We start from the raw sequence: 69,720 nt of genomic DNA on the forward strand, positions 1-69,720 counted from the left end.
AGGGCTGCCTCTGCTGTGCTCTGTCTCGCCTCTGCTATGGGGCAGGTGGGGGGACGTGGGCCTGCCTGCACCCCGATGGCTGTGGGGTGCCTGGTGGGACGTGCTGGCACCCTCCAGCTGGAGCCGGGCAGGTGTGATTTACCGCTCGGCAAACACTTGGCACCGTGAAGGCAGTCAGGAAAAGGGATGGTGCGGTCCAAGCAAATATCCTGGCGCTGCCGCAAATATCCCGGCTTGGTGTGGGACAGCCACAGGGTTCTGGTTTGGGGAGGGATGGTGGGATGGATTTTACCCTGGGTGAGGGGGGCGCAAATGTGAAACAGCCCCCTTGGCTCCAGGGAGGGGGGTGACTTCGGCTTCCCATTGGTGTTGCAAGAGCAGGATGTGCCCCGTGATGAGCTTCCCAGCTGTAGCAATGCAGGGTATTATTTTTGGGTCCCATCCTGAACTCCATGCTCAGTTTTTCCTCTGCTTGTCTTCAGATAATTTCTATTTAAGTCTTTAGGACTTCGCACTGGGGAAAACTTGAGCAAGAGCCCAGAGTTTGGTCCATTCCCTCCAAATGTCGCTCGGCAGCTTGCTGGGCTTAAAACTGGCCTGGCAAGGAGCAGCGACGCGAGGGAGATGGCTTATGAAAACTGTGATGCACCTCAGAAAAGGCACTTTATTCTGTTTACTTCTGCCATACTGGAGTATACAGTGGAAAACGGTGCTGGCTCCCGGTTCTCCGCTCTCCAATCTCATGCTGCCCAGGTGAGCGTCTGCCACCCTCCCTGCTGCCGAGGGCACCCTACCTGTTGTGCAACTCCCCCCGCCCTCCCCCCACCCCCGGGCCCGGTGCAATGTGCTTTATGAAACACGCAGCAAGCGCGCAGAGAAAGAGCAAGGCGGGTTTTCTTTTTCCAAGTGGGTGGGGACTCCTTAAATTCCCCTGGCATTGGCCACAGATTTTTTTCCGAGCCTCTGCTCCAGTGTCTGAGCCCGCCTAGCCCTGGGGAATTTGGGCAACTTCATCCCCCAGCCTGACTCAGCCCGAGCCACTCCTCATCCTCCCTCGTGCACCGAGAGCTGTGGAGAACACCCCTGTGGCGACTGGTGCTGCCCTCTGAGAAGCCATCAATGACTTTGTGGGGACTGGTGCCATCAGGTCCCCTCCTGCACCATGGCCCCTGTTGGGTGGCCCAAATGAGCACCCAAAGTCAGTGTGTCCCCAGGGATACTCAAGCATTTTGCCTGCACCCACTTGCCTATGCAGTGCCCCCTTCCCTGCCCAAAGCCACCTGGAGATCTGGGGCTCCCGGGTGGGCTGGACCGGCAGCCCCCGTATCCCCAGGGTCCTCCTGCATCTGTGAGGCGTCAGCTCCCAGGGAGGAGGAGGAGAGCTGGGAGGAGGTGGCTGGCAGTGCTCTGGGAGGGTCTGGACCCCCAAGTGGTCTTGTGCCCCCGCGCCTGAGACCTTCACACCCAGTACTGGTTGTTTTTCAAGGGCGGGTTGGAAGTCCGGCAGTACTGGAGGAGCTCAGGGTCCGGTGGTGTCCCAGGACCTGTGGCCTGGGGTGGGGGACCTGTGCCCTTGCCCTCCAGGGCATTGACAGTCGTTAGGGGGATGCCTTGGTTGGGGTCCATCCTCCGGAAGGTCTCCTGGTCTGGCACGGCCCCATTCTTGGCCTTGGAGGAGGGGGTGCCCTGGACATGGTGCTTCCCTGTCTTGTTGCGCTTGTGCAGGTAGAAGAGCAGGGGCAGGATGAGGGCCAGCAGGAGGAAGATGAGGCAGATGGGGATGATGATGCTGAACATGTTGGCCTCAATGAAGCTGAGGAAGGTGCCTCCCTCCATGGGGCTGGGGCTGGTGGTGGCACCGGGGCCTGGCCAAGTGGTGGGGGGCATCCCTAGCTCACTGGTGTTGGGGGTCCTCCATGCTGTGCCCTGGGGAACTGAGGGTGAGGGTGCCAGGGGGGCTCTGAGCAGGGTGACACCGTAGGCTTTTGAGGCTTTGTAGGGCTCAATGCTGTACTCCAGGGATGACAGCGCTGGTGGCACACTGCTGGCTGCCAGCTCAAAGACAAAGCTGTCACTCTGCAGGGTCTGGTCGGTCTCCCCAGCATCCAGCACCTCCAGCCCAACCAGCCCTTGCTCCAGCTCGCTCTGGCTGAAGGTCTCGATTGGGGTCGGGGTGGTGGGTTGTCCCGGGTCCCTGGAGATCCTTACGAGACAGCTGCCACGGGGAGCCCTGTGGATCTTGAAGACTGGGATGCTCTTGGTGCGGTTGGCCAGCTCACTGGCATCAAGAATGCTGGTGTCCAGGAGGGCCGTGGTGCCCCTGGGCCACACGCTGCCTGGCTGAGCCTTCACTGAGGCACGGACGGTCACATTCACCACCCCAGTCCTGTTCACTGCCCTTGATATGGCGAGGAACTGGAAGTTGTCCTTGGGAGAGGTGAGGTTGGTGAAGGTGAAGGTCACTTCCCCACGGTCCAGCTGCCTCTGTGAGAAGCCCCGCACTGGCTTTTGGTTGACCTGCACTTGGCCAAACCTTGGGTCCCTGGTGATCCTGTAAAGGGCATTGCCTGTCCCCAGCTGCACGGCTCCCAGGAGGTGGTGGTGGGACACCAACGCTCTGTTCAGGTGTTGGGGCACTTCCAGAAGCACTGGGCTGGCAGCAGTGCTCACTACAGGCAGCACCTCAATCTCCAGCGAGGTCAAGGTGGGTGGGTGGTGGCCATCGGAGAGGCTCAGGGCTAAGGACCCTGGGGCATGGCTCCTGGTGGCAACAAACACCACATGGCCTGCATTGACATCCGCTTGGGTGAAGCGGTTGATGGGCTCCTGTGGGATGTGTGCATTGGCCAGGTGGCCAGAGAGGGGTCTTTGGAGGACGCTGTACACCATCTCCTCTGGGGAACCTGATGGGTCTGCCACATCCAGGTAGTCCTGGGACAAGGTCACCACAGAGTCTGGTGGGACCCACAGCACTTCCTGCCGCTTCACCACCTGCGGTGGCTTGCTGCTGCTGCTCATCAGTGTTATATTGAAAGCTTCAGAGATGACCACCCCTTCCTGCGGAGGACGGATGGACTGCTGTGATTGGGGCCGCAGCCAAGCCTTAAATCTGAAACAGTCTTCAGAGATGCCATCTCCACCGTGAGCATACGCCAGGCGTCCTGTGGCCAGGTCTGACTGCAGGAAGAATGGCTGTGACCGCTCCAGGGGCACACCAGCCACCAAGAGCTGCCCATGAGCTGGCAGCCTCATCACCAGGAAGACAACATCATGTGCAGCCCTCTCAGGCACTGGGATTTGGCTCAGCAGGTTGGAGGCATCCAGCACTGAGGTGTCGATCTCAGCCTTTTGAGCCCTTGCAAGGTAGATACCTGAGGGAAAAGGGAAAACCCCAAAGTGTCATCTCTGGGAAGAGCCAGGATCTGCTGAAGAGGAGAGCAGACCAAGGCAAGGACAAGTTAGAGCAGAAAAAGGAGGATTGTGAAGAAATGGAGAGGGATGAGAATCAACTGGGACTTCTTAGATTGGTAAGATGATGGAGGAAGGAATTATGCAGAGAGCCAGCAAAAGGATGGATGCAATTTTAGATGTTGCTTGACATAATATCAAAGCTTGTGCTTGAGCGGTCATAGGAAATCGGCATGGTGGTGTCTTCTTCAGACAAACAAGCCCTCATGAAATTTGCATAATCTCCCCCAAACGGAGGGACTGTGCAAACTTCAGGAGAGCTTGTTTGTCCCTTGCTTTTCCCTTCCTTCTTTACCTGCATTTCTCCATAGCTGCGTCGAGCGCTGAGGACACCTGGCCTCAAAGGAGATGAGCACAAGAAGGATGAAGGAATCGGAGATGGTCATGGGAGCAACCACGCGGAAGCGGATGGCATCTTGGGTGAGCCAGAAGGGCTTCTCTGGCATCTCATGCTGGTAGAAAATCAAACCGCTGTCCACCTAAAAATAAAAAAAACCTCAATGAGTAAACTAAATAGCAAAATAAGTACCCACATTGGGTGATGCCACGTGGGAGATGGGTACACCTGTCTTATCTTTGGTGTGACAGACACTGTAGCACTGAGGGGAACCCTGGTGATGCTGTGCTAGAGCCAATGTGTGCACTGTGGTCTCTTGTCTTGGCTGTAGGAGGGAGCAGCCAAGTCCTAATTAGGTAAGAAATTGGGATCCTCACCAGCCGTGGCACAGTAGCCACCACTGAGAGCTCACGGTGCCTCTCGGACAGGATGTTTCTGTCCAGCAAGTGGGGAAACTGAGGCTCAGAGGAAGGGCTGAGCTTGCTCAGCATCCTCCAAGAGTTGGGCCGGGCTGCCTCTGAGGGTGAGCACAGCACACGGTGTCTTGCAGGGTGGGCAAACCTCCGTGCTTCTGAGGGACAGTTAGAAACAAGCCCTTTACCACGCTCTGCAAGAGCCTGACTGTGTAGGACAAACGTGGTAGCACAGATCTGCTTGGAGCTGGGGTGAAAGCATTGCACTTGGCTCTTGCCTTAGGCAGCAGCCAGGATGGCTGGGTCTGCGGCAGGGAGGCAGCCGAAGAAGAAAAAGGCGATTATCACTCCTTGAGCCTCCGCCAGCAATAAATCCAAGGCTGGTGGCCGTGGCAAAGCCAGTGTTGGGGTGGCGGTTTGTAATCCCTCTTGACAGCTGTGGGCATGGCTGGGAAAGTCACAGCGTGGCTGCAGCCCTGCTCTGCCTCCTGCCAGCGATCGGGTCCCTCTGCCTGGGGTTGGGCTGGGACCCCTGGGCTGCGGTGGGGGGTGATGGAGGGCTGTGCCTTGCGATCCTGGGGGGCTGGAGAAGGCAAAAGCTCACTTGGGCTTGGCTGAAGTTCCGTATTTCCTCCCCCCAGGGGGTGCTCAGCCTGCCCAGGCGTGGTGCTTGCTCGATGCTATAGTACAGCGTGGTGGAGCTGGCGGGGCTGTTGCTCACTGCCTGCAGGTTCCGGCTGGTGATGGGCTGGAGGGCACCTGGAAAACATGTCAAGGATGGACTTCAAGCTGTGTCCTCACTACCCGCCTGCAGCCTCTGCCATGGGCATCTCTTGACAGCACCCAGACGCGGGCAGAGGGTGGTGGACGGGTCCAAGGGCCCTGTTTGCCATTGAACTGGGAGAATGGGGAATATGCCTGTACCCACCTGGGCAGACAGTGAGACTCTGCTTCTTGGCCAGGCTGATGAGGGGCTCTTTCTGGGCCCTGATGAGGAAGAAGTGCCCAGGAGACAGGTTCTCACCATCCCACAGGTCAAAGGCGAAGCCTCCATCCAGGGGCCCTGCAGAAAGCACAGAGCTGGCCATTTACCAGGGGCAGAGGGGCTGCAGCCCCCTGTTAACCTGGCATGGTTTGGACCAGGGTGCTGTGTGATGGCGCTAGCGTCCACCTTGGTGGTGGTCCCCTCTGGTGGCGTCCCCTCCCTCAAGTTGGGGGTGATGCTGGGGGTTCAGGGCACCCTCAGTCCTGCCTTACCTTGGTGCATGAAGAGGATGAGGCCGTTGTTTATCTGGGCCTGGGTGAACCGTCTGACCTCAGCGCTGGGCGCTGACCTCAGCACAACCTTCCCGTTAGCTGGGGCCTGGATGGAGTAAGTCACCTCCTCCACCGGGGAGTCCTCATCCTCGGCGCTCAGGACTTGGGGGGTGATGGCAGCTGTGGTGCCTTCCCGCAGCTGGGGAATAGGGAGAGACTGTAATCCCCCTGGGATGCCCCCAGCTCCTCCCCCCTCTTTCCCCAACCTGCTCCGGACCCTGTCCCTGCTCAGATGGCTTTGCTGGGTGCCTGAGCACGTCCCAGCCCAACAAGGGTGCCTTGTCCACGTGCTGGGTGATGCCTCCATCATCTGACTCCTTCCCGGCCCGGCATCACCCTGCACCACTGCTGTGTTTGCCAGCACATGCCATGCTGTTGGGTCCATGTATATGCACCACGCATGCAGGACAGAGGTGAGGGCTCGCCGCTCTGTGCCTCAGTTTCCCCAAGCACTGGAAATGGAAGAAGGCACGGGGCTGGGACAGAGGCTGTGCCTTTGGTGCCTCTCTGCCTGTTGTTCTGCAGGAGAAGGGCTTTTTGTAGGGTCCCCTGGCCCTGAACTTGCTCCCTGAGCTGCTGCTGTGTACGCGATGGCCTCATATCTCCCTGGTGCTTCTCCGTGCTCCTGGCAAAGCTCCTGTCCCACCACCTACTAGCAAGGCTGCAGCAAGGCCACCAGCCGCCCCAGCAAACCCTCCAGGAATGAGAAGCATGCAGCTGAGCTCAGGGCTTGCAGCATCCCAGGGCTGCTTCCCCTCAGCCAGCGGTGCCCACCGGCCCCCTGGGATGCTGCCACCCCAAAGCCCTGACATCTCCCCTCTCTGGCTCGAGGTGACAGTTTTCCCCTGCTCCTAATCCTGTGGTGTATTTTGGTCTTGTCAGATCACGGGGGTGACTCCTGTGCTGCCAGACAGGTTCTGCGCACGCACCCCAGAGCTGCCTTTCGCCCTCAGGATGCCCTGAAATTGCAGGATGCATGGACCGAGCCTTCCTGCAGGGCAGAGGGGCAGGATGTGCTGCTGCATCCCACAGCATTGCAAGCCTGGCCCCATGTCCTGCAAACCCACCAGACAACACCCAGGTGCTGGAGGAGCTGCTCAGCTGTCTGGGCTGGGTTAGATGAGCTCTTTTCTGCTGTTTTCAGCTGGCCTAACCCAAAACATTTCTTGAGTGGGTGTGGGTGCTGACAGTGAAATTGAATCCCTCGGCAGTCCCCATGGGATGGCGGGAGGCAGGCCTGAAAACACAGCTTTGGAGACAGGATGGGGGAAGTGCTGGTGCAGGAGCTGAAGACCTCGCAGCAGGATCTGCCGCTCCGCCACATTTGTGCACAGCGTTCTTTGGGCTGCTCCCCTTCCCCAGCGCCTGCAGCTGTGTCACTTTGGCACCCAGTGAAATTGCAATCACACCCAGGGCTCAGTGCCAAGGAAAAATCCCCGTGGTCAAAGCCTGGAGAGGTGTTTGCAGGCAGGGGGGACCATAGCAGCCCCGGGGCATCGATGCCCACTGTGGCCGGGCACAGGCTTTGCTCATGGAGAGCCCGTGCCGCTGGAGCTGACCTGCTTCACCACGCTCCCAGCCCTCTCTCAATTATTAAAGCCTTCCGCTTGGTTCCTGGTCTCGCTTACTCGGCTTATTATGTTTGCTCAGCCTCTGTGTTGCCTCTGCTCTCTGGGAGAGCGTGCAGGGAGGCATCAAAACAGCGCTGGGATTGTGGCCCTGTGTTTTGGTTGCAGCAGTGGAAGCCTCTCTTTTGGTGGCATCCAGCCATCCTTTCTCCCGATGCAACCCAAAAAGCGGCTGCTTGGGGCGTATCTGCCTGGTCCTTTCTTGGGGGGGCTCTTGTTTCAGGGTCTGAGCCCTGCCCGTTGTCTCCCCAACCCTGCATGGACTCTGCACCCCCGGCACTGGCAGGCAGCAGAGGACAGCTTTGTGCAATCTCTCTCCTGGACCCGGCCTGACCTTTAAATGCTGAAGTCATCTCTCCTCAGAGCACAAACACAGCAGAGCCGGGCCCCTCCTGAGCCCTGGGTTGCTTTGTTGCTCTTGCTCAGAGCAGGGAGGTTTTCCCAGCTCTAGAGTCCCTCCTGTGGGCAGCCGGGGAGGCTGTGGTTACTCCTCCTAGGGCCAGACGGGGATCCCAGTGGAAAGGCGGATGGACTCCTGCCTTGGAATTTATGTTGTGAGCTTTTTTTCTTTCTTTTCACCCTTTTTTTTAGCATGATGGCTGGGAGGGAAGGACTTCCCTAAGCGCTTTGCGATCCCTGAGCTAAAGGACTGGCTAAAAATAAGGCAGGGAGGGAGTGGCCTCCTCCCCCCCCATCCTGGAGATGCCCTTTCCGGCTGTGGTGGTCCTCAGCGAGCAGAGGAGAGGAGGTTTTGTGCCTCCGGACTGGGGGCTGCGGTGGGGCCAGCAGCCAAGGGGTTAAACCTGTCTCTGGAGGGGATACAGGATTTCGGCACAGCTGGGGCAGATCGTGGAGGCACCACTTAATGCGCTATTAAAAGGGATTTGCTGGGAGGGAGCTGAGCTTCCTGGTCTGGAGGTGGGACAGAGTGGTGTGGGTGGGGACAGAGCCCTGGGAAATAGGGGCACCCCCAAAACTTTGCTGGGACTCCTGGTCCTTCTCCCTGTCTCTGGGGCTGCCTGGGTGATGACCAGCCCATCTACTTTCCTTGGGGTGTCTCCTCCAGAGTCCAGGCTCTCCTGGATACTGTCCCAAAGACACTGTGATGACCCTGGTGTGATAATCCTGCTGGAAGATACTGCTTTCCCTGCGGACAGCCTGGGAAATCCTGGGATGGGTGAGGATAGCCTAGGTGGTGGTGGTGGTATGATCCTGCACTCCTGCATGTTTTCTAACAATTTCTTTGCTGCAATTTTGTGTTAGTGATCCTGAAGGGGGCAGGGGGGTGTCTGAAACAGGAGGTGGAGCTTCCAGCAGCTGGTGAGACTTTGGCTTCGGGCTTTACTGTGATGGGCATAAGGAGAGGTGCGAAGGCTGCCTAAATAATTAGGTCTTTCCAATCTGTGCCGATGGAATTTGGGCAAAGCTGCTCTTTTACGCTGCCAGGGGTTATCCTGGGGAAGGGGCGAGCAGGCTGCCCATCCTCTGAAGAGGGGAGGTGAGGAGCCTCTGCCTCCCCAGCAGTCGGCTGCCCGCCGCCGTGGCAGCCCGGCTCCGCCGAGCCCAGGGTGCGAGAGGGGAACCGGGCGCTGCCGCGGGGCGATGCTGACATCTCGCGGACGGTTTCCGCATCGGCGGCGGGGAGGGACGCGGTGGGGTGGGGGGGGGGACAGCCCGGTCTCCGCCTTCCTGCAAAGCCTCGCCGCGCCGGGAAACCGCCTGCCTTTCTCCGGAGGCCATCGCCCGCCTCTGGTCTGCACCCCGGCTCTGCTGTGCCCGGATTCCCGGAGGTGCGTGACCAGGCTCGGAGTGGGTCCCCTGGGGTCCCCAAGCTGGGCTGGCCACCGCTCAGGTGTCCTAGTGCTGAGCACCCAGGTTCCCCTGGGGTGGCATCCCACCCTTACCCGCAGGCCGGTGTTGATCCTCAGCCGAGGCCGCTTGGAGCTGCGGGGCAGGATGGTGATGAAGAGGGTCCTCGGCTGGCTCTGCCGGTCCATCTCGGAGGCGTTGGCCAGGAGGGTGAATCTGTCGGCTTGGGCCCAGGGGCCGTCCTGCCTGTACTGGATCCGCTGGTTCTCCACCTGTGGGGCAGGGTCTGGGTGACCTTCCTGGGAGATGACAGGCCACCAGCCCTGCTCGGGAGGGGACCTGTGCACCAGCCTTGGAGGAGGGAGGAGGCTGGGTGCCTGCCAATTGCTGTGGGGGATCCCTGTGGGATGGATCCAGCCCAAAGAACAGGGAGTGCAATGCCCATGGGAATCTCTGCCTGCATCCCCACCCCATATCCTCAAGGCCATTTAAGCACACCTTGGGGGTTGATGCATGCCTTGTCTGCAGGGCAAGCCCACCATCCCAAGGGCAGAAGATCTCTGATGGGGAGCGGAGACCCCGCAGCCCTCCCCGGCCTCCCAGTGCCACTGGGGGCTGGAGGCCATGCCTGGGCTCTTCCTAAACCTGCTGGGAAAGCAGCGTGGTGGGCAAGCAGGAAACGTTGGCTGCTCTACCTCGCTCCAGGTGAAGGTGTACAGCCTGCCATCCTCAGGCCGCTCGCTGTTCAGGAGGGTGCCAAACCGGGGAGGCTCAAGCACCTTGAACTCCATGCTGAGCGCCCTGTAGTAGGTGTTGGGGATGTTGAGGATGCCTGTGGAGATGGTGATGGAGCCACCTCCTGGCACCGTGATGTTGCGGACATCCAGGGGGACGGTGATGGGGAGCACAACCAGGCTCACCACCACCCCCTCCAGTGGGTCCACACCACTGGCCGTGACGTCTACGACAAACCGGTCATGCTCCTCCTCCAGCTTGGAGTGGAGGTAGAGGACTCTGCCATTGTTGATATCCTCCTGGGTGAAGGACTGGATGGGGTCCAGGCTGGGCTGCTCATTTGAGTCTTGGCTGTGCTGAAGCATTGCCAGGAAGCCAGAGGCCGGGGGGCTTCTCACGAGGTAGACTATGTCCTGGGGAGAGATCTCTTCATGGGCCACCTGGGAGTGTAGGGGAGACAACGCATGAGTTGAGGGCTGGTGCCTGTGAGGCTGGGCTGCTCCACAGCCCACTGCTGTGCGATCCCCCAAGGCTTTGCTGTAGATGGGCTGTAAGAGTTACCTTGTTGCTGAGGTCATGCCTGAAACCCCCCTCTGCCCCTGGGTGAAGCCTGACATGGGTATGAGTGGGCAGGTGGGAGTAAAATAGAGTCCCACCTGTGGCTGGCCTGGTTTGGTGGCCAGGGAAGTGATGCAGGCTTGGGGAATGACCAGAGATGGGGATACTTACCAGTAAGTACTTCTCCTTGATCCCAGCTGCTTCCCCCTGGAAGACGTGGATCTCCTTGTAGTTGACTATGTGCAGGGGGCTGGGGTGGGTGTCCAAGAACACACTGATGGCCAGCATGTCCTCCACTGCCACCTCGTTCGCTTCTACAGTGAACTGGAGCTCATCCCAGGTGTTTCTGCTCCCATTGTGGTGGTAGGAGATCTCTCCTGCTAGCAGGTCCCTCTGGGAGAAGGCCATGACCGGCTGCTCCCTTCTCAGCACAGTCCCCCACCTTGGGGGAGCTGTTATCAGGAACCGTATCTCTTCATCTGACCTGATGTCCATGTTGGTCTCCAGGCTGAGGACAGAGGAGTCAATGGTCCCTTTGCTGCCCTGGTGGATGACTAGTCCGGTGTTGTTGACTATTTTGATGTAGGGGTCTGATGCCTGTACTTCCAGGAGGGCTGTGGTTTGGTGGAGGCCATCTGAGACCTGTAGCTGGATCCAGCCTCGGTCAGCCCCCGAATGGACAAAGAGGATCTTCTTCTTCCTCAGGTCATCCTGTGTGAACCGATAGACCTGGTGGCTCCTGTCATCGACGGACACAATGCTGCCAAACAAGATGTCCTTCCTCGCCAGCACCAGCTGCGTGTCAGAGAAGCCAGAGTCCTTGTCAGTGAAGGCAATGTCGTCTGTTGTCAGCAGGTGCTGCCCATTGCGCACCACATTGAAGACCTTGTTCACCACCTGGACTGGGGTGTGGTCATTGATGGGTTGGATGGAGACCCTGAAAACACCTCTCACCTCCTCTGCATCGGGCTCAGCGCTGCTCTCGCCCTGCCTGATCGCTACGAAGGGGATGTCATCCTCCAGTGTCTCAGAGTCATCGTGCTGGTACAGCAGCCGGTGGTGGAGGATGTCATCATTGGTGAACTCTGTGATCTCCTCTCTGGAGGCCCAGCCATGGGATGCAGCCCAGGCCAACCTCCCATGTGCTGGCCCCTCAATCACTTCATAGAGGTAGTCCATGCTGTTCATGCTCTGTACAAACAAATGGTCCTTGGAGATAATGGCTTGCCCCCCTTCTGGCACAGTCAGGAGGACGTTGGTCAGGGCTGGTGCATCAGGGTCCCCACCAATGCTGATTGTGTAGGTGTAGACAGGAGAGTGCTGCTCGCCAGCGTGGACGCGGAACTGGAAGGTGTCCTCGGCTTGCTGAGAGTTCCTGATAGTCACGCTGTAGCTCAGGTGGTTTCTTTGCAGGTCATCCTGGGTAAATCCAAAGCCTTCAATCAGCCTGTTGCCAAGCAGCTCCAGGTTTCCCTTTTTGGGAGCCTGGATTATCACATAGTGGAAGGGGACTGGGGCAGAATTTGGATCTTCCAACATTGCCTCCAGCTCCTTACTGGTGATATTTCTGTGCCGCTTGTTCTTCATCTGGAGGGGAACTATGATCCTCATCTTAATGGTGGCTCTTTCAATCCTTATGAGAAAGGTGTTGTTTTGCAAGACCTTCTGCCCCACTTGGACTTTGAATTTCAGCTTCTCTGCAACATCTTCCAGCCGGTGCTCTGGGTCTGTGCTGAAATACTGGATGCGCCCTAGCTCCAGGTCTTGCTGGTAGAAGGACTCAACTTTTTTCCATTCCCCTCCCATGCTTCCTTGCTTCTGGACCTCACCATACCTTAGGGGCTCTGTGAGGACATACAGGATGGCGACCCGTTGTTTCACAGCATTTGTCTCCACTGACAGGTTGGCTGTGGTAATGAGTGCAGCCTCCCCTTGGGAGATGGAGAGGCCAGTGTTGTTGTGCAGGTGGATGTCAGGGTCAATGGCGAGGATCCTCAGGGTGGCAATAGGGCTTGGAACTGTCCCATCACTCACCTGCAGGGTGAGCTGTAAGTTTGTCCCACTCTGGTGCACGTAGACTACGTTACCTGCTTCTAGGTCCCTGCAGGAGAACCCTTCAATGGGCACTCCAGGGTGGAAGTCATACTCAACGTAACCCTCCTCCATCTGCTGGCCACCGTGCAGCTGGAATTCGAGGTCATCACAGGATGTGTCATCATCTAGGACCTGCAGGATGTCAGTGGTCAGGTGTTTTCGTGTGTGCTTCAGGATTGTCATGTGGTTCCCATGGGGAAAGATCACCTGTGGGGGATCATTGATGGGGTTGATCATGATGGGTAGCAGGTACATCTGTCCCTGCTGCAAGCACTCTGGGACCCCTTGCTGGGCAGTCACTGTCATTTCCAGCATCAGCTGGTCCATGGGGCCTTCGGAGCCATCGTGGATGTATCTGACTTTCCTATTCACAATGTCCAACAAGGTGAACTTCCTTCTGCTCCTGGACCCAGGAATATCCAGCTCCAGCTGGCCGTGCCTAGGGTCATTGACGATGCTAAAGAGGATTTGGGACTGCCGGATGTTTGCAAGGCTCAAGTCTACTGTTGGCTGGGCGTGTTTCCACTCCAGATAGGTCATGCCCCCTTCAGAGACAATGAGGGGGCTGATGTGGAGCAGCCTGCTGATGTTGGCGAAGGCAGGTGGGAAGCTGTTGTCTGGCCGGCACGGTTCCACCACCAGGCTCGGTGCTCCTGACCAGACATCTGGAGGTGGGGAAGTGTGTGCCTCATCCTGCTCGTACATTTCGTCATAGTCCCAGTAGTGATCTTGCTTTTCACAGCCTGATGTGATGTCCTTCGTGATCACAGCATCTTGCAGACTCCTCCTCTGCAGGTTTATCCGCAGATCCTCTAAACAGCCAACAAACGAGTTGTTGGTCATGGTCCACACTGAGATGAAAGCAAGATGGTGCTCCCTCAGCCTTTGCAAAGCTTTTTCACTCATACCTCCAATGAAGAGGTTTCCCTGAAGGTCCAGGTGGTTGTTGATGCCCCGGTTGGATGTGGATGAGGCATAGTAATCAATCAGGATCTCAAACTTGTGGATGTCTGTGTAGACTTTGACATAGTGCTGCTGTTCGTCGCTGATGAAGACGTTGTTGTGCAGGATGATGATGCCATTCCCCTTCTCAACAAACCCTCTCAGGCGCCCATTGGAGATCTCCAGGTAGAAGAAGTCATTCTCCAGCCCTGCATGGTAGGCGAGGGGTGCCTGGGTGATGCTTGTTGTTATCACGAATTCGATGGTCGCTTCCTCCCTTGCATCCCACGTGGGAAACGCGATGTAGGAGTGTGGCCCCAGGAACCCAAAGGGGTCGTCAGGCTCCGCAGAGAATTGTGTGCTGCACCCTTCCTGGACCTGGTGGAAGATCTTGGAGCTGCCGTCAGAAGACAGTGGTGAGAGGACATCCAGGCCGTTGAATGTCACTAAGTGGAGGCAACCTCTGAAGGGGGAGCTGGCCTCAGCGAGGTACGGCAGGTCAAGGCTGCCTGTCCCACCAGCATAGAGGCCGTACTGGATGTCCAGCTCCCGTACGGGTCCTTTGATGTCCACAGAGCTGTTGAAGAGGCTGTCGATGGTCAGTGTCATCCTGCCATCTTCCACCAGCAGCTCCACATCATGCACCGCCAGGTTATTGAGCTGCAGCTCTGCTGGGGACTGCAGTGTCACCTCCTCTGAGCCCAGCTGCAGCCTGGCCTGAAGGAAAGGACATGGAAAGTGCTCAGTTCAAGGTGTTATCTGCAGCAGAGGAGACACCTTTCCACCTACCAGAAATACTTACTGAAGCATGGACTGTTTCTGGGGGCTCACAAGTGGTTTGGTCCTTCTGTTCACTACTGTTTGTCCTGCCCTCTGTGCATGTTCCTCCCTCCTCAGTGAGGTCCCCCTGTGGACATGACTTCTCTGTCCTGCTATCTGAATTTCTCTCCTTTTCCACTCTTCCTCAGCATCTCCCATTCCTGCTGCCCCATTGCTGGGCTTTCCCTTTCCCTCCGCGGAGGAGCCCTGCCAGATGCTGGCTCCCCTTTCCCTGCTCCATTCTACCTGCTATCCTCCATCCCTGCAACCTAGGCTGCTTCCAGCCCTTGCCCTGGGAGCTGGCAGGGGAAATAGGAGGCTTTGCTCCCCACAGGCAGCAGCCTGGAGCCTGCCTAAGTAGAGGGTTAGCTGATGGACCTGAGACGCGCGGTCTGCGTTAGGGAGACCTCTGGTCAGATGCGTGCTTGTTCTCCTGCTTTCCTTTAGACGTGGTTGGTGGCCCAGCCCAGGCTGTAAGAGAGGCAGGATGTGTGCCTTGGATGTTCCCTGCTCTTTTCCTTAATGGTGGATGCCAACACCATTACCACATGAGGGGAATTTTATTCTTCTGTCCTGATCCCTTCCCATGCCCTGGCTGGGCTTGGCCTGTGGAGACCTCTCCTTTCTCTGGATCCTCTCAGCTCACCTCTCCTCTTCACTAACCCCTCACACTCCCAGGGTGCTATGCACCATTGCACCATGCAATGTACATGGGGTGTCGGTGTCTGGGTGTCTCCATGATGCTCCTGAGGCAGGGGGTGAGGAGCTTCCCCAGCTGGAGCCTGTTTCTGCCAAGATTCTCCCAGGACTCTGTCCACTCTCCTCTTGAACTCTTAACATCCCCTGGCAGGGGTCTTGACAGATTTTGCCCCTTCATCCTTGCCCTGGATGAAGCCCTGACCCATGGACCCCAACCTGCGGGGGGGGTGCTGACCTGTAGGGTGCTGGCTCGCAGCTGGAGCAGGAGGTGGTCGGGCTGGCCGGCAGCCAGGAAGAGTAGCCCACTGCCCTGGCTGGTGTACAGCTGCAGGTGGAGCCGCACCGTGCGGGAGGCATCTGCCAGCGGCATTTCCACATAGCCATCCCCGAAGAAAGAGGCTGAGGAGAAAAGGGAGAGGGTCAGACAGGGAAGGACACCCCTTCCTCCCACCCCAAACCCCAACTGTGTGGGTGCTGTGAATCTGGAGCCTTCCAAACCCATCTATCAGTCCTTCCCCATTTGATCTGGGACAGGGAGGGGGAGGAAAGACAGCTTGGAAAGACCCTCAGAGGAGTCTGTTTTCTGATTTTCATAGGGAAAGGGTTTCTAGGGTCTGGGTGGTGAGGCAGAGGTGGTGTTTCTCCTTGCCCCTGCGGTGTTGAGAGGAACCTCTCGGCCAGGGCAGATGCAGTAGCGCCTGTCATCAGGCCAAGTTCCCGAGTGTTAGGAGGCAAGACGTTACCCTAATGAGTCTTTCCCACTTCTGCCACAGCCATCTCCCTTTGGAGTAATATGATGCCTTCCAGTGTCACGCCTTGGCTGGATGCCCTCGCTGGTCCCAGTCACTGCTGAACAGAGAGACGCTGCGCGGGAGCCCTGAGGATGTCACCAGGTCAGACAACACCGTGTTCTGCTCCTCTCCCTATTTTACATCACTTCCTAACAGCTCTCCATATCACCCAGACATCGCTGACCTTCACCTTGAAGGTGGCTGCTCCATCAGTGCTGGAGGGAAAACACGCCTGTGCCTGCGTTCCATATGTGGATGTGAGACTGTACGGAAACCTCAGCTCAAACTGGGTGCCTGAAGCTGCAGCTGGAATGTGTTCAACGCCCAGTATACACCAGCCTTACAGGGACTCAGCGCAATGGCATGCGGTCGTGAAATGAAAGACTGTCACAGGGCATATGTGGGAGAGGGCAGAATTAAAAGCACAGGGAGCGGCAAGGCTTAATTTTAGAGCACTTACGCTTTTTTGCTGGCTCAGTATGTGCATTGCACAGACGTTATATGTATGTGTCTGGGATGCACTGCCACCCATTCCTGTTAGCTCCAGAGCATCCTGTGGCAGAGTTAACCCCATGCTTGCAGGGCGAAGCATAAAGGTTCGGAAGACCTGTAAGTTGTAAATGTTTGGCGAGGATATGTCAGAGGGGTGAACACACGCATTTTCAGCCCATATGTAGTCAGAGGCTGTAAAGCCTGCTGTGCTTGAGTTCATATGTGTGGAGCTTGCCTGCTATGCTTCACTATGGCACTTGTCATCGCTTGGATTTGGGGTCCCACAAGCACTTTGAGGTGCTATGGGGCAACAAAGATGAGTCTTTGGCTTCTCCTAGGGTCCCAGCCCAGCCCCTCTATTTTGGAGGAGGCAGGGATGGAGGGTGGGTGCTGGGATGAAACCAGCCTCCTGCATGGTGAGGTTGGGGTGTAAACCAGTCCCCTCTGCTCTGCTCTGGTGAGCCCCCACCTGGAGTATTGTATGCGTCCATCTTTGGAGGCCTCAGCACAGGAAGGACATGGATGTGTTGGAGCAGGTCCAGAGGAGGCCACAAGATGCTCCAAGGGTTGGAGCCCCTGTGCTGTGAGGACAGGCTGAAAGAGTTGGGGGTGTTCAGCCTGGAGAAGAGGAGGCTCTGGGGAGACCTTATAATGGCCTTCCAGTACCTAAAGGGGGCCTACAGGAGAGACGGGAAGGGACTCTGTCAGGGAGTGGAGTGATAGGATGAGGGGGAATGGTTTAAAACTTAAAGAGGGTACATTTAGATTAGATATTAGGAAGAAATTCTTTGCTGTGAGGGTGGTGAGCCCCTGGCCCAGGTTGCCCAGAGAAGCTGTGGCTGCCCCATCCCTGGAGGTGTTCGAGGCCATGTTGGATGGGGCTTGGAGCAGCCTGGTCTGGTGGGAGGTGTCCCTGCCCAGGGCAGGGGATTGGAAGTAGATGATCTTTAAGGTCCCTTCCAACCCAAACTGTTCTATGATTCTAAACACCCATGTGTGCTCTTACAGCTGCTTTTTTCCCCTATTGCCCAAATTTCTGTGGGGCTGACCAGGGTGAGAAGGGATGGGAACAGGGCAGGCTCCCCCCTGCTCCACCAGGCAGGCTTTGCTCATGGGTTGGTGCAGCAAGAGAAAACCCAACCCCAGGCAGCCACAGTCAGGGAAGGTTTGAAACCAGCCTATCGTTAGAGGTGATGGTGAAGGTTTACCTGGCCTGGGCAGAGTTGGAACACTGTGCTTTTGTCTTTTTGCATTTTCTTCTAAACTGAGCTCTGTGATGTCCTGCCTAGGGCAGGGAATGATTTTTCTGTGGGGTCTGGGCAAAGAGGTCTCTCCATCCCTGAAGGGCTCAAACTTTCACTACCCATCGCTGGCAACAGAGAAAGCGCCTCATGTTTTTCCTGGGGTCTGGGAGAATAATGTGGGTGTTGCAAGGACCATCACCACACCCATTCCAGGCAGGGAAGTGATGGCAGCATGGAAATATCTAGCGCTTGCTTTAACAGTAAGCCCTTTGCTCAGCCCATCGTTACTCAAGCCGGCTCATTTCCTGGCCCTTGTGCCTGCCCTTGGCATGGGGCACTTTGGCTTCCTTGTCCTCTTTGGACTAGTGACTCAGAGGAGCTTTGCTATTCTTCACAGGGTCATGAAGGGCTCTGTCTTCTCCTGACCTGCTCCCTCCTTCCAGTGGTCCCTGCAAAACCATCCAGCTCCAGCATGCCTTGCTTGGTAGCTGAGGGTGGTGGGTGCCCTGCCTCGGGCTCTCAGCACCACCTTGTCCCAGTGTTTGGGGAGCAGGAACAATGGGGCACATTGGGAATTTTCCTCTCCCTCCTTGCACGGATACAGGCAGCCATGCTCGTGCCCCAGCGAGGCGTGCACACATATGTGCAATATATCGTGGTCCCCGGAGACATCGCATGCATGTTTGTGCTGGCTCCCATCGAGGTTCTCCCCATGCGTGAATGTCTGTGTTCCAGCTCCTGCTGGGATTTTGCTTTTCTAGCTTCCCTTAATCCCAAAAATGTGCTCTTCAGATGGGCATCGAGCGGCTGCTCTCATGAGGAGGGAAAGCTTTGCTGGGACCAGACCCATCAGCAGTTCCTCGGCCAGCCCAAAGGCTGGGCAGCATCTCCCATGGGTGCTGGGAATCATGTTTTGGGGCTGAAGGAGCCAGTCCAGCACAGCCAGCCTGTTTTCCGGTGTAACAAGGGGCAGTAGCTCCTGCAGCCAGCACATTTTGTCCTGCCTCTGTTCTCCCAAAGCTGCCAGAGATGCTTTTCTTCTCTTTCTCTCATAAAATGCTACTAATAAAAAGTTAAGGGAAGTGCAGATGCCCAGGGGAGCAGTGCTGTTTGCTAGGGGAGGGAGGAGGGACCCATGCCCGGCTCCAGGAGACACGGATTTTTCTCCGGCAGCAGCATGGTGTGAGTTACTGCTGTTTGTCTTCCCAAATTCCTGCTTTATTTCAGGGCTGCGCTCTTCCTCGGCACTGCAGCCTGGCCGGGATGGGAACACTAAGCTGTGGTGTTTCTCTTTCCCAAGGGAGTTGCAGCTTTTCACCTCCTTCTTCCCTCTTCCTCACCTCCCCCCCCCCGCCCATGTTGCAAAAGATGCAGAAAATACAGCTTGATGGATTTTGTGGTTGGTGTTTTTTTTTTTTTTCAAACGCATTTTGCCCTGGAGGAGCCTCTGTGGGGCAGGGTGCACCATCCCAATGGATTGCTTGGATGGCAGCTCTGATTTGCGCATGCACAGAGAGAGCAGGGACACATATCCCACTCCCCGGGGTACCCAGACATGTCCGAGGGCTGGCTGTGACTGAGCATCCCGGGATTACCCCATGCAGATGCACTCCCATGCCCCAAAAGCACCTTTCCCAGGTGATCTAAGGATGCCACGATCGCACCATGGGCATGTGGTGCCCCAAGCCAAGCCTCATCTATCCCTGGATGGGGATGCCTGAACTGGCCCTTCATGGGGAGCAGCAAGTCCCCATGTCCTGGCTGTAGGGGGGGATAGGCACCCCAGCCATCCTGCTGACCTTGGCTAAAAATAATCAACGTTCCCAGCTTGCCGTGTCCCACAGGAAATCGCTGCCCCTGCCTTGCCCAGGCAATGGAAAGGCATTGACAAGGCGAGAGGGGCCTCCGTCACAGTTTCCGAGCAGCCGGCCAGCAGCCAGCAGATTATAGGCTGCAGTGTCATTTGGATTTGGTTGGTTTTTTTTTTTTTTTATTTTTTTGCTTTGAAAAAAAACAAGGAGACAAGCCAAAAGCTCTGAGCGAAGCCCTGGGAGTGCTCAGCTCTTCCCGGGGCCGGCAAACAAGCGAGGGCTCTGTGTGAGCCAGCGCTGTCCCAGCACCCGTCCCGGCACCAGCCTCAGCCACCAGCCATGTGCCGGGGCCGGGACGCGTTGTCCCCTCTCCTCCTTGGTCCTCCAGTTGAAAACATGTCATGTTTGGCCTCTCTAATTGCTGGTTTTTGGTGTTCAGGGAGTTTTTTGGCACCCCAGCCCCAAAGCGAGCCGGGACCAGCAGCCCAGGGAGCAGAGCCTGGTGCTGGGCAGCACCGTGGAGGGGAAGAGATCCACCTCCGTCCTGGGGGTCTCCAGGCTGGGGGGCTCCCAGGGAGCTCTGAGGCTCCGCAAAGCCAGTTTGGGATCTCCTCCATGTTTTAACATCTCAGCACACAAACTTTTCCCACCTCTTCCCCAGCACGTAGGAGGACAGAGGAGCCAAGTCCCAGATCAGGCGAGGGAAAGCGCTTGCAGGACTTGGCAGGAGGGTTTGCGGAGCCGACCGGCACTGGATGTGATGGTTTTTCAGAGGGGGAGACAACTCCTCGGGGTGCCGGGGGCAATGAGAGACGGTGGATGGATGCTTTCCCTGCCAGCAGACTTACGGCATCCCCAGCCCTGCCTGTGGGATGGCTGGATGTGTTTTTGGGGTGTGCATGAGGAGGTGCAATCGGGGCATGGGGGATATAAACGAGTCCCCAAGGGGCTGCAGGGACCCCCATTGCTCTGTCCGGAGCGGGACGCTGACGCTGAGCAGGGAGGAGTGGAGCACAGAGCAGGGAGCATGGCACCAGGGAGGGGCTGGCTGCTCAACAAGGCTTCATTCAGGCTGCGGTGGGGGCCAGGTGGGGGCCAGGGCTGGTGGGCCATGTGTATTTGCAGAGAGGGGACTGGAATTCATTAAAACAGCTCTTTAATTACTGGAGCGGGTGCCAGGAGAGCCCCATGCGAATGCACAAGCCCCCCCTTGAAAGGCTCTCTGTCTTTGCAGCCGCTTCCCGCCCCAGACACACCGGTTTTCTGACAGTGGAAAAACAGCCGGGGAGTGAAGGCTCCTTGTTGCCCGAACAGCCCCAAGCTTGTTTGGCCGCCAGTGTGGCCCATCCCGCTGGCTGCCCTCCTTCCTGCCCGCTGGATGATGCCAACACGCAGCCCCTCTGTCAGCAGCATGCCCGGTGCTGCTGAGCCCCCATCACCGGCACGGGGTGATGGCCAGCCGGGTGCATTCCTCCTCCACAGCGTCAGGAGCTTTGTTTCGAGGCCCTCTAAGTTGTTTGGGGTTGTGTTTTCTATTTTATTTTAATGACTTTATAAGGTAGCAAGCTTGTCCGTCGCCAGCTGCACTGCGCCACACCCCCCCGCTGTGCAAACACTGGAGGGACTGGGGGGGATGCAAATATTGGGGGGACTCAGGGACAGCCACCCAGCCCTGGGGTTGCTACTCAGCAGCTTGAGCCCCTCCTGATTCCCCCACAGCATGTCCATGAGGTCCCATTCCCGCTCCAAAACACACGCAGGGCGGGCAGGACCAGGCCTCCTACCTCCGCTGTGCGTGGCCCAGGGTTTCATTCTCCCTAATCCCGAGCCGGGCTCTGCAATTCCCAGTGGGACCTGCTGCCCACTGCACCCTAGCTACATCCTGTCTGGTGGTGGGGCTGGGCTGTGCCCCCGTCCTCACGCGGGGCAGAGGGCCTGGGGGGGTGGGGGGGAGGAAGGGATCCAATGGGGCTTTCTGAGAAAGGCTTCATTATGTTACACATTCCCTTCATTTTACGGTGCTGTTTTATTTATGGCCAGGGAAGGAAATGAGCAGCTTGAGAGGCAAGCTAAGGCAAACACAGCCACTGTGTAGTGGCCCTTGGGTTTGGCTGGGGCTTTGCTGGGAGGAGGGGGTGCCAGGGGGACACACTGGGGTACCGCCGCCTTCAGGGATGCTCAGAGACCTGAGTGGGTGTCTGTGAGGAGGGCTGAGCACCCACCTGGGTCTCCGCAGTGAGGAAATTCCAGTGCAATGGAGACGGGTCACAAGTGAGCTGGTCTTGGGATGCAGCGATGGTATCTGAGCCTGGTGGGGACCTCGGGTACATCCCGTGGTCCCCCTTGTGCTGGCAGGACCCTTCTCTGCAGGCAGCACAGAGTTGCCTCCAGGATGGGCTCAGGCATTTGGGACGGGGCAGAACCAGACCAGCAAATGGCCCCTGCCCCGGAAAAAGCCTCTCCCCACTCCTGGGGTTCAGCCCTGAGATTTACAGGGTGGGTTGTCATGGACACAGATCCATCAGAGGCACAGAGCGCTTTTTCTCTTTAGCCCCACCTCCAGGTTTTATCCTCCGTGACTCCAGACGGTGATTGCAGCTCACACCCCGAGCCAGGGCTACGCGTGCATTTCAAACCCCAGCGATGAGAATGAGAGCTTGGGTTCTCACCTCCCACCATCCACCTGGCCCTCCATCACAGTGGCGCTCCCCAGGGCCAGGGCCGATGCTTTCCAGGAGTGCCGGACAGCGGAGATTGCTGGAAAGCTGCGCCTGAGAAACTGCCAGCAAAGCCACAGCCCATCACTCTCCTCAGGGTGGGTGATGGCTGAGTGCTTGCCAGAAGTGGCCATCAGCCTTGTTTCAGGTGCAGAAGGAGAGCCCCTGGGCTGGGGTGCTCTGCTTCATCCCTGTCCCTATCCTGTCCCGCTGGCCCCTGCTTCCCGAAGATCATCCTCCCCTACCTCTGGCTGCACTGTGTCTCTTTGAAACCTCCGCCTGTGTTTATAAATCCAATTCCTCCCCCCATTCCCCTGCCAGATGTTCTCCCCTGGCTCCTGCCTGACAGCTTCAGGCGGGGTGGGGGGGAAAAGCCTTTTTGCAGCCCACAGACTTTGGGGTCAGGGAAAACATGCCCCCTGCTAATTCTGCGGTGCTGGGGTGGGGGGCTTGCTTGTACCATCCCCTGTCCTGCCAACCCTCGGCCCTGTGCCCAACACACATGCCCACTCCTGCCTGCCTCCCCCATCCTTACAAAGCATGCGTGAAGGAGCTGCTATAGCTGGAGGCCATAAAATGGGATCCAGGAGGCTTGGCTGGAGCTCTGGAGCTCCAGTCCTTGCTTCTCCGGCGTGGTTTTACGATGATTCAAACAGCCCTAAAGCTGATGGTATTTCCTGCGCTCTCCTGCTCAGCCAGATGCAGAACCGCGGAGGGGAGGGCAGGGAGCGGAGAGCTGGCACTGCCACTGCCCCAGACATGCATTGGCTGCACCCCGTTACAAAGGTCGCAGAATTGCTGGGAGTGGGGGGCATCCCTAGGGCCAGAACCCCAAAGCCCATCGCGAGCCGGAGGAGGGATGGAGAGCTTTTAATGACATGTGGCACAACGACTCTTGAGGGACTTTGAGGAATAAGCCCGTGCTGAAAGTTGGAGTTTTTGCCCTGAGAAGCGAAGCCAGGGGCAGGGCGGGGGGAGAGGCGGGGAGACAAAGTGGGAGGTTTTGGGGAAGCAGGAGGCTCAATGGGGCTTTTGTGCCGTCCCCTGCAGTGTGACTCAGGCTCACTCCGGCTCCCACTGCCAGGAGGAGTTGGCCTGGAAATACTGTATCAGCCCCAGAGGACGTGGTTTCCAAACCAGCCCAAGTCAGGTTTTGTTCTATTTTTTTCCCCCTTCTCTTTCTTCCTTTCTTTTTCCTTCTCCCAAGCTGTCTCCCCCTCTCTTGCTGACTGGCAGCTTTTCCAGCTCCACCCTGCACATCCCAGCCTCCGCTCCCACAGTTTTCCCTGCCCCAGCTCCGCGCCAGCTGCTTCCCACCCGGTGAGGGAACTGCTTGCAGGAGGGCACATGATGGCGTACAAAGGGACAATCCTGGCCAGCCCAACACTGGAGGAGCAGGGGGACGTTGGGGGAAGCCTGGGCTGGAGGCTGGGATACAGGGGAGTGGGGCACCCAGGGTGCACATCCCACCTGCAGACCTCCAAATCCCACCCCTGCCCACCCAACAGAGCCAGTCCCTGTTCCCAAGCCCGTCTCTGGCCCCAGCGGGGGGAAGGAGCCTTCCTGGGAGCAGCAGAGCTTGGTCAGGGGATGCTCACAGGCATCCCTGGAACAGCTGGACGTTACCAGACAGATCCTCAACAAACATCGAGGCCGCCGCTGCAGAGGGGCCCGTCTCCAGGCGCCTCCGCTCAGATGTTTCCCAGCCTTGCTTGTCTCAAACGGCTCCTGAAGTGCCAAGATGGGGGGGAGGGGGCGGAATTATCAGCCAAAGTCGAGGCAAGGTGGGGGGGAAGGACAAGCACAAGAGGAGCATGCAGCCTGGCACACGGAGGGAGATGCTGAAGCTCTGCAGGAGCTACCTGTCAGCTTTATTTTCGGCATCCAGGGGCAGGGAGGGAACTTTTAAAATGTGCAGCTCAGGGTGATCTGGCAATAGCCGTGCTGGCAGGGCAGCACCCACAGCACCTCGTGTCCTGCAGGGCTACAAGGGCCATGGCCAGAATAGGTTTTTGTCAATGCTGGATGCTATGAAGGGGCAGAGAAAAGTGTCTCCACAGACAGGGAGGGGTGTTTGCAGCATGGAAGGGGAAAGAGAGGATATTTTTTGCTCATCTGGGGGTGACACGCTAAATTGTCGGTCTTGCAGTTCTAACTGCAAAGAAAATGAATATTTTTTTCCTTTTCTAGACTCTAAATTTCTCTCTCCTCTCCTCTCCTCTTCTCTCCTCTCCTCTCCTCTCCTCTCCTCTCTTCTCCCCATCCTGCCTCCCCCTCCCCACCTCTGTGATCCCGCCCCGTCTTTTCTATCTATGAGAAGCAAGTAGCAGGGTGATGTTTATAGAGAAAACAAATGCCTGCGCCATTTCTAGCATGGGGGGAACATGTAGCTGTCTGCGGCAGGGGGTGTGGGGGTGTGGAAGCGGGTGTGCACATCCCCTCCCAGGGCTGCGGGGCAAGACAGGAGGCTTTTTTCAGCTGTGTCTACCTCAGGCCAAAACTTCCCTCGCTCCTCCCCAGCTCCCAGAGGAAATGACCCCAGTGGGCCCAGAAATTTCTGTGGGATGGGATGCAGAAAGCCTTGAAGTCTGGTTGAAGCCCAGCCAGGGGCTGGGAAAGGGGATGGGAAATTCCTCCCGACCTCCCCTCACTTTCTGCTTGTGCACTGGGGGAATGTGGGGAGGCTTATGGCATGATAACAGATGGGGAGCATCCATTAACACACGGCAAGCAAACAGGGCCTCTGAACCCAACCCCCCCCCCCCCCACCTTCCCCCCACCCGCCTGCAGCAGGGAGGAAAAACAACCACCAGAAAGCCAAGATTTGGACAAAAGAAGCAGCAGGGATCCACAGGGGCCATCCCGGGCTGACTCATAGCCCACAGCCAGTGAGTCAGGGTGACGGATGAATGTTACTTTTCTGTCTCCTTGGCATGGAGGCACATGATGGGACCGGCCACCTCGAAACCGTGCCATGAGTTTCTCCACTCCCATCAGTTTTTAGCAGTATCCCTGGGATGTTTTCTGTTTGCTACCGTCTGTCGGGCTGTCAGGCAGCCAAGAGCAGGCGCTGGGCGCAGGGCCGCTCCCAGGGGTATTGCACGGAGCCGTGCTCAACTGGTGCAAGCGACACACCCGAGGAGGAAGGACAGAGCATGGGAATTTATCACCGTCTTGGATCCAGGGCACGGGGCACAAACATCTTTCAACCCACCTCGCTGCTTGTTGGCGGGAGGATGCTCAGAAGCCCTATTTGGTCTGTCCTGAGGATGAACAACAGCTAATGAATGACAAACCGGGTGGGAAAGCTGCATCCTCCCCATCCTGGGGTTGGGAAGAGCTGTGGCAGCCCCATTCCTCTGGTTTTAAGCCTGGCTTTGCAGAATCCAGGGCTGCCCTGGCGCTGGGCTCTGCTTTGCAAAGCAGCCTGCGACTTTGCAACAGGGCAAAGCAGGTTCTCCGGTTGTGCCACATTAATAAAAAGCCTAGAGTCCATTTACAAACTTCACAAGTAAAGTGAGCCTCACGCAGGCACGTCTACTCCCTCTGCAGCAGCTCGGGGAGAAAGATCGTAACACATTTCTCTTGATCCCAGTTTTTCTATTACATTTACCCTGGAAAAACTCTACAGGGCATCTCATCCATGTGCAGCGTGGCAGTGTGCAACCAAGTACCGGGCATGATGGAGACTGCTCAGGGAAGGGCTAGTTTGGGAATGAGGGGGCTCCAATGGGCACCTTCCTTGCTCCGTGTCTCCAGGAGGTTTGGAGATACGGGGTGGCGAAGGGGGTGGTTGCAAACTGGGCTGTGTTCCATGCAGACCTGCCGTGTACCTGCTAGGGTGACTTGGGCTCATGGACATGGCCTGGGATGCCCAGGCAAGACCTAGGAAGTGTACAAATATGAGCCAGGGAGTTTCTAGGACTTTCCCGCCTGAAGGCTGGGGGTGATGCTAACGCTTGGGGAAGCTGGCTTCCCAAAAAGGAGGAAAACCAGAGCCTGGCTCTTCCAGGCACCTGGAAAGGGCCGAGGGAGCGGTCCCTGGGAGCTGAGGCTGGGCTGAGCCAACGCCTGTTGCGAACAGTCTGTGCTTTGAGCTTTATTTAGGCACACAGACAGCATTAGCCTACTGCTTCCAAAGTCCTGTTACTGTCCAGCCTTCAGCCTGACGTTAGTTCCTCCGGGTGAGCTTAACCCTGTCCTGCGATCTTGGAGGAATGTTCTTATTATATTTTTGCCTGTAGCCCTCTGTTGCTAAATATAAGAATAAGACGAGAATATTCCTCCCCGATTCCCACGATACCAGTTTGCATTCTCCCCCCTTTTCAGCCTTTTTCCTGTTCTTTCTCATCAGCTGGAAACTTTTCCAGCTGCTTGGAGCTATGACCTCAAAACATGTGGTGCATTCACAAAAAAGAAAGTTTGGTTGGATTTCCAAAAGTGGAGGAGAGGAATAGCTGAGGCGGCTCCCTAGAGCCGATAACCCCCGCATAAGGCAGGAGGGGACCCAGATGGGTACCCTGGGGCAGACAACCGTGGGTGCAGGTACCCTACGCAGGGCAGCCATGGACAAGTCGGGGTCACTCTCACCCTTCCGGGACCCCAGTCACTGGTGCTTGGGGTCCCCACCAGACTTGGGGGTCGCAAGTTTGGCACACCCTTGCTGGAAGCTGTGGGAGAACACTGCCCACGGGGACCCTACACATCTGATTCCTTCTTCCCGCCCCCCATCCCTCCTCATTACAACCCCCAGGGGAGAGGGTTTTTGGGGAAGGGGGAGCTCAGACTGTGGGTGAACTCACTGGGAACTGGAGGAGAGCGGGGATGGCTAAAAACAGTTTACTAAAGCTTCACACTCAGATGTCAAGAGGACAAGTTTCATGAGTGTTTTTCCTTTTTGATAGAATCTTTTATTTGTTGATGTGCACAGTGACTCTTTCCTTTTTGGGCTGGGCAGAATGCCCGGGCCCCTGAACCTGGGCTTGTAGGCAACTCAAAACACAGGCTTTGCCCCTAAAAATGAGCCTGTCCCCAGCCCCGTGCCCGTCGTGCCACTGGTGGCTGGTATGGCTCTCCCTGACAGAGATGGAGGGATGTCCCAGGGCAGGCAGCCCATGGGATCACCTGGGACTGGCACTGGTGGTCTCAGCAGGGATGCTCCCGAGGGGATGGGACTCCTGGGAGGCTGGTGCCCAGACCCAGGATTGCTGCTGGCTTCGGCCGGGCACAAAAATAGGTCCCAGCATCAGGAAATGGGTGTAAAACCCCTTTCCTTTCCCTGCCCCATGGGTCCATGCCAGGCGGATGCCCATTGATCCCTGGAGCTGTGCCTCTGCCATGGGTGGTGTTACCTGGGCGGGATGGTAGGTCCCACATGCTGGTTTTAGGGGCTGCTCCAGACCATTCACCAAGAAAGAGCTCGGGAGTGCCAGGGCAGCCCCAGGAGCCACCCTGGACACCTGATCGGGTAACAGCTCCGCGTGGTGAAATCCCTGCCCGGGATGGAAAGGTCAGGGCTGGAAGGAACACGACCACTTTGTTCATTAACAAAAGGCATTTTTTTCCACTCAGCTTGCCAGGCATTGTCATATTTTGGTGAATGGAAAATAAAAAGAAGGAACAAGGCGGGAGGGAAGGAGAGGCGTCGCATCCCTGGAGGCCACCTGCTCTCTGGGGAGGGAATGGGGGCAACAAGGGATCTGCGGGGATCTTGCAGGTGCTGAGGGCCACAGGACCGGGCCCTGGGATCTTCTTCCTCCTCCTCCTCCTCGCACTGACACAAGCTTGGAGGCAGAAGATAGTTGGGGAGCAAAAGACCAGAGGTGGTCAGTAATTCCTTTGCAAACCACTTGGACAAAGAAAGATCCTGCCCCACTGCTCGTCCCAGCCGCAGCACGCACGGGGAGGGTTGGGGAAGAGAAACTGCTCGGTGAGATGTTACATTATTTTGGGGGTGAGTTAGGGAAAAAAAGTGCTTTTTAAATCCCCTCCACTTCTGAAGCTGTGGATGCCACTGACTCAGTGGAAATGGTTGGTTAGACTCTGAGCGCAGCTTGGAGGGTCAGGCTAAAGTGCAGACCTGTCCTGAGCAGGATGAGACCCATGTCCAGACCCTGCAGAGCCTGCTGAGGCTCAGACCGTCACAGGTATATGCATCCCGCAGCAGGGGAAGGAACTGGAGGAAGAAGGCACAGGGAGGAGGCGCAGGGTGGGAGCGGGGCTGCAGGGATGGCCGTTGGGATGATGAGGCCAGGCACACTGCCATGCCACGAGCTGTGTGGTCAAACCCAGACACTTCTTGTGGAAAACTGGGTATAAATCACTGGCTCTGCTCCCCGCCCAGCCCGAGCCCTGCAGTAACCCCTCTGCCCAGCTCTATCCCTGTGCATCAGCCAGTGTCCCCTGCCCTCCCTCCTGCCTGGGATCAGTCCTGCGGCACTGTGGCTCCTTCTCCTGGGGGAGACCCTCAGCCCTGGATGGCCCCTGGTGCCCCATCACCCAAGGGGCAATCCTGCATCCCTCTGGGCCCATGCCGGCAGGAGAGGTGAGCCCTGGGAGCACAGGACAGACAGACAGACGGAGCAGAGCTGGAAGGTAACACACAAATGCTGCCTAGCTCCTTCCTTCCCACCGCCATCATCCAAGACCTCCGCTCCTCGGGTGAGAGGGGCTGCCCTCGCAGAGAGCTACTGTGGCCAGACCAAACACAGACTGGGAGGGCTGGCTCTCCCTGCCAGGACCACGGGACGTACTACGGCACAGGGCTTTGGTGTGCACACGGGGAGCAAAGCCCCATCCCACCCAGTATCAGACGCAGCCGGGGCACGCTGCACCCCGAGAACCATGGGGGGTGAGCCACCCTGCTCCCTCCCTTGGTTTACCCCACATGGCAACCTGGCCTAAACACCCTGACCGAAAACAGGCAGCTGCCTCTCCTCACTCCTGCTGGCTTTGCAACAGGCCCTCCTGCACCTTGGGGAGGGACAGCTGGCCCACCCCGTGCACCCAAACCCAAACATTTCCCCCCCCCCGCCCCGTTTCTCACTGCTCCATCCCTTGGGTGGGCTGGTGGGAGGGGGCTTACCTCCAACCAGGGGTCCTGCGCAGAGGGGCTGCGGGTGGCAGGCCAGCAGAAGCAGCATCAGCGTGGCAATGCCCCCTTGGGCACCCATGGTGTCCCCTGGGGCTGGAGCCATGGCTTGGGCTCCAGGCACGGCACAGCCTCCGCCAGCGCCTGCTTCCAGGCGAGAGCTGCTGCTACTACTATATTTAATAAAGCAGAGCGAGGGAGGGACCCGTAACTTCTCCCGCCTTTCAGATAGGAGGAATTCGCTCAGATTACAAAGTCAATTTTGTCTCTTAAAGGGCTAGAGGCCCCCGCCTGCCCACTACCCACCCGCCGCTCAAAGCACCCTTGTTCCCGCCAGGGCAAGGCGAGGGAGGAGCAGCCATCAATGCTGAGGGAGGATGGACCCCGACACAGGGTGCCATGGGTGGTTCCTGAGGCACCGCCTGCTCCGGGCGAAGCTGGGCATCCATGGTTCTCCTGGCACTAGGCATTTTTGGGTTAGCACAACTGTCTCCTGGTGTCCATACAGACCCAAACAAGTGGCTGGGTGCCAAAGCCATGTTAGCTGTCCCCAGCCATCTCCTGTTGCTGTGCTGCCTGACAAAGTGACTCTACGAACCTCACAGCTCTCTCAGCAGGACTAAAGGCAATCGGGACAATCCTCAGCCCTCGGGGTTCATGACGGTCCAACCGTGCTAGCATGGCACTGGGAAAAGAGCTTCCCAGCTCCTCTCCCTGCTGCAAAGCCAATGCCACACATGTTTGGGGCAAGGTCACAACCTTTCGGAGACACAGCATCCCACCTGCTCCTGGCGCAATAGAGCCCTGGTGGGTTTGGGGGCTCTCCTTGCTCACAGTCTAGCTCGTCTCCCATCTCTCCATCCCCTTCCAAACACACTCCCAGCCTCCCACTTGGATCTTGTGCAGCACACCCCTCCTTCATCTTGGACGTCTATATTTCAGGTCCTTTTTCCCCTGTGCTGTGTTTCGCTGATGGATTATGTGCAGCCTGTTTCCTGCTGGTTTATTTCTAACCTCTTTAGGGCCCTTGGTGTGACTTTGCTGCCTTTGACAGCATTTGCAACACCTTCCAGCTTACAGTCATCTGGAAACATAATTAATTTGTTGTTTACTCTTGCTTTCAGCTCATTAATAAAGACATTAAATAAACCTGGGATGTGCTGTTTTCTCAGTAAGTTTTTATGAGCAATTATCAGGGGCTTGGTAAGTTCATTAGCTAATTCTATTTAGTTTGGAGGTTACATGTTACGTATTATCCAGACTTGCTGATTTGTACAGATTCAATTTTGCCAAGTATTCCCTTTCCTGCTCTTTATCTCGAGGTCTGCTGAGGACCTCTGCGTTGCTTCGCTTTCTGTCTGTCCTCAGCAGTCCCCCCTCTCTTTGCCTTGTTAAAGGCTGATTGAGGGTTACAACATGCAATGCTTGGCCCTTTGGGTGTGTGTTTGACCTACGTTGTTTTTCGTGGGTAATAGGCAGGCTGAAAGTGTCCGGCCCTCTCCTGCCTACTTGGCACAGGGGGTCCCACTCCCCTCTCTGGAAGGATGCATCAGGACAACCGCTATCCCAGCAGACTCACCTCCAACCCAGCAGGACGACCTTCAAGCCACCAGCAAGCATCCCTGGGTTTGCTCCTGGCTCCCTGTCCCCATGCTTGGTCTGTTCTCTGTAGCACTGCGGACAAGCTACCAGTCACCAGGGGAACACCAGCCTCAGGCAGGGCTGGGGCAGCGGGTACGGCTCAAGCAAGGAGAGGATGGCTCCGAGCACCCTGAGCATCCTCCACCTCAGGGATACTGGCTGGCCCTGCCTCTGCAGGTGGGATTTTCTCTGCTCAAGCAGCAGGACACACACCAGTCGCAGCTGGAATGGCCACTTGCTGGCCGCACTGGCTTCAGTGTCACCCAGCACTGACTGGCGGGAAAATATCAGAGACAAACCTGGCCAGGGCGAGGACAGACTAAAACCATCACTGCTTTTTTAATTATCATTTTCTTCCTCTCCAATAAGGAAATTACAATCTCTGGTTGAAACCTCACATGTTTTCCAGAGAATTGTCCCCACCAAGTCCACGGGCCAGCCTGGGTGCTCTTGTCACAGGCTGCTCTGGCCACCCTGGGGACGCCCCCCTCACCAGAGCCCGGCACCACAGCCCCATAGCCCACGTCTGTCCAGCACATTTGCTGTCCCTCAGACAGGCCCTGGTGGTAGCTGGGGATTTGTTTTTCCCTTTCCCAGCCAACATCTGGCCAAGCAACAGAGGGGTAGAGTCAGCGTGGAGCACTGCCTTCGCTCTCTGGGCACTCGGACAGCCTGGCTCTGCACCCAAACCCGTTCTGGTGCTGGGGAGATGATGCCTGGGTGTCTCCATCTCGATTTGCAGTGGTGAGTGCCCACCATGGGGAATTGGGAGCTGTGGGCTCCAGGAGCCTGCCAGGGGGTTCTTTGAGGAGGGCTGGGGGGAAAAAATACGAGAAGTTATATTCTTTCCTTCCCTGCAGGACTGGTGTTTGAGGCGGTCTCCGTCCCTCCGGGCTGCTCCCCGCCTCCTCTCGGTGCTGGCTGACCCATCAGCCTCCGGATGCATTTATTTATCCAAGCCCAGCTTTTATTTGGGATGTGTTTCCAGGGTAGCTGGTGTGGAGGGAGGTAGGTGGAGGGCTGTTAGGGGGGCTCCATGGCCGCAGCCCCTGACCAACAGCCCTGCCATGCCGTAGGGCACCCTGCTCCTGTGGGCACCCCTTGGCCACCCCATTCCAAACCGTGCTTTGTCCCCTCCATCCAAGCCCAGAGCGGGCTGGCCAAGCTGGAATCCCTTTCCCTGGGGAGCAACGTATCCTGTTTGCTTGGCATAGGCAAAGCTGCCCATGGCATCTATTTCATGGGCTGCTTTTTGCTGTCTCAGCTGTGGTCCTGTGTCCTGCAGCCTCCCTGCAAATAACCCAGGGCGAGCTAACTCTCTGGAGAGCCTTTCCAACACCACTACCTGCTCCGTTTGAGGCTCAAGGGACTAAGATCAGGGGCACGCTGGCGTCCACCTGTGGGGAAGCGATGCCCCACGCACCCTTCAATAAACAGAGCTCAGCTTCTGTGCTTGGCTTTTCCCCCTCCTGCAACATCCCACAGTCTGGCTGGGCTTCACCCCAGCCCGGGGCTCCCACCTCACCACCCACTGCTGGCAGAGGAGGGGGTTGGCCACCTGTGGAACAAGGATGGGGGTTCCCGACAGCAGTGAGGAGCTGCAGCTGGGGAAGCAAGTCTGTCTGAAGGAGGAGAGCAGCAAGCGTACTTGGAACATACCACGAGTGTCTGGAAGGAATATTCCATCTGGTGCTGGCAGGAGGGAGCACATTCATGAATGCTGCTGGGATTTAGCTTCTCCGCATCTGCCTTCCTGAGCACAGGAAACAAAGCAAAGCCTTTGAATCTGACCTGGCCAAAGCAATGCTCCTGCTGGAGGTGCCAAAGTCCCCAGCCTTGGTGATGCACCCATTCCCCCAGAAGAGGGTATTCAGCTGGGTGCTGTTTCAGCAAGGCTGGAGCCTCTTCTGCCTAGACATGCACATGCCGTGCAGAGTATGGTCACCTTGAGGAGGTTTCTTCTCCATTTGCCCAGGGAGAAAGTGATGTGAAGCTTGTGACTGTGGTTTGAAACAGCTGGCCAGATGTGCAACATCTCTGTGGCTGGGCTCACCCAGGGGAGTAGAGGGGTTTGGTCAATACGTCTGGCGTGCCCTGTCTTGGTGTGAGGGAAAGAGCTTTGAGGACACTGCAGGGAGCTGAGGATGCTGTGGGGAGCTGGGGCTGCTACCTGCTGCATTAGGCAGGAGAAGCGCAGCCCCACATACTCCCAAGATTTTCTCTTCTCTCTTTGCAACCACCAACAAAACAGTCTTTGTCCAGCAGACACTTGTGGTACTGTTAATTTAAGGAGACAAACAGCTCTTCCCAGAGTTTTGGAACCCTGAGTGCTAATTGCCCTGACAAACCCCATCCGAGCTCACACCCACACCCTCCACACACCCTCCCCCTCTTTCCCCCCCACACCCCCGGGGCTGCAGTTAGGCTCAGGTACCCTGAGCTCTTGCTCCCCTTCACCAAGGATGTGCTGTGACACTGGGCTAGTGCTGGCCCTGCCTGTCTTGGGCTATGTGGGATGGACCCCTACCTGCTGCTCTTGGCCCTGGCGGAGCAGCAGGCCCCAGTGTCCCTGAGTAGGGGGGCTGCATCCCTGACCTGCCTGTCTGTTCACCTCTCCTGTGGTGATTTGCCCTCCGAGGACCAGGATGAGGATCAGGATGCATCTGCAACAGGGTGACCAAACATCTCTCTCTTGACTTGGTGGTACTTTGGGGTGTTCCCACCTGTGGCACACCACATGCAGCCCCTGCATGGGGAGGGGTTTTTACATCTGCAAAAAACAACCTGCTGGGGTGACCCTGGGCAGTGCTGGGGGGCTGCCTCTCTGCTATGGCCTTGCAGCCGTGTGGGACCATGGGTCAGACCCACGGCTCAGGCTGCTTTCCCCAGGTCTTGTGCAAGTGGCTTGCTGTGAGATGGGCTTTATTTGCACCCCTGTGGTGTTCAGAGTGCTGTGACCGTACTTGCCTGTGACTAATACCCTTTGTTCTTCCATGAGCACTGAACACATCACTCCCCGCTGTTAGTTTAAAAAAGGAAATCAATAAAGCCCATTTATTTTTGGCCTGGATTTAGGGTGTTTTGGAAGAGGAACTGAGCTGTGAGCCAGCAGGCTCACCGGCTTCTGCAGTGCTTGTCAGATAGAGGAACTGGCTTTTAACTCCAGATAAATACTGACCGATGTATTTTCAAGGCGCTCGTTCCCTGCCATGTGAGTGGGGAACTCTCTGCGGGCATGAGGAGGGATGGGGGAAGCCCTTGGAGCATCCAGGGGAGTGGTGGCGAGCTGTGCTGTCTACTCAGGCTGACTTTGAGCATCCAGCATGGTTTCAGGATCTAACTGGGCTGTGACAGAGCTGTGTTTGGATGCAGAGCCTGCTTGAAGAAACACTCTTTCTCACTGAGGACCATCTAGACTTAAAGCCCCATAAAACCACACCAAGACCACGGCAGGCTCTGTCCAGGGGTAGTTTGGGATGGCAGGGCATTGCCCGGCTGGCACTGGGAGCAGGGTGAGCTTCAGGGCAGGGTGAGAGGTGAGGAAGATGCTGGCCATGCCGGTGCGGGAGGAAGGCTGGAGCAGCCTGCTTGGCTGTGTCTGATGCTGAGATTCTGTCTGTGCCATCCCGGTGCTTATTTACTCCATTCTGCAGTGGGCTGAGCCCGGGGCCATGCAGGAGATGGCACCAGTGCACTGCATTCGCCACCCGTGGCCAAGGAGATGGGTGAATGAGTGCTCCCCTCCCGCAGCAGGGGACGGATGGATGGGTGCTCCTGCGGCAGGGGGTGGATGGGTGCTGTTGGGGGATGGAAGGTGGGTGCTCCTCTCCCAGGGTGGGGGGTGGCCAGGTGTGAGCCCCCACCGCTGGGCTGGGGGTGCTCACCCCTCGTCCATCTGGGAAGGAGTCCTGCTGGGGGCTTTGGGATGGGCAGGGGACATGCAGGGCTCTGTTGCCAGGCTGTGCCCTTTGCAGTCTGGGGGCTAAGCAGAAGGGAAGACCCTGGGGGCTGATCCCCACCTTGCTGCACTGGCCCCCATGCTGATTTGCGAGGGGTCTTCCCCCCAAGCAGTGTGAATGTAGGTCCTGGAGCCTCCCCCGGTGCTGCCTGGCTACTGCCCTGCAGCAAAACCCCCTGGGAGATGGGGAGGGGGAATGGGAACAGCTCTGGCAGTTCCAGCCTGCTCCAGAGACGATCCTTGTAAGCCCCGGGCTCCTGGTGCCCCTGTTGGTCCCCATCTCTTGAGCAAGCAGTGGGGCTGCACAGGCTCCAGCTAGGAAGGAAATCAGAGGTTTGGGGGCCCCTCAGTGCTGAGGGTCTGCCTGCGCTACTCTTCCAGTAGTTCCTGGCTACTGGTGATGGCTGGAGGTGAGACGTGGCTGGGGAGGGCAGGAAGTGCATGTTTGCATTGGGATGTAGGACTGAGTGATGGAAGTCGTGTTCCTGGCAGTCCATCCCAGCCGGGACAGCACCTTGGTGGGGGGTGAGATGTCCTGTGACTTCCAGGGGTGGGTGACAAGCAGCCTCAGAGCCCTTGGGGTCACTCTTGTCTCTGTTCTGGATGCAGGTGCCCTTGTGGCTCCTCCACCTTGCAGGCGGTGATGGCAGCTTCCCCCAAGGGAGGCCAGTTAAAAAGGAAAGACATCTGTTTCCATTCAAATCCCTATTTTGCTATCATGTGCTGTTTTTCTTCCCAAACAGCCTTCCTGCTGCTTGGCCTCTTGTTGTCTGCCTCTGGTAACACCAAAACAGACCAGGCAAGTGTCTCGCCACACTGACCTTCCCTCCTAAGCATGCATTTGCAGACTGCCAGGAGCACGCCCTGGAACAGCAGCAGCTTGAAGCCTTTTGTGCCTTGACCCTGGAGAGCCCCAGCTGCTTCTTCACCTGGTGCTCACTGAGTTCGTGGTGCGAAAGGCACCAGAAGCTGCCCCTCTCCATCCAGCTTCTCAGAGAAAGGTGGGGATGGCTTCTTTACCTGGAAAGGTGGTGGTTTCTCTGGGTGCACTGAGCTGACAGGGTAAGATGCTCATGCTCCATCTTCCCAACCCCAGCCAGGCTCATGGAGCTTGTGGTGGAGATGACACCTGACCAGGGACCCAATTCCTCGCCCCTCCCTTTTCTTTTCCCTTCCTTCACACAAACCCTGAAGCCCCCAAAGCTTTAATGGGGTGGGTGGGAATAAATAAGCAGAGGAAGATGCAATGACCCACCTCCCATCACCCCACCTCCCGGTGCTGTGGTTTCCCTCCCAGTCAGGCTTCACTGGGGGATTTCTCTCCCCATGGCGCAACCCATCTCTCTTGGAGCAGATTAGAAAGACATCACTGTGCTGGCACTGTCATTTATCGTGGTGGCTGGGAAATTAACAGGGACTAGGCAGAAAGGAGGGAAACTGGGTTTGTCCTGGTTGTGTAGGTAAAGGGTTGAGGAGATTTCTAGACTATTTCTAGCTTGGTGTTACTTTGTCCTGAGAAGGAAACCAGTGCCCAGGATTCCCACCTTTGAGTCCCAATGGGTCTGAGAGCAATACATTCTATCAAAATTTATGGGGCAAAGTAGCTGGGTTGTCTAAAACATTGGGGCTACAAATCCCCAGGTTTTAAACAAAAGCTAATATTCTCTTTCCAGCTGTTAATTCTGGGAGTTGGGGTACAAATTAAGCTTTCAGCCTTGCCATGATAATCACAAGGGTGGGACAAACCACATCACCCTGTTGCAGGTTGCAGGAGTTACCTGCCCCTTGCTCTGCGTGCACAGGAGCAGCCGAGCCAGACCTGGTGCTTTGCACAGGGGATGGCGATGGGATAAAGGGCCTCAATCAAGAGTTGCCAATAGAGTTGCCATGACAAAACTCACGAAGGGGGGAATGTTATTTTGCAGCTGTAGAGAGACAGTGCCGCAAACAAATGAAGAGTAAAACACAAATTAAAACCAATAAAAATTCCTTGGAAGTGTCCCCTTTAAGCATTATATATTTTCATCTTACTCTGGTTTTATTTGCTGGAAAAGGAAATGTAAAGGCAGAAACATTCAGTTAAACCTGCCTGTCAGCTGAAGCCTCTGAGCTGCGTCACGCTGGTGGCTGGAGAAGGGATGCTGCCGGAGGTCTCCTCTGCACTGTCCCCATGAGGGTGGCTTGGAGCAGCTGGGACCATTGATATTGCCTCCTATCTGTCTGCTTGCCCACCCCTGTCACAGCCACCTTGTAGCACATGATTGCATTTGCAAGGCAATGCTAATCACCATAGTAATGAGGGCCTTATTTCTGGCACGATCTGTCCCCCTGGCTGTGTGGCAGAGCAGGGCCATCTCCTCCCTGGGCTCCATGGAACAAGGCTGGTTGTGGTGGCTCCTCGAGGACATGCTTGTGTTTCCATTCTTTTCTCCTCTGTGCCACCATCCCCACCTTGCCCATCACCTGCTGGCTTCTCTCCATCACCTCCTCCTTCTCTCCAGTGCAGTGCTCACAGAGGACACATGGGACATGTTGATCAAATCCTGCAGTGAGGAAGCCCCATCATCAATCTTCCATCAAAGAAAGGGATTTTTGGGGCAGCAACTGCCTCTTCAGCACCATCTGTGGGGCTCTTTGGTGTATGCATTTGGCTAACAAGAGGGAGATGGTCACAGGCTGGTTTTTGCACAGACCACTGCTTTTTCCTTCTGGAAGGTGGGATGTTGGAGTTTCCATGAGAATTATTGGTCTACAAAGATATGCACCAGTTTCTAGATGGCAGAAATGAAGGATGTCTATCAACTGTGAAGCCTAGCACATGCTCACCATTGGTCTTCTTGAACATCTAAATGTGAGAGCTGGAATGTCACTGCAAACATTGAAGTCTGAATATTTCTGATTTTGTACCACGGCCATGTTTCAGTGGGTTTTGGCATTTTTCCATGAATCTAGCATCTGTGGGAAGAGCCACAGGGACGGTCCTTGAGATTATCTTTTTGTCTGCTAACCAGGCAGGGGTCCTCTGAATACCCTTTCTCTCAACTGGGGTTGATTCCCAGCAGAAACTGATGATGTGGAGGATGATGATTGTGGGACTCCCTCACGGAATTGAAGGAAACCAGCTGCTGGCTTTGTCGTGTTGAAGGCACAATGCAGTGGAGAAGATGCTCCCAGAAATACTCGCACCTGTGGGTACTTGACTTTTTCTTCATGGCAAGGAAACCTTCTTCCCTTGGTGGAGGCTGCTGGTTAGCAGTGATCGTGACAGGAGCACTGTGATGTGGACATCTGTCTCCTCTCATAACCAGACTGAGACCAATACCTTATTCTCTGGTGGGCATTCATTAGTTGCCAATGACTTTCTGTCTCTACTGACCCAGGGCTGGAGCTGAGACATGATACGGAGGTAAAAGGGTCTATTTACCCATGAAATATACTCCTGAGTCATCTAGAGCCTCTTCAAGCTTCAAATACTGGGGAAAACAAAGATGTGCTGTGAGAGGGGAGATGCCGTTGGGACTGGAGCACCCAGCAAGTTCACTACTCACTGAATCCACTGGTGTCAGTGCAGGTGATTGTCCTGGTTTGAGGTAAAACAGAACCAATTTCCTGATTTTTAATTTTACTTTTTAGCTGGGCCTCTTCTAATTGACTAAAGTCTGAAATTAACAGCATATTGTTCAGACACTGTTCACTCTCAGAGTGATAAGACCTGATTATACCAAGGAATGGTATGCACAGAGGCTCTTGCTTAGACTTATTGCCATAACAACCAAGGTCAGCTAACTTCACTGTTTGCCCCGTTAGAGGGTTGGAAGCGGAGAAGCGTAGAGGGGTCCCACCCGCAGGGAGGAGCAGATGGGACAGGTGACCCAAAACTGACCAACAGGGTATTCCATCCCATATGCATCACGCTCAGTATAAAAGCTGAGGGATCAAAGGGGCAAGGGGCTCTGGCTCGTTTTTTTTCAATGGCCGACGTCTGAGGAGGACCCTGTCTGTTCGTCTGCCTTCGATCCCAACCCGAGCACTCCTGACTCTAGCTCCGGAATTCAGCTCCTGTCCATCGCTGACTCCAGTCTGGGACTTTCCCTGTGTCTGCTGGTGACACGATTGTCATCCTGGGAGCTGGATACAGTTTTGTATATATTGTATACTTTTTTCCTTTAATTTTTATTATTCTATTATTATTTACTATTTTCTTATTTCTTATTATTTTCATTAAAGTAGTTTAGTTCTTTTTCTAAACTCGTAAATCTCCTTATCTCTTCCTCTCCTCTCTGAGGAGAGAGGGGGTGAAGGGCCATCTGTCGTTCTGATTGGCCAGTTTGGCCAAAACCATGACAGTGATGCTCATGAGATATGGAAAAGCTGCTTTCTGAGCATGGGTAAATGCTGCAATGATGGAAGAAATTTAGGAAGGTGCCTCTTGGGCCCCCATTCCCTCTTAGCTCCCCGCTGGGCAGAGGGGAAAAAAACAAGCGGCCATGAGGAGTGTAGACATAATAAACCCAGATCCCTGGTGTGAAGGGTGTAATGCACTCAAGAGAAGCTGCTCATCAGGCAGTGGGTGGCGGGTGCATTACAGAACTGGGGATAATGAGAATAATATAAAAAGTATTAGGGAGAGTGGCAGCCTGGTAGCCCCAGGTCAGGCTTGCCTCCTGCTGGGATCCTGCCACCCACTGGCAGCTCCAGCAGTGCTGCTGAGCCCTGGGAAAACTGTCGGCCACTGACACAGCGCAAAGAGAGTAATTTCCCCCCCAAAAATATAGCCTCTGTGTGAGCAACAACTTGATGTGTTGCTGCTGGTGCTTGGTGAAACCCCTTCCTAAGCGTGCTTGGGCATACATGTAGGCATCTTGTGTCTGATTGGGGCTGGGGAGATGGAAATAGAGATGATGGGAAAGGGACAATATTTTTTAAAAAGAGGAAAGCCAGGAAAGAGAAGGAGAATGGAGAAGGAAAGGGGGAGTGGGGGAAGGACTTCAGTGCAAGCAGCAGGTTGCAGTGAGTACCCAGACCCTTCTCCTGGTGGAAAGGGATGTACTTGCACATGGTGTGCACAGGTTAATGATCTGTCACATCAGGTGGACAAGTTGCAAGAAACAGTTAAAATGTTGCACAGTATCAGAAGAGCTGAGACACATAGGTGATTTCACAACCATGTTCCTGTAGCAGACGCTGCTGAGAACGAGGCACCTTGGACCCTGGTGACCCCCAAAAGCAGGACTCTGCTTCAGCCTCTCACCCTCCAGCATCACAACCAAAACCACGTATGAAGCTTTAGCAGCTATAGACACCCAGGAGCAAGCTCCGACAGGATGAACCCCACCAGCAGCACACAGTGGACGCTGTTGAAAATGACAATGAGTGCTCATAGTGCGTGACTCTCCGTTAGAGCGCACTGAGGTGCCCATCTGCTGTCCTGACAGGGAGTCACAAGAGCTATGCTGCCTTCCAGGAGCTAAAGTCTGAGGCATTGCTGAGAGGGTGCCACAACTAGTCAGGAGCACGGATTACTATCCACTCTTGGTTACTCTTTCATGTGGGCATGAATGAGACCGCAAGCCACAATATTGGCTTTTATGACAATGAAATATTCTTTGATGAACATGGCCTGTTAGAGAGGGGTGGAATCCACCAGTCTAGAAGAGGCAGGGGAATCTTTGGCAGCAGGCTGGCCAACTTGGTGAGGTGAGCTTTAAACTGAAGTAATCTGGGGGAGGGTGGGGTGGGGAGTGGGGGCGGTTCAAGGTGGCAATGCTCATGCCAATTTATCGAAGTGGGGAATAAGTCAGGCCAACAAGTGGCCTTAGCTGACTCAAGATGAGATCCAGAAGGCCAGTCACCTCAAAGATGAGTATGTCAGTGGCGGGCTCAAAAATAGCAAACGTCTGGAGATTACTCCCACACACAAGGTGCCAGAAGGGAAAACTGTTGCTTGTTCTCATTCTCAAGGGGAACTGCTTTCATTGCCCCGCAGACCTTGGGGCTCCATGCTTTTCTGGTGATGTCATCCTGAAAACACACCTTTTTTATTCTCCCCCGGGCCAAGCTCAAAAATAAGAAATGTCCAGAGACAGCTCCCACAACGAAGTTAGTGCTAACAATCTCCCCAGAGACAGTTTAAAAACCAGCAGACTTCAAGAGATTGCTCCCATATGGAAGGTGCCAGGAGGGTACAGTGATGCTTGTTCTCACTGTCTCAGGGAACCACATTCATTGCCCCACAAACCTTAGTGCTAAAACTCGGTCCGGTGCTGTGAACATAAAAAGTCAAAGTCTGATGCTTCTCACACATGGAAGGTCCCAGGAAGGAACAGTAGTGCTTGTTCTCACTGTCTCTGGGATCTGCTTTCATTGCCCCAATAACCTTCATTCTCACTCTCTGCCCAGGGCTGTGATCAAAACCAGCAAACGTCTGGAGCTTAGTCCCACATAGAAGGTGCCAGGAGGGACCAGTTGTGCTTGTTCTCACTGTGTCTGGCATCCGCTTTTGTTTCCCCAGTAACTTTCATTCTCACGCTCTGCCCAAGTTTGGCCTCAAAAAGAGAAAACGTCGAGCAGAGAGTGACAATTAGGGTTACTGGTGAAATGGAAACGGTTCCCAGAGACAGAGAGAAAAAGCACCACTCTTCCCTCCTGGCACCTTCCATGTGGGAAGAAGCTCCAAATTTTGATCTTTTCTGTTCCTGGCACTGGAGAGAGTGATGGCACCAAAGTCTGTGGGGCCATGAAGGCGGTAAGATCAAGCACCAGTCTTCCCTTCTAGCACCTTTCATGTGGGAGCAAGCGCTAGAAGTTTGCTGATATTGAGCACCACCCTTGGGACAATGTTAGCACCAAGATTAGTAAGGCAATGAAAGCCTTTCCCAGAGACAGTGAGAACAACCACAAATGCTCCCTCCTGGCACATTCCATGTGACAGTAAGCTCCAGACGTTTGCTGTTATATAGCTCAGACCTGGGCAGAGAGTGAGAATGAAGGTTATTGGTGAAATGAACATGGATCCCTGTCCCAGTTCCAGTGGAGATGGGGTCAATTTTCCACAGGCTCTGTCAGGGACACAGTTATCCCATCCCATGTGAGCCATGCCCAGTCTGAGCTGCCGGGGGAGGGGGCAGGAAGTTGCGGCTTGGAGCAGGCTGGGGCGTCCCGGGTCTGGTCGGTGAGCGGCAGTTCCGTAATTGTGTTTGTGTATTCCTCTATCCGTGTTATTGTTGTTGTTTTCTTGTTCCCTTTGCTGTTCTGTTAAACTGCCTTTGTCTCAACCCACGAGTTTTGCCTTTTTCTTCCGTTTCTCCCCCATATTGGGGAAGCTCGAGAGAGTGGCACATGGTTCTTTGTTGCTGTCTGAGGCCAAACCACGACAGTCACTTTTGGCGCCCAATGTGGGGCAACAAGAGTTGAGATAACGACAAAATCCAAGTAGAGCATGTAAAAACAAATTTGTTGTGTGCATTTATTGTATTTCATAAATAGTCACTGGTCACCATGTTGCTCAGTTTGTTCTCGTGGTTGTGTTATATAAATTCCTATATCGTTTGTGTACTCCCTGCAATGCTATTTATCATCTCTGGAAGAGGGATCAGGATTATCACTTTGCTGTCCTGCATGATATCAGCTTATGATATGATAATACCACTGTTCAGACAGTTAGTTCGGGGTGTTTATGTGGTATTGCTGTCCTGCCCATGCCTTGGGCACCATCTCGTGGAATTTATTAATAATCACACCCAGTCTATGGGGGAAACAGGAGAGGGATGCTTTCCCCAGCTCTTTTGCCTCCCTTTTCTCCTTTGGGCCAGCTATGACAGCTTTTGAGAATTTTGAATATCCTTGGGATGCTCAAACAAGCATGTTCCTAGTGTTATGTCTCCTGAATGTGTTCCAGGTCTTGTTTAGGGTTAAATGACAATTTAAGACTACCACCCAGAGATCTGCCCTGAGGCTGGATAGTCAGGGGTGGCATGGCACGTGGGAGAACACGGGCAGGTACCTAGAGAACTTCTCACCTCCAATGGTCTGGGACTTCACCGCTGAACAATTACAGGACCCTGATAAAGTGGTAGAATGTTTGAAGGGAAAATGTTGTGGCTATTCTAGAAAGGCACAACTAACCGCACTGTGCTGGGTCCTGGCCAGTATCTACCAAGCACTGCTCAGTGTTATGCAGCACCCTCAGGGGGAAGAGACAGAGACCAGACCGACAGACACCGTGGCTACTGCAACCCCTGCAACAGATACTATGGCTGCTGCAACTCCTGCGACAGACACTCTGGCTTCTGCAACTCCTGTGTCAGCCACTGCAGCTACTCCAGCCCCGGTGGCAGCCACTGCAGTTGAACCAGAAAACCAACCTGTGCCAGTATCAGTTGCCCCTATACACAAGAAGTACACGAAGAAATCAATTTGCTTAGTAAGGGATTACAATGAACCAGGGTCATCATGAGAACAGGAGGAAGACGCAGAACCAGAGATAATCACATGATCCCTATCCTTGAGTGAGCTGCAGGATATGCGAAAAGATTTACGCATATGCGTCCCCATTCGAAGTCTATGGGGACGAGCCAGGGGCTCCTGAGGAGATAGGAACCAGGGAGTCACAGATCAAACACCCCAGAGGAAGACCACCTGAAGGGCAGCATGAAGCAAAAGCAAACGCTCCAGCCAGTGAGACAGCTTCATTGGGCGCCCAGCTGAAATGACTTTACACAAATGCACGCAGCATGGAAAATAAGCAAAAAGAGTTGGAGATGTGCGCACACCTCCAGGGCTACAATCTTATTGGCATCACAGAGATGTGGTGGGATGGCTCTTATGATTGGAGCATTGGAATGGATGGATATCGACTCTTCAGGAAGGACAGGCTGGGGAGACGAGGAGGGGGCGTTGCCGTCTATGTCAATGAACAGCTGTAATCCATGGAGATCCACCTGGGCATGGATGAAGACCCAACGGAGAGCTTATGGGTCAAGATTAAAGGGAACGCAAGGACAGGGGACATTACAGTAGGGGTCGGCTACAGGCCACCTGACCAGGACAACAGAGTGGATGAGACCATCCATATACAGATAGGAGCAGCATGGCATTCACAGACCCTGGTCATCATGAGGGACTTCAACCACCCCGATATCTGGAACAGCCCCAAGGTATGTGGGGCCATGAAAGTGGTTTTGAAGATGAAGTCACCAGGGAAGTGTACAGCTCCAAGGATTCTGGGGCCATGGGATCTGTTCCCAGAGAGGGTGAGAATAAGCACACTTTTCCGTGCTGGCAACTTGGGTGTTAGAGCAATCTCCCGACGTTTGCTCTTTTTAAGCCCAGCTCTGGGGAGAGTGAGAAAAGATGGTTTTGAGGATAAAGTCACCAGGGATAGGCTTAAAAAAAAAAGCAAATATCTACCGATACCTCCCACAACCAAATCCCTGAGGTTTGAGTGGCCATGGAAGCAGTTCCCAAAGAGGACGAATAAACACCTCTTTTCCCTGCTGGCACCTTGGTTGTGGGAACAATCTCATCAGGGAAGAGCACAGCTCCAAGGTTTATGGGACCGTGAAATTAATTCCAGAACGGATGAGAATAAACATCACTTTTCCCTGCTGGCACCTTGGGTGTGGGAGCTATCTGTGGACATTTGCCCTGTTTGGATTCCAGCCCTGTGTGGAATGAGAAAAGGTGGTTTTGACGATGAAGTCCCTAGGGAAGCGCACAGCCCCAAAGCTTGTGCTGCCATGGAAGCGGATCCCAGAGAGGATGAGAAGAAGCACCACTTTTTTCCTGCTGGCAACTTGGATGTTGGAGCAATCTCCCGACGTTTGCACTTTTTTGAGCCTGGCCCTGGAGAGAAGTCGCCTCTGCAGACTTTTCCTCTTTTTTAAGCCCGGCCCTGGGGAGCGTGAAAAAAGGTGGTTTTGAGGATGAAGTCACCAGGGAAGAGCACAGCCCCAAGGTTTGAGTGGCCATGGAAACGGTGCCCAGAGAGTGTGAGAATAAACACGATTTTTCCCTGCTGGCACCTTGGTTGTGGGAGGTATCGGCAGATATTTGCTTTTTTTTTTAAGCCTATCCCTGGGGAGAGTGAAAAAAGGTGGTTTTGAGGAAGAAGTCTCTAGGAAAGTACAGAGCTCCAAGATTTGTCAGGCCATAGATGTGGTTCCCGGAGAGTATAAGAACAGAAAGTATTACAATAAGCACCACTTTTCTGTCTGGACAGCTTAAGTGTTGGAGTTATCTGTGGACAATTGGTCTTTTTAAGCCTGTCCCTGGGGAGAGTGAAAAAAGGTGGTTTTGAGGATGAAATCACCAGGGAAGTGCACAGCCCCAAGGTTTGAGTCGATATGGAAGTGGTTCCCAAAGAGGGTTAGAATAAACACCACTTTTCCCTCCTGGCAACTTGGGTGTGGAGGTATCTGCAGACATTTTCTCTGTTTTGAGCCCGGCCCTGGGGAGAGTGAAAAAAGTGGTTTTGAGGATGAAGTCGCCATGGAAGCTCCCAGCTCCAAGGTTTCTGCAGCCATGACATTAGTTTCCAGAGTTGATTAGTATAAGCACCACCTTTCCCTGCTGGCACTGTTAGTGTGGGAGCAATCTCCCGACGTTTGCGCTTTTCTAAGCCCGGCTCTGGGGAGAGTGAAAAAAGGTGGTTTTGAGGATGAAGTCACCAGGGAAGAGCAGAGCCCCAAGGTCTGCGTGGCCATGGAAGCAGTTCCCAAAGAGGGTTAGAATAAGCACCACTTTTCCCTGATGGTACCTTGGGTGTGGGAGCTATCTGCAGAAATTTCCTCTTTTTTAAGCTTGTCCCTAGGGAGAGTGAAAAAAGGGCAAGCCAACCAATTGTGGGTGCCCCAGGTGGGCTGCTGCAGCTGTTTGCAGCTCGTTGGGCTGTTTCAGCTGCTGTTTGCAGCTTGTTGGGCAGGACACCAGGTGCTGCACTTCACTCAAGGAGTGATGGTGGCCATTCGGAGGAGGAAGAGTGTGTTCCCAGCACCCACCCAAGTGGATATTGGTATCCAGGCCAGAGGCTGTGAGCAATGCCACAGCCTTTCACTGTCAGTGGGCAGCAATGCTGACTACGGCTGCGTGTGGTGTGAGCAGGTTGATGACCTTCTCAGCCGGGTGGCACAGCTCCAAGGTGAAGTGATGGAGCTCAGAGAAGAGGTGAGTAGATTGAGGAACATCAGATCAGAGAGAGCGAGAGGGAAATTGACCATTTCCACAAACTGCTCTCTGCAAAAACGGAATGGGAGGTAACTCTTAGTGGACCAGAGGATTCCGTATCCTTTCACCAGCAAGCCCCCCAGCTGTCCCGTAGTAACCCGCATGAGCTGGGTCAATGGGAGCAGGTCTCTGTCCAATGGAACAAAAGAAAGAAGCGGAGCAAGCAGGTTCCTTTAAGAAGCACACCACGTATATAGTGCCCTTGCAGAACAGGTATGGGACTCTGCAGGAGGAACTGGTTGCAAGCAAGGAAGAGGGCTCTCAAAGGCCAGAAGAGGCATCAAGGCCAACTCGCCTCGGGCTGGCCATCAAAACTGACCCTGAAAAGAAAAATCGAAGGGTCATTGTTGTAGGTGACTCCCTGCTGAGGGGAGTGGAGGGCCCGATATGCAGACCTAACCCACTTCATACAGAGGTCTGCTGTCTCCCTGGTGCCTGGGTGAAGGACACTGTAGGTAAACCCCCCACCCTTGTGAGCCCTTCAGATTATTACCCACTTCTGGTTTTTCAGGTGGGAAGTGATGAGGTAGCAATGAGAGGCTCACAATCATTTAAAAAATATTTCAGGGCTTTAGGGCAACTGGTAAAGGGATGAGGAGCTCAGGTTGTGTTTTCCTCCATCCCTCTGACATCAGCAATGGACGAGGGCATATATAGGAGGAGCCAACAGGTCAATTCATGGCTCCGGGACCGGTGTCGTAGACAGGGCTTTGGGTTTTACGATCATGGCTTGGTATATGAGGCACCAGAGCTGTGAGTAGCTAATGGATGCACTTATCTCAGAGGGGGAAAAGGATTCTGGGGCAGGAGTTGGCAGGGCTCATTGATAGGGCTTTAAACTAGATCTGAAGGGGGAAGGGGTCAATTTCATGCTTGCCTGTGACAAACAGTGGGGCAGCACATCAGAGGCAGAGGCGTGGAGTCCTAGTAAGGGCTCTCAACTTGTTGCCCTAAGGCGAGCTGGAGACGATGCACCGGGACACCCCAAGGGAATCAAGGGGGATCCGTGCAAGAGGGTGACACAGCCAGCCCAGCTGAAGTGCCTCTATGCGAATGCACGCAGCTTGGGCAATAAACAGGATGAATTAAGGGCCACTATGCTGCTGGAAAACCATGACATAGTGGCCATTACTGAAACTTGGTGGGATGATTCCCATGACTGGAATGTAGGGATAGACGGGTACAAGCTCTTTAGGAAGGACAGGCAGGGTAGGAGGGGAGGAGGGGTCTCTACATCAGTGACCAGCTAGAATCTATGGAGCTCCACATGGGGAAGGATGAGGAGCTGGTTGAGAGTGTATGGGTTAAGATTAAAGGGAAGACAGGGCAAGGTGATGTTACAGTAGGGGTCTGCTACAGGCCACCTGACCTGCAGAGCCAAGCAGATGAAGCCCTCCATAGGCAGATAGAAGTGGCTTCGCGTTCACAGGCCCTGGTCCTTGTGGGGGATTTCAACCACCCTGACATCTGCTGGAGGGACAACACAGCAAGGCACCAGCAATCCAGGATGTTCCTGGAATGCATTGATGACAACTTCCTCCTCCAAATGGTAGAGGAACCAACAAGAAACGGTACTATGCTGGACCTCATTCTCACCAACAGGGAAGGGCTGGTGACCAACATGAGGCTCAGGGATAACCTTGGCTGCAGTGGCCATGAAGCGATAGAATTTAAGATCCTCAGGGCAACTAGGAGGATATATTCCAAGCTTACGACCCTGGACTTTAGGCATGCAGACTTTGATCGCTTCAGGGATCTGCTGGCCAAAGTGCTGTGGGACAAAGCTCTAGAGGGAAGGGGGGCCCAGGACAGCTGGTCAGTATTCAAGGATCACCTTCTCCGTGTCCAGGAGCAAACTATACCGACAAAGAGGAAGGCAGGAAAGAATGCCAGGAGACCTGCCTGGATGAACAGGGAGCTCCTGGACACACTGTCACACAAAAAGAAACTTTATAAGGAGTGGAAGAAAGGACAGCTAGAATGGGGGGCATATAAGGAAGCTGTCCGAACAGCAAGAGACCTGGTGAGAAAAGCTAAAGCTCAGTTAGAATTAAATCTAGCCAAGGAGATGAAGGGAAACAGCAAAAATTTCTATAGGTACATTAATGGTAAGAAGAAGACTAGGGAAGGTGTGGGCCCCCTCTGAAAGAAAACGGGGGAGCTGGTGAGAAGTGATATGGAGAACGCTGAGGTTCTCAACGACTTCTTTTCCTCAGTCTTTACTGTCAAGGGCTCCAGCCACACTCCTGGAGTCACGGAAGACAATGGCAGGGGTTGGACAGAACTGCCAATCGCAAGTGAGGATCAGGTTCATGACCATCTGATGAACCTGAAAGTGAACAAGTCCATGGGACCTGATGGGATACACCCAGGGGTACTGAAGGAACTGGCGGATGAGGTTTCTAAACCACTCTCTATTATATTCCAAAAGTCATGGCAGTCTGGTGAAGTCCCCACTGACTGGAAAAGAGGAAACATAATCCCCATTTTCAAAAAGGGAAAGAAGGATGAACCAGGGACCTATAGGCCAGTCAGTCTCACCTCTGTGCCTGGTAAGATTATGGAGCAGATCCTCCTGGAGGCACTGACGAGGCAGAAGAATAATGAAGAGGCGATTGGGTACAATCAGCACGGCTTCACCAAGGACAAATTGTGCTTGACAAACCTGGTGGCCTTCTTTGAGAAGGTCACAACATCAGTAGACAAGGGGAGAGCAACTGACGTCATTTACCTGGACCTGAGTAAAGCCTTTGACACTGTACCGCATGACATTCTGGTCCCCAAGCTGATAAAATATGGGTTTGATGGACTGACAATTCAGTGGATAAAGAACTGGCTTGACAGCCGCACCCAAAGAGCAGCTGTCAATGGGTCCATGTCAAAGTGGAGTCCCTCAAGGATCAGTACCGGGACCGGTCTTGTTTAGCACCTTCGTCAACGACATGGACAGTGGCATAGAGTGCACCCTCAGTAAGTTTGCTGATGACATCAAGCTGTGTGGGGCAGCTGACATGCTGGAGGGAAGGGATGCCATCGAGAGGGACCTTGACAGGCTGGAGAGGTGGGCCCATGCCAACCCCATGAAGTTCAACAAGATCAAGTGCAAGGCCCTCCACCGGGGTCGGGGCAAGCCCAAGCACTGATATAGGCTGGGCAGCAACTGGCTTGAGAGCAGCCTCAAGAAGAAAAGGACTTGGGGGTGCTGGTGGACGAGAGGCTCGACATGAGCCGTCAGTGTGCACTAGCAGCCCAGAAAGCCAATCGTATCCTGGGCTGCATCAGGAGAAGCGTGGCCAGCAGGTCGAGGGAGGTCATTCTCCCCCTCTACTCCACTCTTGTGAGACCCCACCTGGAGTACTGCATCCAGTTCTGGAGCCCTTACTACAAGAGAGATATCGACGTGCTGGAACGTATCCAGAGAAGGGCAACGAGGATGATCAGAGGGCTGATCTCCTATCATAGGGCATGGTCTCCTGTGAGGACAGACTGAGAGAGTTGGGATTGTTCAGTCTGGAGAAAAGAAGGCTCTGAGGAGACCTTATAGTGGCCTACCAGTATCTTAAGGGGCCCTACAGGAAAGCTGGTGAGGGACTTTTTAGGATGTCGGGTAATGGTAGGACTAGAGGGAATGGATTAAAACTAGAGACAGGATGATTGAGACTGGACGTTAGGAAGAAGTTCTTCACCATGAGGGTGGTGAGACACTGGAATGGGTTACCCAGAGAGGTGGTGGAAGCCCCATCCCTGGAAGTTTTTAAGGCCAGGCTGGATGTGGCTCTGAGCAAGCTGATCTAGTGGGAGATGTCCTTGCCCATGGCAGAGGTATTGGAACTAAATGATCTCTAAGGTTCCTTCAAACCCTAACAATTCTATGATTCTATGATTTTTGAGGCTGCTCCTGGGGCAATTGAGAAAGAGTGGTTTTGAGGCTGAAGGCGCCAGGAAAGCCCAGAGGCCCAAGGTCTATGGGGCGATGCAAGTGGTTCCCAGAGAGCTCTAGAACAAGCCACAGTTTTCCCTCCTGGCTCTTTGTGCGTGGGAGCAAACTCTGGACATATGGAAATTTATGAGGACGGCCCTGGGACGAGTGGGAAAGGGTGGCTTCGAGGCTGAAGGCGCCAGGAAAGCCCGCAGCCCCAAGGTCTGTGGGGCCATGCAAGCGGTTCCCAAAGAGCTTTAGAAGAAGCAACAGTTTTCCCTGCTGGCGTTCATGGGGCGTGGGAGCAATCTCCAGACATATATGGAAATTTTGGAGGTCGGCCGTGGTGAACTGAGAAAGGTTGGTTTTGAGGCTGAAGGCGCCAGGAAAGCCTGGATCACCAGAGTCTGTGGGGCCATGCAAGCAGTTCCCAGAGAGCTTTAGAAAGAGCCACAGTTTTCCCTCCTTGCTCTTTGGGTGTGGGAGCAATCTCCAGACATACGGAAATTTTTGAGGCCAGCCCTGCGGCGTGTGAGAAAGTGCAGTTTTGAGGCTGAAGGCGCCAGGAAAGCCTGGATCCCGAAAGCCTGTGGGGCCATGCAAGCGGTTCCCAAAGAGCTTTAGAAGAAGCCACAGTTTTCCCTCTGGGCTCTTTGGGCGTGGGACCAGTCTCCAGACATATGGAAATTTTGGAGGCTGGCCCTGGCGGAACTGAGAAAGGGTGGTTTTGAGGCTGAAGGTGCCAGGAAAGCCTGGAGCCCCAGGGTCTGTGGGGCTGTGGACCCTGTGCTTGCCCTTCTTCAACTCCATTTGGTCCCTCTGCCACCAGCTCTCTATGAATGGGAACCTTCATTCAAAAGGTTTTGAACCTTCATTTATTCTACTTTCATTCAGAACCTTCATTCTACTGGACCTTCATTCAGGAACCCAGGCATCAGGATCAACAGCAGAGAAACCGGCAGGGTCCTCCTCAGCCACGGGCCATTGATGCAGCCCCAAGTCATTGATGCCTCGCCTTTTCCACTGAGCGTGGGAGCTGGGAGGGAACACCCCATTGGCCAATTTGGGTCACCTGACCTGCCCAGGCGTTCCCACAGCTGCCAGCCCTGCCTAGGGGAAACACGCCAGTCACCGCCCCTGCTGGCCCCAGCAGGCAGTGTGGGCAAGGGGCTCTCCCTGATCAGAGAGCTGGCTCTGCTGCGCCCCAGCCCAGGGCTGGTGGTTGCTTGCGTGCAGTCTTGAGGCACAGCTCCCTTTTGGAGTGGCCTCCCCAGCCCATCTGCCAGCTCCCCGGGCACTTGAGGGTGCAGCCCAGCAGGGCCCGTCAGGGACTTGGGCATCTGCAGTTTCATGAAGTGTTGCCGGAGCTCCTCCTCTGCCAGCTGAGCCCAGCAGATCCTCTCGCCCCAAGGGAAGCTCTTCTCGGCTCGGGCCTTTTCCCCAGGTCTGCGGGGCCTGGCACGTCTGGAGGCTGGTCTGGCTGGGACCCTCATGCGCCAGGGGGACTGGCAGAACCTAGAGCAGCCTTAAGCGCTGCCATAGGCGAGTGAAGGCCAGGAGGGTTGTAAAAGGGTGCCAAACAAGTCCTGAACCTTGAGCGTCTCATGAGCTTAACAATAAGAATTCTTCCCAGCAGCTTGTGCGGGGCTCTGTTTTGCAGCTGTGCTGAAAAGAGCCCGGAGAGCCCCGGGGTGCGCTAGTTCTTGCAGTGCTTGCGCGGCACTGAGGGCTTTTCTGCTCCTCAGACTGCAAGCCAGTGGGCGTGCTGGGGGTGCCCAAGAGCCTGGGAGGGGACAGAGTGGGGACATCTGAGGCCAACCGCCCAAAGGGATAGCCCACACCCCACCACAGCGTGCTCAGCAATGAAACTGTGTGTGTGGGGGTGAAGGTTGGCGGGTGCTGCCCTTGCTTGGGGCCTAGCTGGGCATCGCTGGCTTGCTGGTCAGCAATCACTTTCTTTTGCATCCCTTGTTTTCCCTGGGCTTTCTTTTCCACTCTCCTTGTTTCTAACCCAGCAGTTTTCTCCCTTTCCCCCTTCCGATGCTCCCCCTGCACCCCACTGAGGAGGAGCAAGGGAGCGGCTGTGTGGTGCTGAGCTGCCAGCCAGGCTTCAGCCACACCAGCCTGTGAGCAAAATCGTTCCCTCCCGAGGGCTCCCCCTTCCTCCTCCATCATGCTGCGGGCATCCCCTCTATCCCACTGGGATGCACGAGAGCCTCAGCACTCTGGCTGCTCTTGGTGCTGCTTCCAAAGCTTTTTGGGTGAGCTGAGGCATTTACGGCACCCAGCGTGGAAGGGAATCCCTAACATTGCCATGAGTTGGGGGGGACTGAGGAAACTGTCCCACAAACAGTGTGCCAGGAGGACGGCTGGCAGCAGGGGACAGCAAGCCGCAGGGGACGGTGGCTGCATAAGGACTTTTAGCCCTTGCTGGCTGCCGAGCCCTGTCTACGTCTTGCTCTGGCTCTGAGCGCATGGTGTGGCTCCTAGGAGAGAGTTGAGCCTCAGCAGGACGTGGTCCTGGGCAACCTGCTCTAGGCGAGCCTGCTGGAGCAGATGTTGGAGCAGGCCACCTCTGCACATCCCCCAGTTTATTGTCGTTTAGACAAGGAGTCCATCACCCGATGTCCCCACCCCACCTGGGAAAGGGAATCGGGCCAAAGACACGGAAACAGGAGGGCTGAAAGAGAAACAGATTTAATAGAAAAAGTAATTCAGACAGGCTGAGAGAGTTGGCGTTGTTCAGCCTAGAGGAGAGAATCACGGAGGAGACCTTATAGCAGTCTTCCAGTCCATAAAGGGGGCCTACAGGAAGGATGGGGAGGCTCTCTTCATCAGGGAGTGTAATGATAGGACAAGGGGTAACGGATTCCCTGGGGTAACTTGTGAAAATGGGATAGCCTCTAGTGGGAGGTGTCTTTGCCTAGGGCAGGGGTTTTTAACTAGATGATCTTCAAGACTGCTTCCAACCCAAACCGTTCTATGATTCTATAAATCCCACAGACAGGACCCAAAAAACCCTCAATATCCATCATAGGGAACCCCAAAGGACCCATGGGACCCCCCCTAAGTTGTATTGAGCTCTACACGTCTTCATATATAGTCCTATTTGCTAGAATTGTGGCTTTTATGGAGACTGCCAGTGGCATTGCATTTTTTCTTATTATATGGGATTGAAAATGCAAATACTAAATGGGAAGATGATTAGGATTTTGTTGCAGTTCCTGCATTTCCAACAAAACTTCCAATACTGCTGTAATCGTGGCATTTTTACTGGCATTGGTGGAAAGAGGCGGTTTGCACTTCCAAATGTTTCCCAAATGTCTCTTTCCCCTTCTTTGCTTTCTTTTAAAAGCTTGGAGTCTTTTATAGGCGGTGCCTAGTGCTGTGTACGTCTTTTATTTCCTCTCCTGGGTGGAAGTCCACAGAGCCCAGGGACCTCATGGCTCCACCTCATGGCAACATGGACCATGGGTGTGGGAATAGAGAGCAGCATAGGTCTGCTCGACCTTGATGAGATAAAGCTGCCTCCTTGAGAGACCAGAAAAACAAGTAAGAATCAGCAAGAAACAGGACGTGAGAATGAAGTTGTTGCTCCTCGTGAACAGACAGCAGAAACCAATTGGAGGAAGTGGAGAAGCGCGTGGCAGTCGACCTTCAACCTATCAGCAGGACACAACTTGCACGTGGAGAGTGTGTATAGCTATAAAGCCTGTCAAATTGTTGCAATAAAGGTCTTTGGTCTGTACCCTGCCAGAGTCTGTGAATCCATGCTCCACAAATGGTGCCCGAACAGGGACAAAAATCATAGGAACATACGAGGGACTTGAATTGTAGGAATGTACGACCGGTGGAGCAGCCCGGCTGAACGAAAAAAGGCAGCAGTATCGGAGAGCTGCAGTCCAGACGAATAATCACCAGAAAAAGGTGAGCAGCCGGGGACGTGTGAGGATGGGATCGAGAGAGTCCTCAGAGGAAAAGGCAGTTGTACGTATATTAGAAAACTTTTTAAGTAGAAGGGGTATTCAATATGATGAAGGAACTTTTCAACTTTTACTGGTATGGCTAAAAAGCAAGGGTCTTCCCGCTGATTCTACAACGGCTTTCCAATTATCAAGTTGGGAGCAAGCAGGCGAAACTTTATTTGAGACTGCAACAGAAGGGGATGTGACTGCCACAAAGGTTTTGACAATGTGGAGGTTGATTAAAGATACTTTACAGCAGGTAAAATCCGAATGAAATGTCATGGCAGCTGCCGCTGCAGCTATGGCACCGGGTAGCCCGATTACTACTCAGACAGAGGGGGGGAAACCTGATCTCCCGAGCTGTCCGGCTGTGCCGTTAGCACCCCTGCTAGATGTGACGTTGATACCGCCGCGGTCTCCTGTGTTACCGGGTTGGGGCAATTCCTTGCCAAGTCTGGCACCAAGTCCAGCGGTCACTGCAACTTACAATCCTGCTCAACACTGGCAGAATTTATGTAAACAGGCATTACAGGACGGCGATATGGAAGCCGCTACTGCCATCGCCTATCCGGTACTGTTTAATTGAAACGGACTGAACACCTGGGAACCGATAAGGTGGGAGCTGGTTAGAGAAATGTGGAAAACAATTACGCAGCATGGACTAACCTCCCCTTATGCACAAGGACTATTAAATAACATTATGAAAGGACACATACTAACTCCATTCGATATCAAGCAGCTAGCTGAAGTTATTTCTACCCCAACACAGCGAGTTCTTTTTATGGGTAGGCGTATATTACAAGCCTTAAAGAATCCAGGCTTAATAGATACGATAGAAGCTTGCAACCGATTGGGATCTATCTCTTATCAAACCAATTGGCGGCAAATTCTAGAGATGATATGGAAACAGGAGGATATCAGACAAGCTGCGAGCAATAACAATGCTGCTCCGTCTGGGGCAACCGCCGCACCTCCTAATTTTAAAGCAGATGATTGCCCCACGGTTTTGCCAAGATCAGAACAAGCCGAAGGGAAAGGAGGCACTCAAGTTCACTCTACCCTATTCTGTAATAGCCCTGAGGATGATCCTGGGAGCCCCTTTGATCCTGGTCCAATAAATCCAGAGACTGAACCTGATTTATATCCACCTTTAACCCCAATTAAAGCTATGCCTGCATCTGCTCCAACTGTGGAGATTTTACAGCAACAGCGACGAAAGTCGTTATCATGCTCCTCCATTCTTAACCCTTCTCCATTTGCGCCAGGTACTGCATCTGTTCATCCTTATCAACCGCTTATACGTGCGCAGCTGGAATTGGGATATTACGGTGTATTGTCAGAATGTAAGCAGAGAAGGATGGAGCCAGAGCTGTTTTGCTCCTGCCACTGCCCGCCTCGCCCCCTCCCCTCCCCAGTCGTCTCCCTGAGATAGAAGTGCTGGTTTTGTATGTCTGCTGTGTAAGTGTGTGTGGGCGCTTATACCTGCTGATCAGCACGTGTGCTGATTTTGTTGTGTTGTGTTTTTGTTGTGTGCAGTGTTGTTAGGTGACTCCACTTGAGCAGGTGTTCTGCCCGGTGTGGTGCTGTTCTCATATGCGACTAGGGCTGACACTCCATCAAGTTTGTATATACACAATGTTTAGACGTAAGGCGAGCGCGCCCCAGATAGATACACCAGGATGGGCTGTAGAACCGATGGAAGTCCTGAAATATTGGGGGAATTTTCACCAGCCGACATGCTTACGCTCTTGGGAACAGCTCGCCCGTGCAGGGCATATGGCTAGTTGTTTGTTGTTTGTCTATAACATCATGGTTGATTGGGAAAAGGAGTTGAGCCATAATCTGTAGAATGCTCATAGGAAAATGAGAAACTTAAGGAAAAATGAGAAACTTAAGGAAAAATGAGAAACTGAGCTCTTGTTGCAAAGGCAGACTTTTATGTCAGTCGTAAGTGACCACCCTTTCCCACTCGGCGCTGCAAAAGCCTCCAAAATTTCCATATGTCTGGAATATCTTTCCACACCCAAGGAGCCCCAAGGGAAAACTTTGGCTTCTTCTAAAGCTCTTTGGGAACCGCTTGCATGGCCCCACACACCTTGGGGCTGCGGACTCTCCTGGTGTCTTCAGCCTCAAAACCACCCTTTCCCACTTGGCGCAGCTCCAGCCTCCAAAATTTCCATATGTCTGGAATATCTTTCCACACCCAAGGAGCCCCAAGGGAAAACTTTGGCTTCTTCTAAAGCTCTTTGGGAACCGCTTGCATGACCCCACAGACCTTGGGGCTGCAGGCTTTCCTGGCACCTTCAGCCTCAAAACCACCCTTTCCCACTTGGCGCTGCAAAATCCTCCAAAATCTCCATATGTCTAGAGATTCTACCCACGCCCAAAGAGCCCCGAGGAAAAACTGTGGCTTCTTCCAAAGCTCTTTGGGAAGTGCTTGCCTAGCCCCGAAGACCTTTGGGCTGAGGGCTTTCTTTTTGACTTCAACCTCAAAACCTCCCTTTCCCACTTGGCGCCGTGTCACCAGACAAAATTTCCATATGTCTGGAGATTGCTCCCATGCCCATAGAGCCTGGAGGGAAACCTGAGGCTTCTTCTAAAGCTCTTTGGGAACCGTTTGCATGCCCCACAGACCTTGCAGCTGCAGCCTTTCCTGGCATCTTCAACCTCAAAACCACCCATTCCCACTTGGCGCAGCGCCAGGCGCCAGATTTTCCATATGTCTGGAGACTACACCCACGCCCAAAGAGCCCCGAGGGAAAACTGTGGCTTCTTCTAAAGCTCTTTGGGAACTGCTTGAACGGCCCCTATGACCTTGGGGCTTAGGGCTTTCCTGGCGCCTTCGGCCTCAAAAACACCCTTTCCAACTTGGCGCCGTGCCAGCCTCCAAAATTTCCATATGTCTGGAGACGATTCCCACGCCCAAAGAGCCCCGAGGGAAAACTGTGGCTTCTTCAAAAGCTCTTTGGGAACCGCTTGCATGCCCCCACAGACATTGGGGCTGCGGGCTTTCCTGGCACCTTCAGCCTCGAAACCACCATTTCCCACTTGGCACTGCAAAAGCCTCCAAAATTTCCATATGTCTGCAGATTGCTCCCACACCCAAAGAGCCCCGAGGGCAAACTGTGGCTTCTTCTAAAGCTCTTTGGGAACCGCTTGCATGGCCCCACAGACCTTGGGGCTCTGGGCTTTCCTGGCGCCTTCATAGGAAAATGAGAAACTTAAGGAAAAATGATAAACTTAAGGAAAAATGAGAAACTGAACTCTTGTTGCAAAGGCAGACTTTTATGTCAGTCGTAAGTGATGGGGGGAAAAAAAAAAAAAAGAAGAAAAACCAAACAGGAACAATTAGATGGGAAATGTGCCACGTTAGCACAAAAGTATGCCATACGCATTACGAGAAAGCATCAGAAAAAGAGAAATAGGACACCTAATTCAAAGCAGTACCATAGAGATATGTTTTTGGTTTTTTCCTATATGTGTATACGTTATTGCATGCCTTAGTAGATTGCTCTGTGTTATACCCTGCAAGACTAAAATGAACCCCAGCAGAAGCAGTCTCTTGAGCAAGGGGGTGGAATATGGGAAAGCAACGGAAGATCGGCGAGGAGGATTGTAAATACGCTCAAGGGACTCGCACCTGAGTGCTGGAAAACACATATATCACACCAATTGTTATTCATTCCTGGATGCTGGCAAGAAAAACATTTGGATGACATAAGCCTGTAATGGACTCACAGACACCTTATTGAGCTGCTTGAGAATCTTGGCCTGTTGTGGAAGAAGATCAAAGCACAGTACCAGCGAGAACAGGGAGTCCGCATGTGCTCTTCCTAACAAGGACTCTCTTGCTTCCAAGGATTCTTGATAACAAGGACTCTCTTGCTGCCAAGAATAAGTTTAGTAATGCTACTAGTACAGCTATGTCTGAGTTATTGCTAGATGTAGATAGTATTCGATATGCGACGCTGCAAAACAGAGCTGCTACTGATTTTTTGCTTTCAGCTCACAGACATGGTTGTCAAGATTTTAAAGGACTGTATTGTATGAATCTAAGTGACCACTCCAAATCCATCCATGCCCAGTTGCAGGAACTGCACCGACCGAACCAGCAACTTGTGGAGACCACTGGGTGAAATCTCTTTGCTGGATGGACTTGGGGATGGGGTTGGTTGAAGCAAATTATACTCATTGCCTGTGGGGAAGGAATTTGTCTGTTATGTTTAGTATGCTGTTTGCCGTGTTTAATAAGCATTATACGATCAGTTGTAGACGCCGCTTTGCATCGTACCCTTGTACGAGTTGTAGAATACCTTGCTCTAAAAACTGTGTGTGTATCCATGAGAACCTGATCTTCACAGAAGAAGATAACAAGAAGGGATTACAACAATGTAGTCACGTATCAGACAGCCGCTGCTAGCAAAGCTGGATCATGAGTGTGGTGAGACTCGCTGCGTACGCTGGCCACACGTGCAGCGACTCTGGCCTGTACTTTTCTACTCAATCCAGTGCAGGAGAGTGTGGTGGGACTTGCTGCGTGCACTGGCCATGCAAGCAGCGACTCTAGCCTGTACTTCTCCACTCAATCCAGTGCAGGATATAGGGGGGCTGTCTCGGGTCAGAGAGGGGGAGAGAGGCATGAGCGCACTTTGAAGATACAGGGGATGCCCTGAAGCACTGTGTCTGCCCCCGCGCCCCCCCCCCCCCCAATAAGTTCTATGTTCATTAACCCCAACAGCTCCGAAGGCATTACAGCATGTTGCAAGATAAGATACAGTCTACTACTGCTGCAAGACGCATTGAACACCTTCCTACAAGAATTTCAACTTTATGCCCTGACACGACAATGGGATGATGCACTCGCAAAGAGCCTGACTGCATTAGAGTGGGTATTTTTGCCGATTGTCAGCAGCTGGCTCCTCTGCCATCATTTGCGGGGGTTAACCTGCGAGGGCTTACACCTGATGAACTTTGGCAATCCGATGTTACGTGCATTATGGAATTTGGACGTGTTTCAGTCGATTTGTTTTCTCACTTTGTTGTGGCTATTGCTCATACAGGAGAGAAGGCTTGTGATGTTATTCAACATCGGTTGCAATGCATTGCAGTCATGGGAGTACCGAAAACTATAAAAACTGATAATGAACCAGCTTATGTGTCCGCTAAAGTACAGGCCTTTTTTTTTTACAGATATGGGGTATTAAACATGTCACCAGTATTCCTCATTCCCCGACTGGGCAAGCAATTGTGGAGCGTATGCATCATACTTTAAAAACCATGCTTGCTAAAAAAAAAGGGGAAATCCCGTAGGTATGACACCTCAAGAGTGAGCGTATAAAGCAACTCATGTTTTAAATTTTCTAAACATGTCTTCTTTGTCATACACAGCAGTAGATCAACATTTTGTAAGAACTGTTGAATGGCCTGAACAACCGAAGGTGTATTATAAGCACCTTAAATCGGGGTGCAGGCTAACCACAGACAATACTGCAACAAATAGAAGTTGTGAGCAAGACAATTCTGTAATGATTTGTACTTCTCATCCGTCTGTTTGCTTTGGCTCAAAATGCAAGTATACAAGAATGTAATCAATCTTATTGTGTAAATTTAACGCGAGTAAGGTATAAACCAGCAGTAATATGGATAGGGAATCGGCAAAATGCATTAAAAACACGTCTTTCTCTGTATTGGGATTGGGAGTACAACTCTCGAAGACTTTGTGTTACATCTCTCCCCTGGAATATGTTGCTACATGGCTGAGAAATGGTTAAACACCATCTCCAAGATGCTTTTGACATGTCGTTGCAACAAAATATTCGTCCTTTACATGATCAGCTAAAAGCTCAAATACTAAATATTCAAGACTTAATGAACCGCAATGTATTTGAAGTATTACAAAAGGATTTCTTGTGGGTAAATCCAAAGAAACTGGCTTTCTGGGATAAATTTAGGAATCTGGGTATTTATTGCCTTAGCAGGGTTCTTTTTGATTCTGTTTTTAATTGTGTTTAGTATATAACCTGCTAAGAGCGTCACAACGAGTAGAAGCACGAGTCATTGCGACCTTGTTAATAAATGGTCTGGTGTTAAACAAAAAAGGGGGACTTGTGGCAGATCTACGAGCACTGGCCTGTGTACGGCCAAAGACACAGTGAGCAGAGCACACAGTAAGTTTTCCCTCCGGCCTCTTTGGGCGTTGGAGCATACTCCAGACATATGGAAATTTTGGAGGCTGGAGCTGCGCCAAGTGGGAAAGGGTGGTTTTGAGGCTGAAGACACCAGGAGAGTCCACAGCCCCAAGGTGTGTGGGGCCATGCAAGCGGTTCCCAAAGAGCTTTAGAAGAAGCCAAAGTTTTCCCTTGGGGCTCCTTGGGTGTGGAAAGATATTCCAGACATATGGAAATTTTGGCGGCTGGTGCGGCGCCAAGTGGGAAAGGGTGGTTTTGAGGCTAAAGGCACCAGGAAAGTCCACAGCCCCAAGGTCTGTTGGGCCATGCAAGCGGTTCCCAAAGAGCTTTAGAAGAAGACACAGTTTTCCCTCGGGGCTCTTTGTGTGTGGCAGCAATCTCCAGACATATGGAAATTTTGGCGGCTGGTGCGGCGCCAAGTGGGAAAGGGTGGTTTTGAGGCTGAAGGTAGCTGGAAAGTTCGCAGCCCTAAGGTCTGTGGGGCCATGCAAGTGGTTCCCAAAGGGCTTTAGAAGAAGCCATAATTTTCCTTCCGGGCACTTTGGGCGTGGGAGTAATCTCCAGCCTTATGGAAATTTTGGCGACTGGCGTGGCAGCAATTGGGAAAGGGAGGTTTTGAGGTTGAAGGCAAAAAGAAAGCTCGCAGCCCCAAGGTCTGTGGGGCCATGGAAGCGTTTCCTAACGAGCTTTAGAAGAAGCCACAGGTTTCATTCCTGGCTCTTTGGGTGTGGGAGTAATCTCCAGACATATGGAAATTTTGGGCTGGCGCTGCGCCAAGTGGGAAAGGGTGCTTTTGAGGCTAAAGGCGCCAGGAAAGCCTGCAGCCTAAAGGTCTGTGGGGCCATGGAAGTGGTTCCCAAATTGCTTTTGAAAAAGCCCCAGTTTTCCATTGGGGCTCTTTGGGCGTGGGAGTCGTCTCCAGACATAGGGAAATTTTGGCGGCTGGCGCAGGGCCAAATGGGAAAGGGTGGTTTTGAGGCTGAAGGCGTCAGGAATGCCCGCAGCCCCAAGGTCTCTGGGGCCATGCAAGCGGTTCCCAAACAGCTTTAGAAGAAGCCACAGTTTTCCTTCATGGCACTTTGGGCGTGGGAGCAATCTCCAGACTTATGGAAATTTTGGAGGCTGGCTCGGCACATAGTGGGAAAGGGTGTTTTTGAGGCTGAATGCAACAAGAAATTCCGCACCCCCAAGGTCTGTGGGGCCATGCAAGCGGTTCCCAAAAAGGTTTAGAAGAAGCCACAGTTTTCCCTCCGGGCTCTTTGGGCGTGGGAAAAATCTCCAGACATATGGAAATTTTGGAGGCTGGGGCGGTGCCAATTGGGAAAAGGTGGTTTTGTGACTGAAGGCAACAAGAGAGCCCACAGCCCCAAGGTCTGTGGGGCCATGCAAGCGGTTCCCAAAGAGCTTTAGAAGAAGCCACAGTTTTCCCTCCGGGATCTTTCGGCGTGGGAGGTATCTCCAGAGATATGGAAATTTGGGAGGCTGGCACGGCGCAAGTGTATAGGGAGGTTTTGAGGCTGAAGGCGCCAGGAAAGCCCGCAGCCCCTAGGTCTGTGGGGCCATGCAAGCGGTTCCCAAAGAGCTTTAGAAGAAGCCACAGTTTTCCCTCCGGGCTCTTTGGTACAGGGAGTAATATCCAGACATACGGAAATTTGGGAGCCTGGCAAGGCGCCAAGTGTATAGCGAGGCTTTGAGGCTAAAGGCAACAACAATGTTCGCAGCCCCAAGGTCTGTGGGGCCATGCAAGCGGTTCCCAAAGAGCTTTAGAAGAAGCCACAGTTTTCCCTCCGGGGTCTTTGGGCGTGGGAGCTATCTCCAGACATATGGAAATTTGGGAGGGTGGCATGGCGCAAGTGTATAGGGAGGTTTTGAGGCTGAAGGCACCAGGAAATCCCGCAGTCCCAAGGTCTGTGGGGCCATGGAATTGGTTCCCAAAGACCTTTAGAAGAAGCCACAATTTTCTTTCATGGCTCTTTGGGCGTGGGAGCAATCTCCAGACATATGGAAATGTTGGAGGCTGGCGCGGTACCAAGTCGGAAAGTGTGGTTTTGAGGCTGATGGCAACAAGAAAGCCCACAGCCCCAGGTTGTGTGGGGCCATGCAAGTGGTTCCCAAAGAGCTTTAGAAGAAGCCACAGTTTTCCCTCTGTGATCTTTGGGGTTGGGAGCAATCTCTAGACATATGGAAATGTCAGAGGCTGGCGCGCCGCCAAGTGGGAAAGGGTGGTTTTGACGCTGAAGGCGCAAGGAAAGCCTGCAGCCCCAAGTTGTGTGGGGCCATGCAAGCGGTTCCCAAAGAGCTTTAGAAGAAGCCACAGTTTTCCCTCCAGCCTCTTTCGGCGTGGGAGCTATCTCAGACATATGGAAATTTGGGAGGCTGGCACGGCGCAAGTGTATAGGGAGTTTTTGAGGCTGAAGGCGCCAGGAAAGCCCACAGCCCCAAGGTCTGTTTAGCCATGCAAGTGGTTCCCAAAGAGGTTTAGAAGAAACCACAGTTTTCCTTCGTGGCTCTTTGGGCGTGGGAGCAATCTCCAGACATATGGAAATGTTGGAGGTTGGCGTGGCGCCACTGGGGAAAGGGTGGTTTTGAGGCTGATGGCAACAAGAAAGTCCGCAGCCCCAGGAACTTTAGAGCCATGCAAGCGGTTCCCAAAGAGCTTTAGAACAAGCCACAGTTTTCCCTCGGGGCTATTTGGGCGTGGGAGCAATCTCTAGACATATGGAAATGTTGGAGGCTGGCGCGGCACCAAGTGGGAAAGGGTGGTTTTGAGGCTGAAGGCGCCAGGAAAGCCTGCAGCCCCAAGTTGTGTGGGGCCATGCAAGCGGTTCCCAAAGAACTTTAGAAGAAGCCACAGTTTTCCCTGCTGGCTCTTTGGTAGTGGGAGCAATCTCTAGACATATGGAAATGTTGGCGGCTGGCGGGGCACCAAGTGGGAAAGGGTGGTTTTAAGGCTGAATGCAACAAGAAATTCCGCAGCCCCAAGGTCTGTGCGGCCATGCAAGTGGTTCCCAAAGAGCTTTAGAAGAAGCCACAGTTTTCCCTCCGGGATCTTTGGTAGAGGGAGCAATCTCCAGACATATGGAAATTTGGGAGGCTGGCGCTGTGCCAAGTGTATAGTGAGGTTTTGAGGCTGAAGGCAACAAGAAAGCCCACACCCCCAAGGTCTGTGGGGCCATGCAAGTGGTCCCCAAAGAGCTGTAGAAGAAGCCACAGTTTTCCCTCCTGGCTTTTTGGTAGCGGGACCAATCTCCAGACTTAGGGAAATTTTGGAGGCTGGCGCGGCACCAAGTGGGAAAGGGTGGTATTGAGGCTGAAGGCTCCAGGAAAGCCCACAGCCCCAAGGTCTGTAGGGTCATGCAAGCGGTTCCCAAAGAGCTTTAGAAGAAGACACAGTTTTCCCTCCGTGATCTTTGGTAGTGGGTGCAATATCTATACATATGGAAATATTGGAGGCTGGCGCGCCACCATGTGGGAAAGGGTGGTTTTGAGGCTGAAGGCAACAAGAAAGCCCGCAGCCCCAAGGTCTGTGGGGCCATGCAAGTGGTTCCCAAAGAGCTTTAGAAGAAGCCACAGTTTTCCCTCCGGGATCTTTGGTAGAGGGAGCAATCTCCAGACATATGGAAATTTGGGAGGCTGGCGCTGTGCCAAGTGTATAGTGAGGTTTTGAGGCTGAAGGCAACAAGAAAGCCCACACCCCCAAGGTCTGTGGGGCCATGCAAGTGGTCCCCAAAGAGCTGTAGAAGAAGCCACAGTTTTCCCTCCTGGCTTTTTGGTAGCGGGACCAATCTCCAGACTTAGGGAAATTTTGGAGGCTGGCGCGGCACCAAGTGGGAAAGGGTGGTATTGAGGCTGAAGGCTCCAGGAAAGCCCACAGCCCCAAGGTCTGTGGGGCCATGCAAGCGGTTCCCAAAGAGCTTTAGAAGAAGACACAGTTTTCCCTCCGTGATCTTTGGTAGTGGGTGCAATATCTATACATATGGAAATATTGGAGGCTGGCGCGCCACCATGTGGGAAAGGGTGGTTTTGAGGCTGAAGGCAACAAGAAAGCCCGCAGCCCCAAGGTCTGTGGGGCCATGCAAGTGGTTCCCAAAGAGCTTTAGAAGAAGCCACAGTATTACCTCCAGGCTTTTGGTAGTGGGAGTAATCTCCAGACATATGGAAATGTTGGAGGCTGGTGGGGCGCCAAGTGGGCAAGGTTGGTTTTAATGTTGAATGCAACAAGAAAGCCTGCAGCCCCAAGATCTGTGGGGCCATGCAAGCTGTTCCCAAAGAGCTTTAGAAGAAGCCACAGTTTTCCATCCAGGCTGTATGATACTGGAAGCAATCTGCTGACATATGGAAATTTGTGAGGCTGGCGCTGTGTCAAGTGCATAGGGAGGTTTTGAGGCTGAAGGGAACAACAATCTCCGCAGCCCCAAGGTCTGTGGGGCTATGCAAGCGGTTCCCAAAGAGGTTTAGAAGAAGCCACAGATTTCCTTCATGGCTCTTTGGGCGTGGGAGCAATCTCCAGACATATGGAAATGTTGGACGCTGTCGCGGCGCCCAGTGGGAAAGAGTGGTTTTGAGGCTGAAGGCAACAAGAAAGCCCGCAGCCCCAAGGTCTTTGTGCCATGCAAGTGGTTTCCAAAGAGCTTTAGAAGAAGCCACAGTTTTCCCTCCGGGCTCTTTGGTAGAGGGAGCAATCTCCAGACATATGGAAATGTTGGAGGCTGGTGGGGCGCCAAGTGGGCAAGGTTGGTTTTAATGTTGAATGCAACAAGAAAGCCCGCAGCCCCAAGGTTTGTGGGGCCATGCAACCGGTTCCCCAAGAGCTTTAGAAGAAGCCACAGTTTTCCCTCCAGGCTCTTTGGGCGTGGGAGCAGTCAGCAGACATATGGAAATTTTGGAGCCTGGGGCGGTGCCAAGTGGGAAAGGGTGATTTTGAGGCTGAAGGTAAGAAGAAAGCCCGCAGCCCCAAGGTCTGTGGGGCCATGCAAGTGGTTCCCAAAGAGCTTTAGAAGAAGCCACAGATTTCCTTCATGGCTCTTTGGGAGTGTGAGCAATCTCCAGACATATGGAAATGTTGGATGCTGGCGCGGCGCCAAGTGGGAAAGGGTGGTTTTGAGGCTGAAGGCAACAAGAAAGGTGCAACCCCAAGGTCTGTGGGGCCATGCAAGTGGTTCCCAAAGAGCTTTAGAAAAAGCCACAGTATTAGCTCCGGGCTTTTGGTAGTGGGAGCAACCTCCACACATATGGAAACGTCGGAGTCTGGTGGGGCGCCAAGTGGGAAAGGTTGGTTTTAATGTTGAATGCAACAAGAAAGCCTGTAGCCCCAAGATCTGTGGGGCCATGCAAGCGGTTTCCAAAGAAATATAGAAGAAGCCACATTTTTCCCTCCGGGCTCTTTGGGCGTGGGAGCAATCTCCAGACATATGGAAATGTTGGACGCTGTCGCAGTGCCAAGTGGGAAATGGTGGTTTTGAGGTTGAAGGAAACAAGAAATTCCGCAGCCCCATGTCTGTGGGGCCATGCAAGTGGTTCTGAAAGTGCTTTAGAAGAAGCCACAGTTTCCTGTCCTGGCTCTTTGGTAGAGGGAGTAATATCCAGACATACGGAAATGTTGGAGTCTGGGGCGGTTCCAACTGGGAAAGCATGGTTTTGAGGTTGAAGGCAACAAGAAAGCCCGCAGCCCCAGTATCTTTAGGGCAATGCAATCGGTTCCCAAAGAGCTTTAGAAGAAGCCACAATTTTCCCTCCGGGCTCTTTGGTAGAGGGAGTAATTTCCAGACAAACGGAAATTTAGGAGCCTGGCACGGCACCAAGTGTATAGCAAGGCTTTGAGGCTGAACGCAACAACAATCTCCGCAGCCCCAAGGTGTGTGGGGCCATGCAAGCGGTTCCCAAAGAGCTTTAGAAGAAGCCACAGCTTTCCCTCCGTGATCTTTGGTAGTGGGTGCAGTATCTAGACATATGGAAATTTTGGAGGCTGGTGCGCCACGATGTGGGAAAGGGTGGTTTGAGGCTGAAGGCGCCAGGAAAGCCCGCAGCCCCAAGGTGTGTGGGGCCATGCAAGTGGTTCCCAAAGAGCTTTAGACGAAGCCACAGTATTACCTCCGGGCTTTTGGTAGTGGGAGCAATTTCTAGACATATGGACATTTTGGAGGCTCGTGGGGCGCCAAGTGGGAAAGGTTGGTTTTAATGTTGAAGGCAACAATAAAGCCCGCAGCCCCAAGATCTGTGCGGCCATGCAAGCGGTTCCCAAAGAGCTTTACAAGAAGCCACAGTTTTTCCTCCTGGCTCTTTGGTAGAGGGAGCAATCTCCAGACATATACAAATTTTGGAGGCTGGCGCAGCGCCAGTTGGATTGGGAAGTTTTGAGTCTGAAGGCAACAAGAAAGTCGGCAACCTCAAGGTCTGTGGGGCCATGCAAGCGGTTCGCAAAGAGCTTTAGAAGAAGCCACAGTTTTCCCTCCGGGCTCTTTGGTATAGGGAGTAATATCCAGACATACCGAAATTTGGGAGTCTGGCACGGCGCCAAGTGTATAGAGAGGTTGGAGGCTGAAGGCAACAACAATGTCCGCAGCCCCAAGGTCTGTGGGGCCAGGCAAACGGTTCCCAGAGAGCTTTACAAGAAGCCACTGTTTTTCCTCCTGGGTCTTTGGTAGTGGGAGCAATCTCTATACATATGGAAATGTTGGAGGGTGGCGCGGCGCGAAGTGGGAAAGGGTGGTTTTGAGTCTGAAGGCGCAAGGAAATCCCGCAGCCCGAAGGTCTGTGGGGCCATGCAAGCGGTTCCCAAAGAGCTTTAGAAGAAGCCACAGTTTTCCCTCCGGGATCTTTGGGTGTGGGAGCAATCTGCAGACATATGGAAATGTTGTAGTCTGGCGCAATGCCATGTGGGAAAGTGTGGTTTTGAGGCTGAAGGCAACAAGAAAGTCCGCAGCCCCAAGGTCTTTGGGGCCATGCAAACGGTTCCCAAAGTGCTTTAGAAGAAGCTACAGTTTTCCCTCCGGGCTCTTTGGTAGTGGGAGCAATCTCCAGACATTTGGAAATGTTGGAGGCTGGTGGGGCGCCAAGTGGGAAAGGCTGGTTTTAAGGTTGAATGCAACAAGAAATTCCACAGCCACAAGGTCTGTGCGGCCATGCAAGTGGTTCCCAAAGAGCTTTAGAGCAAGCCACAGTTTTCCCTCCGGGCTCTATGGTAGTGGGAGCAATCTGCAGACATATGGAAATTTGTGAGGCTGGCGCTTTGCCAAGTGTATAGGGAGGTTTTGAGGCTGAAGGCAACAATCAGGTCCACAACCCCAAGGTTTGTGGGGCCGTGAAGCGGTTCCCAAAGAGCTTTAGAAGAAGCCACAGATTTCCTTCATGGCTCTTTGGGAGTGGGAGCAATCTCGACATATTGAAATGTTGGACGCTGGCGAGGCGCCAAGTGGGAAAGGGTGGTTTTGAGGCTGAAGGCAACAAGAAAGCCCGCAGCCCCAAGGTCTGTGGGGCCATGCAAGCGGTTCCCAAAGAGCTTTAGAAGAAGCCACAGTATTACCTCCGGGCTTTTGGTAGTGGGAGCAATCTGCAGACATTTAAAAATGTTGGAGGCTGGTGGGGCGCCAAGTGGGAAAGGCTGGTTTTAAGGTTGAATGAAACCTTAAAATGCAGTTTTCCCTCCGGGCTCTATGGTAGTGGGAGCAATCTGCAGACATATGGAAATTTGTGAGGCTGGCGCTGTGCCAAGTGTATAGGGAGGTTTTGAGGCTCAAGGGAACAACAATCTCCGCAGCCCCAAGGTCTGTGGGGCCATGCAAGCGGTTCCCAAAGAGCTTTAGAAGAAGCCAGATTTCCTTCATGGCTCTTTGGGTGTGGGAGCAATCTCCAGATATATGGAAATGTTTGACGCTGTCGCGGCGCCCAGTGGGAAAGGGTGGTTTTTAGGCTGAAGGCAACAAGAAAGCCCAAAGACGCAATTCTGTGAGCCATGCAAGTGGTTTCCAAAGAGTTTTAGAAGAAGCTACAATTTTCCCTCCGGGCTCTTTGGTAGAGGGAGTAATCTCCAGACATATGGAAATGTTGGAGACTGGCACGGCGCCAAGTGGGAAAGGGTGGTATTGAGGCTGAAGGCAACAAGAAAGCCCGCAGCCCGAAGGTCTGTGGGGCCATGCAAGCGGTTCCCTAAGAGCTTTAGAAGAAGCCACAGTTTTCCCTCCAGGCTCTTTGGGCGTGGGAGCAATCAGCAGACATATGGAAATTTTGGAGCCTGGGGCGGTGTCAAGTGGGAAAGGGTGATTTTGAGGCTGAAGGTAACAAGAAAGACCGCAGCCCCAAGGTCTGTGGGGCCATGCAAGCTGTTCCCAAAGATATTAGAAGAAGCCACATTTTTCCCTGCTGGCTCTTTGGTAGAGGGACTAATATCCAGACATACGGAAATTTGGTAGCCTGTCACGGCGCCAAGTGTATAGCAATGTTTGAAGCTGAAGGCAACAGCAATGTCCGTAGCCCTAAGGTCTGTGGGACCATGCAAGCGGTTCCCAAAGAGCTTTAGAACAAGGCACAGTTTTCCCTCCGGGCTCTTTGGGAGTGGGAGCAATCTCCAGACATACGGAAATTTGGTAGCCTGGCACGGCGCCAAGAGTATAGGGAGGTTTTGAGGCTGAAGGCAACAAGAAAGTCCGCAGTCCCAAGGTCTGTGGGGCCACGCAAGCAGTTCCCAAAGAGCTTTAGAAGAAGACACAGTTTTCCTTCATGGCTCTTTGGGCGTGGGAGCAATCTCCAGACATATGGAAATTTGGGAGTCTGGCACGACGCCAAGTGGGAAAGGGTGGTATTGAGGCTGAAGGCAACAAGAAAGCCCGCAGCCCCAAGATCTGTGAGGCCATGGAAGCGGTTCCCAAAGAGCTTTAGAACAAGGCATAGTTTTCCCTCGGGGCTATTTGGGCGTTGCGAGCAATTTTGAGACATATGGAAATTTTGGAGTCTGGCACGGCGCCAAGTGGGAAAGGGTGGTATTGAGGCTGAAGGCAACAAGAAAGCCCGCAGCCCCAAGGTCTGTGGGGCCATGCAAGCGGTTCCCTAAGAGCTTTAGAAGAAGCCACAGTTTTCCCTCCAGGCTCTTTGGGCGTGGGAGCAATCAGCAGACATATGGAAATTTTGGAGCCTGGGGCGGTGCCAAGTGGGAAATGGTGATTTTGAGGCTGAAGGTAACAAGAAAGACCGCAGCCTGAAGGTCTGTGGGGCCATGCAAGCTGTTCCCAAAGATATTAGAAGAAGCCACATTTTTCCCTGCTGGCTCTTTGGTAGAGGGACTAATATCCAGACATACGGAAATTTGGTAGCCTGTCACGGCGCCAAGTGTATAGCAATGTTTGAAGCTGAAGGCAACAGCAATGTCCGTAGCCCTAAGGTCTGTGGGACCATGCAAGCGGTTCCCAAAGAGCTTTAGAACAAGGCACAGTTTTCCCTCCGGGCTCTTTGGGAGTGGGAGCAATCTCCAGACATACGGAAATTTGGCAGCCTGGCACGGCGCCAAGAGTATAGGGAGGTTTTGAGGCTGAAGGCAACAAGAAAGTCCGCAGTCCCAAGGTCTGTGGGGCCACGCAAGCAGTTCCCAAAGAGCTTTAGAAGAAGACACAGTTTTCCTTCATGGCTCTTTGGGCGTGGGAGCAATCTCCAGACATATGGAAATTTGGGAGTCTGGCACGACGCCAAGTGGGAAAGGGTGGTATTGAGGCTGAAGGCAACAAGAAAGCCAGCAGCCCCAAGATCTGTGAGGCCATGGAAGCGGTTCCCAAAGAGCTTTAGAACAAGGCATAGTTTTCCCTCGGGGCTATTTGGGCGTTGCGAGCAATTTTGAGACATATGGAAATTTTGGAGTCTGGCACGGCGCCAAGAG

The 69,720-nt window shown here is 54.0% G+C and overlaps 1 protein-coding gene across 1 annotated transcript; it reads right to left on the reverse strand.

Annotated features, from left to right (window-relative positions):
- Positions 1-636: 636 nt before the first annotated feature.
- CSPG4 (chondroitin sulfate proteoglycan 4) lies at positions 637-29,107 on the reverse strand. The gene is made up of 10 exons (XM_074601043.1): positions 28,959-29,107; positions 15,055-15,218; positions 10,437-14,018; positions 9,668-10,147; positions 9,068-9,244; positions 5,476-5,674; positions 5,147-5,281; positions 4,823-4,977; positions 3,764-3,947; positions 637-3,371 (listed from the first exon to the last, which is right to left on the reverse strand). Exons 1-10 carry the CDS (start codon positions 29,068-29,070, stop codon positions 1,459-1,461), a joined length of 7,101 nt encoding a protein of 2,366 aa, XP_074457144.1. The 5' UTR covers positions 29,071-29,107; the 3' UTR covers positions 637-1,458.
- Between the last annotated feature and the right edge of the window lie 40,613 nt (positions 29,108-69,720).

This window comes from Larus michahellis, chromosome 9 (genome assembly GCF_964199755.1).
Source record: "Larus michahellis chromosome 9, bLarMic1.1, whole genome shotgun sequence".
Taxonomy (NCBI): Eukaryota; Metazoa; Chordata; class Aves; order Charadriiformes; family Laridae; genus Larus; species Larus michahellis.

What these genes read in the sequence shown, in the direction of transcription:
- CSPG4 (XM_074601043.1), bottom strand. Translation starts at nt 29,070, where the DNA reads ATGGCTCCAGCCCCAGGGGACACCATGGGTGCCCAAGGGGGCATTGCC. An exon ending in TCAAGGAGAAGTACTTACTG is followed by an intron (nt 10,148 to 10,436) that starts GTAAGTATCCCC and finishes CTACACTCCCAG; the next exon opens with GTGGCCCATGAAGAGATCTC. An exon ending in CATCCTCTTCATGCACCAAG is followed by an intron (nt 5,282 to 5,475) that starts GTAAGGCAGGAC and finishes TGCTTTCTGCAG; the next exon opens with GGCCCCTGGATGGAGGCTTC.